General features: G+C 37.3%; 1 protein-coding gene and 1 long non-coding RNA gene across 2 annotated transcripts; one reads left to right on the top strand and one right to left on the bottom strand.

The window, feature by feature from the left end:
- The first annotated feature begins 20,713 nt into the window (after nucleotides 1-20,713).
- LOC122006204 (serine/threonine-protein kinase PBL27-like) lies at nucleotides 20,714-45,784 on the top strand. The gene is made up of 5 exons (XM_042561618.1): nucleotides 20,714-21,079; nucleotides 21,694-21,890; nucleotides 22,015-22,204; nucleotides 44,185-44,576; nucleotides 44,782-45,784. The coding sequence occupies exons 1-5, from the start codon at nucleotides 20,959-20,961 to the stop codon at nucleotides 45,343-45,345; spliced, it is 1,464 nt and encodes a 487-aa protein (XP_042417552.1). The 5' UTR covers nucleotides 20,714-20,958; the 3' UTR covers nucleotides 45,346-45,784.
- Nucleotides 45,785-49,011: 3,227 nt separating this feature from the next.
- Nucleotides 49,012-49,866, bottom strand: LOC122003912. Its single transcript, XR_006118155.1, has 2 exons — nucleotides 49,428-49,866; nucleotides 49,012-49,344 (listed from the first exon to the last, which is right to left on the bottom strand). It is a non-coding gene; the product is annotated as an uncharacterized LOC122003912 (long non-coding RNA).
- Nucleotides 49,867-72,089: the final 22,223 nt, after the last annotated feature.

The following is a 72,089-nucleotide window of genomic DNA, read 5'->3' on the forward strand; positions in this document are numbered from 1 at the left end:
ATTTGGAGTTCCGGATCGTCGGGATGTTGCTACAGCACTTCGGTGTAGTTGAGTTTGCAGCTTGTCATAAGAGAATCGCTTAGGAGCCATTGTTATGAGCTGCTGGTTGAGTGTTGCTTATAAAGGGTGTTCAAGGCGCCTTGAAATCCATCCAAGGCGCCTCTAGGATGGTCGAGTCGCCCGCGTGGATCAAGCCTGAACTGGTCGTGACTTATCCCCTCAAGGCGCCTTCTGTGCTCTCCAAGGCGCCTTCACTGAGCTGCACTGGCAGAAGCTGGCGCACACCCGAGGCCCCTCCAAGCCCCATGGAGGCGCCTCGGACACTGTACATCCGAGCTTAGCTTGTGTTTTTTAGTACCTGCAAAATGCGTTAGTCCAGAGTACCTGCAACACAGAGTTAGTGCATAATAATAATAATGAATTAAAGTTTGGCAGTCTCCCGACTGTCCGAGTCTGACTTCAGATTTCTGACCGGAAACCTTAGGTCGACCCGACGCCTACTGTTCCCTCTACGGGGAACGCGTCCTCACCTACTCCACTCAGGAGATTTACCTGTTGCCAGTGCGATCCTCCAAATCGACTGGACTTTTGCTCGATGCTCGATGCTTCCGGACTTTCTGCTGGACTTCCGCTTCCCGGCTAGTCCAGTCTTTCACCTGGTCCGCGACACCAGGACTTTCCACCTAGGGTTACCCCCGCTAGGACTTTTGCCTGAAGCACTCGACCCACCAAGACTTTTCGCATAGGGTTACCACCCTCTATGACCTAGGGTTACCACCCCCTAGGGTTTTCACTTGCCTAACCACAGCTAGGACTTTTTCTGAAACACTTAAACAGACTTGTTAGATCACAACATAACCTTAACTTTGAATCCTTTGCCATTATCAAAACTTAGGTTCGATCGTCGGATGCTTCCCTCACCAACACAGGGTTACTTTGATATCTGCTAACCATACCCACGGCAAAACAGATATCAGGTCTCGTATACAGCATTGCATACATTAGGCTTCCCACAGCCGAAGCATAAGGAACTGCCTTCATGTCCTCTATCTCCTTTGATGTCTTCGGAGACATCTCTTTAGATAAGGCTACTCCATGCCTAAAAGGTAAAAAACCTTTCTTGGAGTTCTCTATGACCTAGGGTTACCACCCCCTAGGGTTTTCACTTGCCTAACCACAGCTAGGACTTTTCCTGAAACACTTAAACAGACTTGTTAGATCATAACATAACCTTAACTTTGAATCCTTTGCCATTATCAAAACTTAGGTTCGATCGTCGGATGCTTCCCTCACCAACACAGGGTTACTCTGATATATGCTAACCATACCCACGGCAAAACAGATATCAGGTCTCGTATACAGCATTGCATACATTAAGCTTCCCACAGCCGAAGCATAAGGAACTGCCTTCATGTCCTCTATCTCCTTTGATGTCTTCGGAGACATCTCTTTAGATAAGGCTACTCCATGCCTAAAAGATAAGAAACCTTTTTTGGACTTCTGCATGCTAAAACGAGCAAGGATTGTATCTATATATGAAGCTTGAGATAGACACAACATTCTTTTCTTGCGATCCCTTATAACTTTGATCCCAAGAATATGTGCACATTCTCCTAAGTCCTTCATATCAAATTGTTTGAGCAACCATACCCTTACGTCCGATAATACCTTGACATTGTTATCAATTAACAAAATATCATCTACGTATAGTACAAGAAATATCACCACGTTTTCGTTACACTTTTTGTATACACAAGACACATCCAGACATTGAATAAATCCATATGACTGGATCACTTTATTAAACCGGATGTTCCAAGATCTTGAAGCTTACTTCAGCTCATAAATGGACCGATTGAGCTTGCACACTAGATGCTCTTTGCTTTTTTCAATGAACCCTTCTGGTTGCTTCATATGTATATTTTCTTCAAGACTTCCGTTAAGGAATGCTGTCTTGACATTCATTTGTCAAATCTCATAATCCATATGAGCAGTAATGGATAAGAGTATCTGGATAGACTTTAGCATAGCTACCGGCGAAAAAGTCTCCTCATAATCAATTCTCTCTTTCTGAGTATACCCTTTCGCAACAAGCCTTGCTTTGAAAGTTTCTACCTTCCCATCTGCCCCTCTTTTCCTTTTGTAGATTCATTTGCATCCAACGGCTTTTACACCATCTGATGGTTCTACAAGCTCCCAGACTTTATTAGAATATATAGACTTTATTTCAGAATTCATTGTTAGGACCGATGATCGCGGCTAGAGAGGGGGGGTGTGAATAGCCGTCCCAAATTCTTCGTTTCTTTCTACAATTAGGGTTAGCGCAGCGGAAATAAAATGAATAGAAACGAAAAAAAAAGGAGAAGCAAACCTCAACACGAAGATGTAACGAGGTTCGGAGATGATACTCCTACTCCTCGGCGTGTCCGTAAGGTGGACGAGCCCTATCAATCCGTCGGTGGATGAGTCCCCGGAGAACCGGCTAATATAAACTCCTTATGGGTGGAGAAACCTCGCCACAAAGACTTTGCAACAGCAATAAGGAGTACAACAGTAGAGAAAGCAAACAAGAACAATCGAAATGTAAAACCCTTTGCTTGCCTTCTTGTTGTCGACTGGAATCCTGATGAAGCAGCAACTTCTCGGATCCAAGCTCAGCTAGAAAACCAGCAGGAAGCTCACCCGAAGCTTCGGCAGTGAGAGCTCAGCAAAGCTCGCAGAAGGAACCAGGAAGAACTTGCAAGAAGCAAGAAGAAGCAGAGAGGAAGAAGAAGAGAGAGTTCCAGTCAGCAGCCCTCGATCTCTTCTTATAACCTCTGATATCCTGCGAACCTGCAAGCAAAAAGACCAGAACACAGAAGCCCGAAATAACCTAGCCGTTGAGTCACAACGGCTAGTCCTGGACCGATCAGGCTCCAACCTGATCGGTCCACACTGTCCCTGATCGGTCTTGGGGACCGATCAGGACCTACCGATCGAGCTATGTCCCGATCGGTTCAGAGGAGTCTGATCGGTCCCTGGACCGATCGCCTTTCTCCTTCTTCTCTTCGTTTGCTTCGATCGGTCTTCGCACCGATCGATAATCCATGTACATTCTGTTTGATTACTGATCGGTCACCAGACCGATCAGCCATATCACTGGATCGGTCCCCAGATCGATCCAGAGCTTGGTTTTTGCCCAAACCAAGTCCCAAACCTTCCAAACCAACATCCGGTCAACCTTGACCTGTTGGTACATCATGCTTAGCATCTGGTCACTCCCTTGACCTGCTAAGACTCCCCACCAAGTGTCCGGTCAATCCCTTTGACCCACTTGGACTTTTCTCTTCGTGTCAAGTATCCGGTCACTCCCTTGACCTACTTGACCTTCTCAACACCAGATGTCCGATCACCCTTGATCCATCTGGATTTTCCCTTGCCCGGCTTCACTCACCAGGACTTTCACCTAGCTTCACTCACTAGGGTTTTCACCTGGCTTCACTCACCAGGATTTCCAATCTTCCCGGCTTCACTCACTAGGACTTTCCAACTGCCTGGCTTCACTCACCAGGACTTTTCCACTGCCTGGCTTCACTCACCAGGACTTTTCACATCCGGTCCAGAGAACGAGCTACCGAGCCCTCTCCGACTTCCATCCGGTCCAGAGAACGAGCTCCCGAGCCCTCTCTGACCACAGTCCGGAGAACGAGCTACCGAGGCCTCTCCGACTTTCCATGTGCCAAGCTTCCATACTTGGACTTTTCCGTTCCAAGTCTCCATACTTGGACTTTTCTCGTGCCAAGCTCCCTGCTTGGACTTTTCACCATGCCAAACTCCCTGCTTGGACTTTTCCCATGCCAAGCTCCCTGCTTGGACTTTTCCGAGTCAGGTCAACTCACCTCGGGTCAACCAGGTCAACCTTGACCACGGGTTGCACCCATAATCTCCCAAGCTTGTTCTCGTCAAACATCAAAATACAACTCGAGTCAAGTCAACTCGAGTCTGGTCAACCAGGTCAACCTTGACCTAAGGTTGCACCAACAATCTCCCATCATGTTCTCGTCAAACATCAAAATACAACTCGAGTCAGGTCAACTCGAGTCGGGTCAACCAGGTCAACCCTGACCTAAGGTTGCACCAACATTCATTGCCTTTTGCCAAGATACTGCATCTATATCTTGGAGTGCTTTGTCATATGTACGGGGATCAGGTTCATGTTTACTCGGGATCAAGTCCGAAGACTCTCCCAAAAACATGAATCTCTCAGGTTGCCTTACAACCCTCCCACTACGACGTGACACTGTCTCTAGTTGTGTATCATGTGTGACACGTGTTGCAGTTTCTTGTGGTACTTCATCTTGTACTGTTGGTATTAAAGTAGACGTGTCCTCTCTTATTTCTTCTAGAACTATTTTACTCATGGGTTTATGATTCATTACATAATTTTCTTCTAAAAATCAAGCATTGGTGCTAACAATGATCTTCTGATTTTTAGAATTATAAAACAAACCACTTTTCGTTCCCTTAGGATATCCTACAAACAGACACACTTCTGTACGTGATTCCAACTTGTCAGTATCTCCCTTCAGCACATGTGCTGGACTACCCCATATCCGGATATGATTCAGACTAGACTTACGCCCATTCCATAATTCCATGGGAGTAGAAGGAACTGTTTTAGAAGATACCATATTCAGAATGTATACTGCTGTTTTTAAAGCATATCCCCAAAACAAATTTAGTAATTCTGAATAACTCATCATCGATTTTACCATTTCCATAAGAGTCTTATTCCTTTGTTCTGCCACACCATTCTGTTGGGGTGTACCAGATGCAGACAATTGGGATTGAATCCCGACTTCTGATAAGTAATTCCTAAACTCTCCAAAGAGGTATTCGCCACCACGGTCAAATCGTAGTGTCTTGATACTTTTACCAAGACGTTTCTCCACATCAGCCCTATATTCTTTGAACTTATCAAAGCATTCATACTTGCGGCGCATCAAGTAAATGTATCCATATCTTGAATAATCATCTATAAAGGAGACGAAATATTCATAACCACCTCTTGCCTGGATAGACATAGGACTACACAAATCAGAATGAACCAATTCTAACGCATCTTTGGCTCTATACCCCTTGTCCTTAAAAGGTCTCTTGGTCATTTTACCTTCTAAGCAGGATTCACATGTTGGAAAGTTTTCCAACTCTATTGAACCCAAGAGTCCATCAGCTACAAGCCTTTGAATCCTACTTAAGTTAATATGACCAAGCTTTAGATGCCAAAGATATGTTTGGTTCATTTCCGAAGATTATTTTCTCTTATTAGAGTTAGAAGATGTGTTATTAATTTTCATATATTGCATTGTGGGAGAAATTGGATTTAAAGTATATAAATTGTCAACCAATGCACCAAAACAGATAATCACCTTATTTCTCTTTATAACCATATTATTACTAAAGGAAATAAAATATCCATCCAAATACAGTTTAGAAACTGAAATTAAATTCTTTCTAAAATTGGGTACATAAAGACAATGTCTTAAAATCAAACTTCTATTCCTATCAAAAGATAAGTAGACGTCTCCCACTGCAACAACCGCCACCTTAGTAGCATTGCCCATGTAGACGGTTATCTCTCCTTCAAATAGTCGTTGGGTTTCCTGGAACCCCTGCAAAGAATTATAGACATGATCAGTGGCTCCCGTATCTACACACCAGGTGCTGGTAGATAACACCGCTACACATGTTTCAACTACTAGAGCATGAAATATACCTTTATTGTTCTGATTCCTACAAGGACAGTCTGTCTTCCAATGTCCTGACTGCTTGCAGATGAAGCACTTGCCCTTCGGCTTCTCCATTCCAGCTTTTTGTCCTGTACCCTGAGTTTTATTCACTTTCTTTGCTGAAAAGACCTGTTTCTTCTTCTTCTTACCTTTCGACTCTTCTTGTCTTTCGACTTAGAAGTAGAATCATTTTCAGCATAGTGAATCTGAGAACTGTGACGAAATATACCTTCTGCTGCCTGTAGTTCTGTCATAAGTTCCACCAACGTATACTCTCTTTTGTTCATGTTATAGTTTAGGCGAAACTGCTCAAAACTTCTGGGTAGCATTTGGAGAATTATATCGACCTGGGTTTCCCCATCGATTTCTCCTCCAAGGACTTGTATTTCGTTCAGATAAGCTATCATTTTGAGGATATGATCCCTTACGAGTGTCCCCTCTGACATGGTGGCTGTCATTAACTTTCTCATTGCCTCTCGCCTAGCAGTCTGACTTTGGTGCCCAAAGAGTTCTTTGAAATTGTTCATTATATCATAAGTTGTTGGTAAATCTTGATGCTGATGTTGCAATACATTTGACATTGAAGCCAAAATGTAACACCACGCCATCTTATCTGCTTTTACCCATTTCTTATGATACTCAATCTCCTCTGGGGTAGAGTCACTATTAGGTGTATCTGGGCATACCTCTGACAGTAGAAACTTATAACTTTCAGCAGTTAAGATAATATCCAGGTTTCTTTTCCAATCTATATAGTTGGGACCAGTAAGTTTATTCTCTTTCAGAATAATGGCCAGTGGGTTGAAAGTCATCCTAAGAATCACAAAATAAATTTTGGTCAAGACTCTAAATTTAGAATAATATTGATTCCTCAAACAATGCTATTTAAATTTACCAACATCTCAAAACACCGTGAATATTGCATACCACATTAGTGTGGACGTATACAAATTCAACATTTGTAAGAGAAGGGTGTAACCCATTAATTTTATTATCTTGTCATCCTAACTTTATGACAAATAAAATTAATAGTTGATTTTCCTTTGGTTGCACAAAACAATAGCAGTGACTCCGTTGGGGAGGATACTATTGAATGCGTCTAAGTATATACCATTACTTGATACTTAGTCCATTAAATAGGAATGTGCCCCTTCAGTTGGAGAAGATCACACGCTCCTAAATAATTTCCTATAACCATCCATAAAGGAAGTTTGATCTAGTGATCTGCAACAAACCCATCCGTTGTGGAGGGAGGCACTCAGAGCCAACACGCAAGCTTGTTGCATCACTTACAAACTAGTAATGGAGACTGTGGAATTTATTAAAATCCCTCTCCCACTTAGTTATTTAAAAATGAGGATTTTAACCTATGCTAGCATACATCACATGCACATAAACATCACAATAAATAAAAGCAATAAATTTAGAAATTAATTTTCCAACAATTATGACCTTTTCCATCACTGTCTTCAGTATGCTCCAACCCAAGCTGCTGACATCTTTAGCCACCGCCATCGGGTTGAGTTGTCGCATCTATCTTGCTTCTTATTCCACTGCGTCTCTGGTCCTCCAAAAGCACCACGTCTCGCAAAGATACGATCCGCGACAAATATAGAATTTTACATATATCGATCTTATATTCCACAAAGGAATGTACATGCATTCTAGATCAAACAAAAATAAAATTCTAAAAATAATACAGCTCCTGCTGTATTTGATACATACAATCATGCACACAAAATAATGCCCTTGACATGTCCAAGGGTCCAATCACACACAATATCTAAATGTCATAATAATTGGAGCCTGCAACCACAAAGTTAACACATCCTACTATTATCCTGCCTAAATTATGTATGACATGTGCATAATTAATTTGAAAACCAAAACACAAAGGCAAACCCTAACTCTGATACCAATTGTTGGTTAGTCCTAGGAAGATCGTACCGGTTCCACTCCTTTCCTAAATAACCTATTGTGTTCTTTAGAAGTTAAATTAGGAATCGCAAACGGAACTTAACATTATTGATTCCAAATTTAACTTATCTGTTCTTAATTGTTTAGACTTGGATCGCAAGCGGAACTTAACACTATTGATTCAAACCCACCCACATTATAAATTCAATTAAATATTAATTTCCAAAATTTGCTTCCAGGACTGCATGGCGAGGCACATGGCCTTCTTGGGTATGGGAGCATCCACCACCGCCTAGACAAAACCTTTTAAGGAAAGCTAATATTTAATTTCCTTATATAACTCTAGGTTTAACCAAAAAGAACAATCGAATCACAAATTTGAAAAATAAAGAAAAACACAAACACGAATTACTAATTCAAAAAACTAGATCTAATGCTTCTTGTGTTTGGAATTCATACAAAGAAAAATAACTAGCATGATGCGAAAAATAATTGCTAATTATACTTTTTCTTTGCAAGCCAATGACCTCGAGATCTTCTGCCGTATTCCTCGCCTCGCCTTGGATGTCGTGTGGGCGACGATCCTCCAAGATGAACACCACCCAAAGCCTTCTTCTCCTTCTTCTAAATTTCGGCCGCCACCACCACAAAAGAAAAGAGAGCAAAGGGAAAGGGAGAAGAGAGAGGGCCGACCACCAAGAGAGTCTCCACCAAGAGAATAAGAGTTGTGTCTCATGAGGCCTCCTCACCCCTTCTTTTATATTACTTGCCCAAGGCAAATAAGGGAAGAATTTTTACAAAAATTAAAATCTTCCTCTTATTTTCCCTTTCCCCTTTTTATTTTCCTTTTCTTTCCTCTTGATTGAATCAATCACCAAATCATTGGATGATGATTTTAATTTTATTTTTATTTGGCCGGCCACCTTGAAGAGGAAGAAAATATTTTTTTATAAAATTTTATAAAAGAAGAAAACCTCTTATAAAATTTTACAAGCTCTCTTTCTAAAAGTGGATGTTAAAAAAAAGAAAAGTTTTAAAATTTAAAACTTCTCTTCAAAAATTTCATTTTTTAACATGAATAGAAAATTTTAATTTTAAAACTTCTCTTCCTTTTTTCTAAAACCATAAGGATGGTTAAAAAAGGAAAGTTTTAAAACTTTTAAATCTCTCTATTAAACCATGTGACATAATTCAAATAAGGAAAGTTTTTAAAATTAAAATCTCTCTTTTAAAACTTATAGTTTTCTTCAAAGAGAAGATTTAATTTTAAAAATTCAAAACACCCCTCCTATTTGAATTAATCATGATCGGCCCCTACTTGCTTGGTCACCAAGCAATAGGGCCAACCCCCATAGAGGAGGATGTGGTCGGCCCTTGCTTGGTCACCAAGCATTGGGCCGACCCCCTTCTTGGACACCAAGATGGGCTTATATTGTGTGGTTTAAAATGCACTAATGAGGCTACGACATGGACCTAGAGGAGAAATTGGTTTTGGCCTTCCGATGAGCTTGAGTATCCCGTGTTTGCCCCGAACACACAACTCAAGTTCATCAACAATGACTCATTCCACTAAAGAGTTATTGTTGCACTACCGCACCAATCCCAAATTACATTATGGGCTCCTTCTTACCATGAGTGTGTTAATCTCCCTGTGTTTAAGATAACGAATGTCCACTAATTAAGTAAGTTACTTACAACTCACTTAATTAATATCTAGCTCCAAGAGTAGTACCACTCAACTTCATTGCCATCTCGAACTAAGTCCACCTGCAAGGTTTAACATGACAATCCTTATGAGCTCCTCTTGGGGGCATTCTCAACCTAGATAACTAGACACAGTTTCCTTCTATAATCAACAACACGCACTATAAGTAATATCATTTCTCAACTTATCGGGCCTATTGATTTATCGAGCTAAATCTCACCCTTTGATAAGTTAAAGAAATAAATACTAAATATATGTTCTTGTTATTATATTAGGATTAAGAGCACACACTTCCATAATAACTAAGGTCTAGTTCTTTTATTAAGTCAGTATAAAAAGAACTTACCTAAAATGGTTCTACTCAATACACTTAGAGTGTACTAGTGTAATTTATTAGTCAAGATAAACTAATACCTAATTACACTATGACTATACCAATGGTTTGTTCCTTTCCATCTTAGCCGTGAGCAACTGTTTATAATTTATAAAGAGCTGATAACATGATCTTATGTGTATGACACCACACCATGTTATCTACTTTATAAATTAATTGAACGGCTATATTTAACAAATAAATATAGATATTTGACTAATGTGAATCTTTTATTTCAAAAATAAATGTTTACAAAAGCTAGGCTTTTAGTATACACTCCAACAAAAGTCACAAAAAATGACTATGTTATCTTGTGCTTAAATGTAGATGACATATTTATCATTGGGAGTAATAATAAGATAATCAAATCCACTAAAGATTTATTGAACTAAGGTTTGATATGAAAAACATAGACTTAGCTGATATAACTCTAGGAATCAAAATTCTTAGAATAATAGAATGACTTATTCTTAGTCAGTCGTATTACGAGGATAAGATTTATGAGAAATTCACTAATGGTGATACTGCATTGGCATGAACATTGATAGATATGAGTCAACATCTATCAAAAAATTGAGAAGAAAGTATCTCATAGATAGAGTACTGTTGTGATTGGAAGTATGATGTACCTAATGAGTTGTACATGATCATACTTAACCTACACAGTAAGTAAACTAAGTAGATACACGGATAATCCCGGTGTTGAATACTAAAAATAATAATAAGATCACTGAGGTACTTAAGGTATATTTATAAATATGGATAACATTATACGAGATATCCTGCTGTGATCAAAGGATACAGTAATACAAGTTGAATATCTGACATAAAAGACTTTAAGTCTATGAGTAAATATATATTCACTTTAGGAGGTGCAGTTATTTCATGGAAATCTTATAAACAAAATGTAATAACTAGAACTGTGATGTAATCTGAGTTTGTAACTCTTAACAAATAGGTGAAGAGGTTGAATGACTACGACAATTCTTATAAGATGTTTTGAGATAGCCGAAATCAGTGTCGCTAATTTACATACATTGTGATAGTCAATCAGTAATTGGTCGGATACAGAGCTATTTGTATAATGGTAAGTCTAGATATATATATTGTAAATATGATACTATTAGACAACTACTCTCAACGTTAGAGATCCTAAGAACTAGATTCAAAGGGGCAACCTAACTGCATTGACAAAGTTGCTTACTATAGGGAAACAACATAATAGATCAGTGAAGGATGGAGGTTAAACACATGACTTTTAATGAGCTAGTAGAGTAATATGGAATGCTCTTAAAGAAATCACCTTTGTAAGAAAGAAGTGGGACCCCTTCGAAGAGAATTGAAAGTATAATTCTTAGAACTTCTCACATAGCCATGCACGTTCATGACGAGGAATGAATACACTCATGAGAACTGAGTTGTATCATGGAGAGTTCTGAGTGAGATATATCAATGTTTACATAAATGGTAGAATAGTTTAAGAACATCATATCTAGTAAACAAACATATTTTCACAAGAGAATATTCAAAGGGTAAAACTACTTGTCCTATATTGGACTCAACTATTGAATGCTATCACATACTCTATTTTCATTCATGTGGGGGATTATTAGAAATGTGAATGGAAAAGAGGTGGAAAGGAAGCAGAAGATTTTATTGTGAATGCGACTTTAGTTCTACATTGAAAATCTCTTGACAAGTTTATTGGTTTAAATTGTTGCACATGTAACGCCCGCCCTTCCAGGTAGCACTAAGGCCACCCCGGAGGGACGGACGTCACTGAAACATAGACATCAATTACAAATGCATATGGATTCATGGCAGCGGAAGACTTATTTAAATTTTTTTTTCTTTTATCATATGCATTTAGTTTACTTATCATGGCATGTGAATCAAAGCATACTGAACATTTCATCATATCATCATCATTCTAACATGAGTAAAATATCATAAGTGTATGAAATACTAGCTGAAATCATCATCATAAGCATAGGGTCCAACTTAGTTCACATGCACAGCTTAACTAATTATAAGTTCCAAAACTTAAGTAGATCTATCCACCGAGCACTTCCACACACATCCATCACCTTTCCTGCTACTCCCCTTAATTGATCCATTCCTTGCCTTTATCTGCAGTACAAGGAAAACATGTAGCTATAAGCCAAAGGCTTAGTGAGGTCCTTGCCTACCCATAAATCCGAAAAACACATAACATAACATAACATGTAGAAACCATAGCATAACATAACATAGCATGAAGATTCATAACATAGAACATATCTTATCATGTAAAACCATAACATCTCATAACATAACATGAGAGAAAGCAGAACATAATATATCATATCACATAAGGAGCATAACATATCAAAGTATATCATGTGAGTGCATATCATGATTCATATCACATTCTGTAAGCACATATCATGAAGCCTATCATATCATGTAAACATGTATCATAACTCATACCTGTTCATAAGGGTGCATAAACATAATTTCATAAATATGTGCATGTAGATGCAATATGTATATTTTAAAACATGTATCATGGAATGCACATATGCATCATGCTTCTTTCAAAACATATAGTATACATACTTGAACATCATATCATCATCATGAGAAGGGCCCTGGCTTGTACCACATGTAAACATAAATGCGCGCAATCCCTAGGACAGGGTAGCTAGCCCCGAACCTACTAGGGATCTAGGTCCGTTCATAGTCCGTCGACCTAGGGGCGTACTGAGGAGCTCATCCCTTAACGAGGTCCGTTCATAGTCCGTCGACCCCGGGGCGCTTATGGAGCCCACCCTTGGTACAAGCCATACAAAGTAAAATATCATGCATATCATATCTCATCATATCATACATGTCATAATTCTTGTCATATCATTAAGAGAGCTCTTGATCCCAACTTAAGGGAAGCATCTCTTTACCATAGCATGAAGAGTGCTCTTGATCCCAACTTAAGGGAAGCAACTCTTTTCCATAACATGAAGAGTGCTCTTGGTCCCAGCTTAAGGGAAGCAACTCTTTAGGCTTTTCTTCTTACATAAGCCATTCATACATGCATTATGAAACATAACATGTTCTTATCGTAACATAAAGTATAACATGTCATTTTCATATCATCAAACATGGCATATCATCTCATGAACTTAGCATACATATCATGAACATGGCATATCATCTCATGAACTTAGCATACATATCATGAACATGACATATCATATCATGAGTCTAGCATATCATATCATTAACATGGCATATCATGTCATAAGTCTATCATATCATATCATGAACATGGCATATCATATCATAAGGCATAGCAATGCAACATATCATAAGACATATTTTCATCATATCATGAAGCATGAAAGCTTAATCTACTCATATATCAAAGGCTACATATCATGAGAATACATAAACATGTTTTAGTTAGGTTTAAACTCTTTCCCAACCCAATTAATCCATCTTGGCCGAACCATATCAGTAGGTTTCATCCTCATTTCATTCCATATTAAGCATAGAACTTACCCACATAACATGTAAACTTGATCTAAACACATACAAGGCATTATACTTCATGAATAAGCATGTTTGAGTTCAAAACTCTAACCTTAATCCATTTATCTCAATTTGGCCGAAACACATCAGTAGGGTTCTTATATCATTTGGTTCCATATGAAGCATAAAACTTATCCACATAACATGTAAACTTGACCTAAGCACATACAAGGCATTATACTTCATGAATAAGCATGTTTGAGTTCAAAACTCTAACCCTAACCCATTTATTTCAATTTGGCCGAAACATATCAGTAGGGTTTCATATCATTTTATTCCATATGAAGAATAAAACTTAAACATATGACATGCAAATTGGATCTAAGTATATACAAGACACTATACAAGCATATACAAGGCACTATACTTCATGAATAAGCATATTAGAGTTCAAAACTTTAACCTTAACATATTTATATCAATTTGGCCGAAACATATCAGTAGGGTTTCATATCATTTTATTCCATATGAAGCATACAACTTAAACATATAACATGTAAATTTGATCTAAGCATATAAAAGGCACTATACAAGCATATACAAGGCACTATACTTCATGAATAAGCCTATTTGAGTTCAAAACTTTAACCTTAACCTATTTATCTCAATTTGGCCGAAACATATCAGTAGGGTTTCATATCATTTTATTCCATATGAAGCATACAACTTAAACATATAACATGCAAATTTGATCTAAGCATATACAAGGCACTATACAAGCATATACAAGGCATTATACTTCATGAATAAGCCTATTTGAGTTCAAAACTTTAACCCTAACCTATTTATCTCAACTTGGCCGAAACATATCAGTAGGGTTTCATATCATTTTATTCCATATGAAGCATAGAACTTAACCATATAACATGCAAACTTAATCTAAGTATATACAAGGCATTGTACAAGCACATACAAGTCACCATACTTCATGAATGAGACTATTTGAGTTCAAAATTCTAACCCTAACTTATTTATCTAAATTTGGCTGAAACATATCAGTAGGGTTTCATGATTTTTCATTCCATATCAAGCATAAAAAATTAAGTTATCCACATGTAAAAATTCATACATCATAAAAGAGTACAACTACTATGGTTTCTATGCAAAATTCTTGACCTAAGGCCTATAAGTCATGTTGGCCGAAACATATGTATAGAAATCTCCTTGTTTTTGTCACAACATGAAGAATGAGAACTTAACTATCAACACATAAAATTCACATATCATATAAGTATGAAATCAAGCATGTTCTCACAAGAAAAAGAACCTAGCCTTAACCCTCTTTTGTCTTTTGGCCGAAATATTCATAGTGAGGGTTTAGATTTCTTTTTTTTTTTTATAAAACATAACTTGAAACTTGTTGACCCTAAAAGATCATCTATAAAAACCCACAAGAAAATTTTACGATTTTGAAAACTCTTGAAAAAAAACTTAACGATCGATTCGACAACAACTTGTACTGCAGTGAGGGGAATACTCACATCCTTCGCTAAATTCTCTAAGGAGGGAACCTTGCTTGTGAATCCTTCCTAGAGGAGAGCTTCCTTGCTCTTTGGTCTCGGCAAGAGGATGAGAGGGAGAGAGAGGTCACGGTGAGGGAGAGTAGGAGGAGAATGAGAGCAAATGACAACTCATCTTTAATTTCCTCCTTTTATTCATTATGAGAGGAGGAAGGAAAATATATTTTTCTTCCTCCTTTCTTTTACTCTCTTCATAATTAAGAGAAAAGTCTAGATACATCCCTTCTTGGTGAGTAAGAAAGGAATATTCTAGAGCATCTCTTCATTAGAGAAGGAGAAGACAACTCTCACTTCTCCTTCTAAGAGAAGAGTCTTTTCTTCTTATATTTAATTATGGTTTCCCTCTCTTTCCTAACAATAATTTCTCTTGGTCTAGTGGTTATCTTATTCAGGCATCTAATGAGAGATCTAGAGTTCAAGTCCTAGACCTTATGTATTTTTATTTCTATTTTATTTGTTTAAGTGTTCGGCTAGGAGCAAAATTCAACTAAAGCATATATATTTTTCTTTATTCATGATAGAATATTCTAGAATTTTGCTAAGGACCCTATGGGTGTTACAGCACATACATTGATGATGTGAACAAATGCATGGGAAGAGGCTCTCTCTCACGTGTGAGTGTGCAGGAGGAGTGCAAATCTAAGGCTCGAATTGCATTGAATAAAGTTGATTAGTATGCGAGCCTTAGATTTGCTAAGGAGCAAAATTCAACTAAAGCATATATATTTTTCTTTATTCATGATAGAATATTCTAGAATTTTGCTAAGGACCCTATGGGTGTTACAGCACATACATTGATGATGTGAACAAATGCATGGGAAGAGGCTCTCTCTCACGTGTGAGTGTGCAGGAGGAGTGCAAATCTAAGGCTCGAATTGCATTGAATAAAGTTGATTAGTATGCGAGCACGACTTGCGCACGTGGAATGCCGGACTGGTTGGGGCAAAATTTGCCCAAGCGAATGAACTAATATTTTGCCATATTTTTTTACTGTTGTATTTTTATTTCTATTTTATTTGTTTAAGTGTTCGGCTAGGAGCAAAATTCAACTAAAGCATATATATTTTTCTTTATTCATGATAGAATATTCTAGAATTTTGCTAAGGACCCTATGGGTGTTACAGCACATACATTGATGATGTGAACAAATGCATGGGAAGAGGCTCTCTCTCACGTGTGAGTGTGCAGGAGGAGTGCAAATCTAAGGCTCGAATTGCATTGAATAAAGTTGATTAGTATGTAATTCGAGCCTTAGATTTGCTAAGGAGCAAAATTCAACTAAAGCATATATATTTTTCTTTATTCATGATAGAATATTCTAGAATTTTGCTAAGGACCCTATGGGTGTTACAGCACATACATTGATGATGTGAACAAATGCATGGGAAGAGGCTCTCTCTCACGTGTGAGTGTGCAGGAGGAGTGCAAATCTAAGGCTCGAATTGCATTGAATAAAGTTGATTAGTATGCGAGCACGACTTGCGCACGTGGAATGCCGGACTGGTTGGGGCAAAATTTGCCCAAGCGAATGAACTAATATTTTGCCATATTTTTTTACTGTTGCTCAAATATAAAATGTATAAATTAATTGAGATTAATTCCATCGGATTGAAACTGATGAGTAGTAATGGTAGCGAATAATGACATTTAATAACTTTTATTCAGTCATTTACTACCGCTAAATGATAAACTCCTTTATAAGGAGATTATTAGCAGAGTAAAGAAAAAAGAGACAACTCAGAGCAGACACTCAAGCAAAGTCTTCCACCTTCGTTTCCTAATTTTTCTCTCTGTTGTGCACCTGTCGACAAGTTCACTCGTGATAATAGTCAGGTATGTCTCAAGTTCACTGTGATCCACCAATGCTTAGTGGAGATCACAGTCTACCTATCCTAGGAAACAAATGGCCCAAAGAGAACTTTAAAGCACAATCAGAGATGAGGTGAATTTGTTTCAAGAAAACTCTTTGAAAGCAAGCCTCGACATCTTCATTTCCCAACTTGGTGATCCGGATGCTTCTTTCCACTCTAGAGCACTTGGCTTTGGTTTGGTGTCTACTTGGGAGCACTCAACATCCACTGGGGAACACTCGGCTTCAACTCGGAAGCACTCGGCGTCCACTCGGGAGTACTTGGCTTCCACTCGGCGTCCACTTGAGAGCACTCAGCTCAGCTTGACATCCACTCGGGAGCACCTGCAGGCTTCAGCGCATCCACTCAAATGGCTTGTGTCCCGATTCGTCACTTGGAGCATTCGACCGACTTGACTTATCACTCAGACTCGGCTGGGACTCAGACTCAGCTATACGAACCAACCATCTTCCAAAAAACTTAGCAACTCGGCCTAACTTTCAAAGTCGACAACTTAAGATTCTCTGTTTAGGTCATTTCAACATATAAGTTGAAATTAATTTTGTATAATTTTAATTCAATTAAAATTTCTTAATATATTCGATAGATTATCCAACAAAAGTTCATAATCATTAGAAAAAATAATTAATTAAATTAGATAATATTAAATTTAGAAGGAGCAACTGAATCCACGAAAATTTCTACCAGCCAAGTTCATAGCAATTAAAAGAATAGACATGTACTCGTTGATTAGATGTATTACACATATTCCAAAGACATGTACGTGTTCTAAACACTCTTGCATGGTAATAAAAACTAAAGAAACCTTTCAAAATGATTTGATGGTTGATTGTAAAGTCTATATGTGTAAACGTTGTGACACATTAATGACTCTCGATACCTAAGAAAGTTGTATGCTAAGTCATGATCACCTTTGACATTTTTTATAATTATCTTCTCACCCATGTAAACATTTTTAGTAGAGATGACAACAGCTCATATTCGAATCGGATTTCATATTATTTATTCTTATATTTATCGAGTATTAGATATATATATCCTTATACATATACGGACAAGATATCTTCTATATAATATAATATAAAAAATATATATAATTAAAAAATAGATTAAACATCTACCTATCTATTTCTATCATCAACAAAAATAGTTAATTAATTTTTAAATATATATATATATAATTTAATTGAGTATTTAGGTCGGATATCATATATTGGATATTGATAGTTTCTCCATACCCTCCTCCATTAAGTCGGATATTAAATTCTTCATCGGATTCGAACAAAATTATGATCCCTACTTCTTATAAAGAAATATCAACTTCTAATCTTGCTTTTACATCCTCCTCCATTTTTAGCTTATATGTGTAATTTGCAACAAACTATTCCTCCATTGTAGTCGGTAGATGCATCCCAGGGTATAGCCAAGTTAGCTATCATATGATAGGTTTGTAGAATTAAGTAAGGGTTGAATATAATCCTGATAAAGATCGAGGAATTACCTTCGCATGTGATGACTAATTTCGATTTCTTGATGTACTCCCTCTTAATGCATAAGGTTAGTCGTGAAGGATACTAGGGTGACGATTTTTTTTTTTTCCTTTTGCAGATCTGTAGTCTGTAGATACAATAAAAGTAGATGTGCACGAGGGATGAACACATGAAACTGTATTTAATGTACGTTGATGTTGGTCTTAAACTTTGTAATTATCAAAGAAGGCATGCCCCTTGCAACTATCCATAGCTGCACCCTCATTGCATATTGTCTTCACAAAATGTGCTAGAGGGACTTTAGGTATGTACTCAAAATGTTTTTTAATTGCATATATTTGTAAGGTCATATTGAAGTTGTCCTTTAAGGGAAATATTTGTCAATCGATCGACTTAAATTCTTGATGCAGTAAAACGTAAACACGAACCTATAAAATGAGTATGTCTTACAGACAAAAGGCTCCACACCAGGGTTTAGGCAAAACCTGGGGCACCTACTGAATTTAAGATCCATCTTTATTACCTTCATTAAAAAATTTAAAAGTGAACTAATGGTTCTCGAACATGAATTCATCATTCAACCTTTTCAGGACAAGCACACCATAGCTGTACAGATGCAACATTTAAGGGATTTTAAGGCGCAATATATTGAGATATGTACCTTCCCTTCAAAAAATTTGAAGTTCTCCTCAGTCCATGGTATTCCTAATCAAAATAAACACCAACAGAAATTATCATTAGACAATCTTTACTGGAGATATGGAAGATATTTTGAACTGAAAATTATAAGATTTTAATTTCAGACTTATCTGTTAAGATGATTTGAATTGATAACAACTGTGGCTGATGAAGTTAAGCTGCTAGGATGTTTGAGATGATCTCGTAATCATTTACAAGACTACCAAGTGGACTTACTGAGTCCAAGTGGGATCTCACTAGATGCAGCCGAGTGCTCTTGAGCATCGCGAGGTCTAAGTGGCCCAAATGCTTCCCAAGTTCGAGTGCGAAGTAGAGTGCCACCTGAGTGGGTTATCGAATCAGGATGCTGAGTACCAGAGCTACTGAATGCTCGTGTTGTCGAGTCGTAGGAAGGTAGCGAGTGACCCACTCAGGTCAATTTGTCAAGTGCTCTCAAGAGGTGTGTAGAATGCTCCTGAGTTAGATCTCATAGTATCGAGTCAGGTGTCAAGTTGCCGGACTACCTAGTCCGAGTGTGTTGATACGAGTCGAGTCCAATTGGATTGTCAAACATCGATGAATGTCTTGGATGTAGAGAAGTGCTCTTGAGTGCTGCGAGGTCTGAGCAACTTTAGTGCTTCCTGAATTCGAGTGGAAAGCCAAGTGCCGTCTAAGTGAGTTGCCAAATTGGAATGTTGAGTGCTCGAGCTGCCAAGTACTGAGTCGGGACATTGAGTGCCTGAGCTACCGAGTGCTCATGCTGTCAAGCCATAGGAAGGTAGCAAGTGTCTTACCTGAGTCATTTACCGAGTGCTCCTAAGAGGTGTGCCAAATGCTCCTAGGTCGGATCTCTTAGTGCCAAGTCCGAGTGGCTAGGAGTCGAGTCTGAATGAATTATTAGCTGTCAAGGCGGGAAATCGGGAAATTGAGAAATTGAGATATGCTCTTAGGAAAGAGATGATATAGTTTTTCACTACTCTTCTATTTTTATTTAAGGTAATGATACTCGTGTGTGACAAGAAAAAAGTACGTTTGCATTATGATGCTAATGCTAATTATGATAACATGATCCTTTGTTATCTCCTATATTTGACCACTCTTTCTTCTCAAGCCTGACTTAAGTATTGAAGGGGTTTTCACTGAGTAACTTCTCACAAATCCTTTAACACATGTTATTCCTTGCATAGTTGATCATATCAAAAGAAGAAATTCTCTTCATCGAACTATAGTCTTTTTTGCTTTCGTTGTGATGATGTGATTGTTATAGGAAATGAGAGTTCCGAATCATACTAAGGACGTCTTATCCTTGAATACTTCGAATTATTTATGACGTAAGATCGTCCACCAAATCGAGTTGTGCTTTATCGAATCGGTCAGGTCACATTCCGAATGAGTCGGATAAATAAAAAAAATGTAAGTTTTTTTTTTTTCAAAAATTTTAAGGCTACTTAGATATATTTTATGGCTTAAATTTCCTTCAAACATATACTCCATTCCCCATCTTAACCCACGTACCCATTAGCTATCTCTATCATCCGCGGCCTCGAATATTACCGCTTCAATATTCACGCGTCGTACGATTAGCTAAATCTACGGCCACAACTTCTGCTGTGGCTGTTGACTACAAAAGAGCTAGTAATAGTTTCTCTTCCCATTAACACCTCTTAACGGGTACCCAAAGCGATACCGCTATGCCACGGAAGGTGTTATTTGAATTGTTTCTTTTCTTTTTACGGGTATAGATTGGGTAGAAGCAATTCAACAAAGTAGTTTCCTTTTCTCCCCCAGTATATTATGTGGCGACCTGACAAGTTTACTGCCTCACAGGCTGCTGAGCTCTTCTCGCTGATTTAATTTCAGCTCGGGATTCTCTCCGTTTGGCTCTGCCCCCTTTTCCGCCTCCCTTCCCCTGATCTTTATCTCCACCTGTCGCAGGCCGCTGATCTGATCCACCGCCGATATTTCGAGCCGCTCGGTCGCAGTCGGGTGGAATCGGGGCGGAGCTGTCGGCGCATCCGCAAATTTTGGGGTTTCGGAGGGGTGACTTTATCCTGGTCCGCTGGTTTCTGATGGATTGTTTCCTGTGTTTTGGATCACGGAAGGAGGGCCTGAAGAAGAAGAGCCTCGGGAAAGGTGGAGGAGATAGTAAGGAGTCTTCTGCCGCCCCTCCGTCCCATCACGGCATTTTGAGTGAGAAAACTGGGATTTTCTTTTTTGGAGAAAAAGATGGTTGCTTGTCGGACTTATGGATCTGATGCGTTTTCTTGGTTTTTTTAAAATTTTTATTTTTGGGATTGATCGTCCGTTTAGTTTGGATCGTTCTTTGGTTGGATCTGTGGACTCTCTTGATGATTTGTGTTGGGCTGTCGTTTGAACATTCATCTGGAAAAATGTTGAATGCGTTGGACATTCGTTGGTTTATGCTAGGCATTACACATGATTTGGAGAAAAAGCTAATATCTCTCATGGCCATTTTTTTTCCTTGACATGCTCATGGATCACTCCTTCTGAAGTAAAAGGATATCTAGTCTACAAAGAAATGACTAGATTTCACTACGAATTGGTTAATCTTTAGAAACAACACTCTGGAGTTTAACTTTAAAATTTATGGTGCTTGTATATTTGTAGAATGCACCCAATAATTAATTTCGAATCAATGATACTTTATTCTATCGAGCTTAATGAGATATTTTCTCCTTGCCTTTTGGAAAATAAGTTATGTTATTCGAGATTAAATTGTTGATTTTGCTTGGGTTTGACGATTAAATTATTTACTATTTATTTCATTTTGCTTATTGTAATAGATAAATCAAAGTCGAGGACAGATTCAAACTCTAGAAAGGAAACAACAATACCAAAGGAAGGCAATGCTGGGAATATTGCAGCACAGACATTCACTTTTCGTGAACTTGCTGCCGCAACTAAGAACTTTAGACAAGATTGCCTTTTGGGTGAGGGGGGTTTTGGTCGTGTATATAAAGGAAGGTTAGAAAATGGACAGGTTAGTATTATTTTGATGTAAAGTTTGATATATTTTGCATGCGTAAGTTATTCTTGAAGCATTAAAGGAACAAGCCATGCATGAATCTGTATATTGAACATAAAGCTGACTTAGAACTTTTCAGGTTGTTGCTGTAAAGCAACTTGACAGAAATGGTCTACAAGGGAACAGAGAGTTCCTGGTTGAAGTCCTTATGCTTAGTCTTTTGCATCATCCCAATCTTGTCAATCTAATTGGTTATTGTGCTGATGGAGATCAACGGTTACTTGTCTATGAGTTCATGCCACTTGGATCACTAGAAGATCATTTGCATGGTATTGTGATTTACCTATTTGATTCTTCACTTTCCTGCTTTACTGTGCTTGTAGTTCTAGATCTAGTTTGAGGTGATACTCAGATTTTAAATGATTAGTACAATTAATACTAATACCACCATCATCTTACTAATAAGGATCTTAGTAATGTTTTTTTTAAATGAATGCTTAAAATTGTGAAATGGGTTTGTTGATGATAAGTTTTTTGAGTTCAAATTGCGACATTGAATTCCAAATGTTGCTTGAAGTTAGATTAGGACTTGGCAAAAGGATTTTCTGACTTATTTGGTTACAATCTATAATGGCACGTTCATCACTTAAAGTAAACAGGTTGATTATTCTTCAAATTCCACTTATTGCTTCTTTACCATCTCCTTGATCTGCCTACTCTCTCCATACCACATATTTCTAATGACTATGCAGGCCCATGGTAACATATATTTATATCAACTATTTTGGTCCATGTTACTGATCTTTGTAGTTGGAGAGCTTGCATTTGTTCAGAAGATTCAAAAACTCAATCTTGGATCTCGAGCAAAATGCCGAACTACAGAGTGCATAGTTATTTTTTATTGCAGTTAAGATTGTGAGGACTAGGACGGTGCTTGGGAACAATGATGAGTTCATAGGTTTGGGTTGTACGTAAAATGTAGGATTGTTATATTTTTAATTTAACAAAAGATAAATATTTGTGGCTTTTATAATTATCATATATGTTGACTTTTATCATTCTAATATCAAGTAGCTCAATGTAATTATTCATATAGTAAATATATGAACAATGCAATAACATTGGTAAGCTGTATTTCTTGTTTATAGAGCTGTTAGACGGATTGACTTGTGGTGTGGTGGGGCGGACTGACACATGGTGGGTTGACCATTTGGCTGAGCGGGCCGACCTATTATCTTGGAGGGTTGGGAAATCCCCAACTCAACTCAAGGCGGATTGTGAGTTAGGCGGGGCCAACCCACGGACCCACTAAAAAATAAAATAAAATAAAAAAGTTTGCGGCGGGCTTGGATTGGCCACGGGTTGCTTATCCAAGAGATTTTTCATGAAGCAAAATGAATTTAACATCTATTACTCAGAAAAATCTGTCAAAGCAAGTTAAGAAAGCTTACCATTTATAAACCAATCTAGTAGCCCCAATTGCATCATTGCACTGCAAAAGAGCATTAAGTGTGCTCTTAGCTTTGATGAACATGAGAGAAGTGCCAAGGGACCTCAAGGATAGTTCAAGGTGCATGAGCTATCAGCATTTTCTCAACTCATGGGCCAACCCAAGCCCAACGCAGGCCGATCCACACAGATTGCGGGCCTAGGCGGGTCGGCCCACCTGAACCTGCCTTTAAATGGGTTAATAACCCAATCCGCTCAAATTGTTTGGTGGGATGGGCCTATCTGGCGGGCACAACTCAAATTGACGACCCGACTTGTTTATAGTAAATAATAAATTATGAAGGAGGGCCAATGGTAAAGTGTTGCTGTGTGACCTAGAGGTCACGAGTTATAGTCTCAAACAGTCTCATTTGCAGGGTAAGGATATGTACAATAGACCTCTCCCTGAGACTATATTCGTGGGAGCTTCGTGCACCAGATTGCCGTTTAGTAAATAATAAGTTATAAGATGGATGACAATGCTAGAAGTTAAAAAGAGTTCTCATTTGATGAAAAGTCTTCTTAAATCATCATCACCACCACCACCATCAATAATCATTACTTAATACAGTTTTGTTCTTGGTGTCGACATGTGTTGCTCGTGTATCTCACTAGAATTGGCAATGTGGTGGGAAGAAGTAGATAAGGTAGTTGTTTTCTAGGCTAACAAGTTTTTGAGGCTCAAGTAATTACTAAGCGACATGTACCAATGAAAGTTTTAATAGATTTATCATTTGTTAAATGGATGTCTTGCATTCCTATTTCATTATGATTGTATTGACTTTGTTTGGTATTTCGTGGTAGCATGAACAAATTTTAAGATGTGAGTCTAAGTTCTAATTAATATCATGTAGAACATTCTTTAGAGGGGGTCAAATAATTTGATGGCTGTTTGGAAGTCCAATCTTGTGATTCAATTAAATGTTTTTTTATTATCCAGAGAAAAGGCACCGGGGATAGTAACATTGGGTGCCTTTTTTGGCACAATTCAAGAGGCATTATATTGGCAAAAATGTATATGGATATGATATACCATTTCTCTCATTTCACAAGGAGCAAACTATGAAAACTCAACTTTTGGGAATATAAATGCAAAATTGAGAAGTTGTCAAAGATGAACTTAACAACATTATGAGAAAAACCATTGGCACAAGCAAGGATCAAATATTGGCATAATCTCCTAGGAGCATCTCTCATTTGTAGCAAAAGAAATCCAAGTTTTCCTAAATAAAGATAATTCCCAAATAAAAGCTACCCTTCTCCATTTTTACGAAGTCTAAAACTATTAAGAATTAAATTCCTAAGCTTCTTCCTACTTTACATCATTCTCCTTTTCCACGGAAAACCACTCCAAAGGGCACTTTTATTAGGTCATCATTTCTAAGCGAAGGGAACAATTGCGCCATCCACTTTGTTCAATGTAGTTTTTTCATTATTGGTTGCCCCTTACTATAAGTGAGGTATTGGTGTATTTTGTTTCTCCTTTTGATACTTAAGAAATTAAACCTCGACTTATTCTCTTCTTTTTTGGTCACCTTAATGCTTTCCAACGAATAAGAAAACATTACATGTATGCATCTCCACAATATGTTGAATGAAAATATTGTGGAAGAGGAATTGCACTTAGATGGAAGAGGGAACAAGAGAACTTGAACTTGTATTGAAATCTTGGCTTGGCTATAAAATGAGAGTTCACCCCTATTTATACTAGTTACACCTCCTAACCAATGGTTAAGATTATGTCAACACATCTTCAATCTAATGGCTATTAAAGCCTATTTAGAACTCTCTAAACTATTCCATTATAATCTACTACTATAGATAATTCTCTAGAACATTCTAAAATATGCTACTCTATTCTAGATCATAGTTATTCTAGATCAAGAGCTTACTTGTTTAATCCAATTCATTTTAGCCTAATAGTCCAAAATCAAGTTTAATTTTCAATATCTCCTCTTAAACTTGATTTTGTTACTCCAAGCAACTTCGCATTTTTATAAAGTCTTCAAATTTGAGCGACTTGGTAAAGATATCGGCAATTTGATCTTGAGACTTTATGTATTCCACGTGCACCTCCTTTTTTATGATGCACTCTTTGGTATAGTGATTGCGTGCATCAATGTACTTGTTTCTATTATGGAAGATTGAATTCTTTGCTAGTTATATTACATACTTGTTATCAACTCAAATCTTAGTTGCCTCTTCTTGTGATAAACTTAGCTCCTTCAATACATTTATGAGCCAAATAGCATGGCAAACACAAGAAGTTGCAGCCATGTACATACAAGTAGAAAGTGAGACAATAGGTTGTTTCTTTGACATCCAAGTAAAAGTTGTGTCTCGCATAAAAACACAAATCATTTAGTACTCATTTTATCATCTAAAGTGTCAAGAGTTTATCATGTGTCATAAAGTGTCAAGAGTTTCACAAAGATACCTTGTAGTTTCAGGGTTATTTCAACTGAAGAAGGTTTTTTTTAAAGTATCCGGGTAGTTTTGATGTGGTTAACCAAGTTCAGTTAGCTCCTGTTGTGTTTGATCCTTGTGTCTAAGTGTGCAGGAGCTTAGGAACACAAGAAGTCGAGCAGAAGACGCAGTTAGCTACAAGGATGAGACAGTAAGGGAGCCGACGGGCTCGGTGCATCCGAAGGACAAAGTGCTGCGGAAGAGTACAGTAGTAGACGAGAAGGACACACATGACGGTCTGAGGGACGAGAAGCCGGGGAGGAAGGCTGCTCGAGGAGAAGACCGGAGTTGGGTTCGGGTGAGCTTAATTCCGGATGGCCGGAGCATCATCCAAGCGAACGAAGCGAAAAATGGTTAACAAGGGAAGTTAACCATTTTCGGATGAACAGTGCTGAAGGTGCCCCCAAAGGATTTAAAGGCGCCTTCTGTGAACAGTACTGCAGGTGTCTTCAAAGGCTTGGAAGGCGCCTTCGATGAACAGTACGAAGGCGCCTTCCAGCCCTTGAAGGCGCCTTTCGATAGCCGTTAGCGAAGATAAAGTTTTATCTTCGCACGGATAAAACTTAACCGATTGAAGGCACCTTGAACCCTCTTGAAGGCGCCTTCGACCCTCAGATTAGATTTTCCAGGAGCTATAAAATGATCCCTGGAGTTAGGAAATAAATAACAACTGAACTATAAGTCGTGTATTCACTTCCTAGTCATTTTGTGAGCTGTAAACGTCTATAAGAGGCTACTCCGCCTTCAACAAAGGAGTTTTTCTAGTGGAGCTTTCTTGAACGCCTTGGATTAACAACCACCTAGGTTGTAACCAAGTAAATAGATTGTCCTCTTACTTTTTGTTTAGTTTTATTATTCTATTTATTATTATTGTGCTGCTAATCAAATCAAAAGAACGAGAAGAGGTTTATTTTAGTTTGCCAGCAATTCACCCCCTCTTGGCGGCTTTGCTGCACCAACATTTTTCTCATCGACTTGTGGATGAATCAGCTAGATAAGCTTGTAGGAGAACTCAAGTGGGCATACACATGGATTTGGTTGTAATTTGCCACAAATTTGGAGGCCATTGTTGCCGATATTGACTCCGACATTTGTATTGTGAATTTGCAAGTTATGGATTGCAAATGGGCTTCAGTGTCAGGACTCACAAGATTGTTTGCATAAATCATAACACTAATTTACATTTTATAAATCATATATCAATTTAATTTATTACTGTTATAAATAAATAATATATTTATATATTAGTAAATATCAAATTATTTAATTAATGCTATATTTTATAGGTAAATAATTATTATTTTTATATCAGTAAATAATAATTTAATTTATTATTGTTATGATTTATAACTTAATAGTTCTACTTATGAATAAATTAAACAAATAATTATATTAACAAGTAAATATCTATAAATTATTTACATGCAATTATTCACTTATATCTCATAATAAATATTTCCTTGTAATTGTCATTAAAATTAAACTTCGCCCCAGGCGAATACTCTGTCATTATTGGTCCCAAGCTCGGATAAAGGAGGGTTGCTTTAGATTGCAAGCTAACGTTAAAACTTAAGCAAATATTATGTATGAATTCATCAAATTATTGTGATAATGAAAGAATGCGTTGCGGGGTGTGATTGCAACGTTTTGGTAAGGCCTGCTCCGCTATATTTGCATGAGAACTTAGATATATTGTTAAATATGCAATAATTCTCACACCATATGTTAGTTAAGAAGAAATATTATAAGAATACCAATTGAATTAGACGTGGAATATGGAATAGAGGAACACTTATTAGCAAAGCAATGAAAGTAATAAATAATAGAAAAAGAATTAATATTTTATATTTTCAAGGGACAAAATGAGTAGGAGAGAAGACAAAGATAATAGAGAACTCAAATTTTAAGTTATAATATGGAGGAAAGAATAAAATGAGAAATGAAGTAGGAATTGTTGTAGATGTATAGTTTGTTAAAGAACGAAGTAGTAGTAGTAGTAGTTAGGAAGGGAGATAGGATTATAACTCATAAAACTCATAAAATAGTAATAACAAAAGTATCTATTAATATAATTAGTATATATGCACTTCATGTAGGATTAGATTAAGACATTAAATATATATTTTGAGAAGATCTAGATGTGGTAGTATAAACAATATAATTTTAATAAGAGATCTAATTGAGCATGTAAAAGTAAGAAAAGAAGAATATGATAGCGTGCAATAGAGGCTATGATTTTAGAATAAGAAATGAAAAAGAAAAAATCATATTTGATTTCACGATAGCATATACATTTAATAAATAATATGATTTAAAAAAGAGAGAATAACACCTGATTACTTTCAAAAGTGGAAACCATAAGTCGTAAATTAATTTTTATTTTTATGGCTAGGAAGAAGGATAGAAAAATTTGTAAAGATCGTAAAGTATCTCTGGAGAAAACTTAATTATCTAACATAGATTAGTGGTGTTAGTTGCGCACAATATAATATTAGTAGAAGTGTGCACGACTCTTAGGATCAAGTGACCAAAAGTGTACTCGGTGAGTATATTTAAGGAGAGGATACAAGCACAAGTATAAGAAGTATACGGTGACTCGAATACAACATAGGATAAGATGACGTCAAATTTAAAAACAATGGTCAGCGTACTTGGTGAGTCAAGAGGACATACACTACCAAATAAAGAATCTTAGTTGTGGAATGAGACAATAATTAAAGAAATTGAAGGTAAAAAGAATAGCCTATAAGTCATCGTACACTTGGAAGAACAAACAAAATTTAAAAAAAGTATGTAGTAGACAAGAAGGCGGCTAAGAAAACAGTGAGTTAAACTAAGAATAAAGCTTTCGAACACTTGAATCGATAGCTTGATACAAAAAAAAAAGGGGAAATGAACATCTATAAAATAGCTAAAGCGAGAGGAAATGAGGAATCTTATCCAAATTAGATGCATTAAAGATCAATCTAATAGGGTACTAGTGAAAGATGATGAAATAAAGAAGTGATGAAAGAGATATTTTCATTAACTTTTAATGAAGGGTTAGGTGTCCAATTTAACTTAGGAAATTTAAGTAGGTCAGAGAGAGCATAGACATTTAAATTTTTATCGGAGAACTCAAATTTCAAAAGTAAAACAGGCATTAAATGAGATGAAAAATGTAAAAGCAAGTGTATCAGATGATATTCTTATAGAAATATGGAAGTGCCTAGGGAAGCAGGGTATTGAATGACTTATAAAGTTATTCAATTTGATATTAAAAATGAAGAAAATGACTCATCAGTAGAGTAAATACTTTAGTCTTGTATAATAATAAAGGAGACATACAAAATTGTGTGAATTATAGGGGTTTAAGTTAATGAGTCATACCATGAAATAATAGAAAAATATTAAGAAAACTAAGGTGATTGAAAATTAATTTGGATTTATATATGAAAGGTCGACGATAGAAGTTATACATCTTAAATAATTAATTGAAAAGTGTCGAGAAAAGAAGGAAGATTTACACATGACATTCATTGACATAGAAAAATAGTCCTAAGAGAAATTATGTGGAGAATTATAGAAAATAAAGGTGTTAGTGTAACGTACATTGAGACAATTAAGGATATGCATGATAATATAATGACAAGAGTGAAGACTCTAGGTGAATTAACTAAAGCGTTTCCTATAAAAATAGGGTTACATCAAGGATAAACTCTAAGCCATATTGTTTTACACTAGTTATGAATGAACTCACTAGACGCATCCAAGATAAATTACCATGATACATGTTGTTTGTAGAAATAATATTTTGGCCGATGAGACTCGTTAAGGAGTCAAATGTTAAGTTTAAATCTTGGTGGGAGATGCTGAAGTTAAAGGTTTTATACTTAGTAAAAATAATATTTAAAATTTAAGTTTAGTAGTAATAGATGTTATAAGACAATTGTTAAGATAGGAGATGATAAGTTGCTTGTAATTAAAACTTTCAAGTATCTATGATCATTTTTGTAAAAAGACGGAGGGGTTGATAGAGATGCTTTCATAAGATACAAGCAAAATGTTGAAATGATGTTCTTTGTGATCATATACCGGTAAACCTTAAAGGGAAATTCTATAAAATGAAGCTTATATTTACTACATTATATGAAGTTGAATGTTGGGTATAAAGCGAACACACTAGCAGAACATGAGAGTCATAGAGATAGAGATGAGAATGTTAAGGTGGATGTGCGGACATATGAGGATGGATACGATAAGAAATAAGAACATTAGAGAAAATGTTGAGGTTGTATTCATTGAGAGAAACTACGAGAGATACATTTAAGATAATATTTGCATGTATTAGTTAGGCAATGTGGGACTGTGACAAATACACATTAATTGAGAAAGACGGAGATTAAAGAAGACGTAGTTAGCAATAATAAAATATGATAAAATTTATTTAAATATAGTTGAAGAAAAGGTGAAACTGTCACTTAGCAACCCCTTTAAGGCGGCCCCATACTTTCTAGAAGGGGTAAATCATGGGAGGCATTTGCCCTAGTGCACTGACCCTTTGCATGGGGAGGTTAGACATCCAATTAGATATTTTTTTCCACCTGTTGAGAATTGACGCCAAGACCTATTGGAGCAACCACTCATGTAGGTATCAATTATGCTAACCAATGTCATATAGCCGACCTAAATATAATTGATGATATAGTAGGGGGTCGAGCTTAATGATGCAAGTGATCCATATAGCTGATCCTACTTAGTGGGATAAATGTTTCGTTGTTGTTGTAATTGTCATTAAATTATAATTATAAATCTACTATTAGTAAATTAAAGAAATAATCAATTATAATTGTAAGTAAATAATTATAAAAAAAAGTAAATTATAACTACGAAGGATACTTAATTGCAATGAAATAAAAGATACAACTTATGCTAAGTAAAATTAATCATATTATTATTTTTAATTTAATTAAATAAGTATTAAATTTTTACTGGCACGATATGATAGAATTCCGAAATTGTATTGTTCAGGTAGAGAACTAAACTCTAATATTTTTTGAATTTTAAACCTTGTCTGGACCAATATATCTCATAGCATGCAAATGGACGAAGTTCCTCTTGAGCATGAAAGCCCAAGTCACATCATTGGACTTATGTTTTGTTTACTTTGGGGTGTGAATTGAGGAAGGAAAGGAATCCAAGGTGGGAAAAAATTCTTATGGAAAAGGAAGAGAATAGAAAACTAAAAGAAGGGAAAAGAAAAGAATCCCATAGGGAAAAGGAAGAGAAAAAAAAGAAAAGGAAAGAGGGCACTCGCGTAGGGTCCCCGTAGAATCGTTTACGGCCACACAGGTCACTTCGTTTGATTTGGGCAAATAAAAAAAATTGCGATGGAGGAAGGAAAGGTTCGTTCCGTCTGATTTGGGCAAATAAAAAAATTTAGAAAATGATTTGGAAATGAATTCTTAAATCTATTTGCCATTATTTTATAATAGGTAAGCAACAGAAAGGGTGAGTGATCCATTCTTTCTCACGAAATAAATGCTGAAAAATTTTCCTCGTGGAAAACATTCTCTAGTTCTTATTTTCGTCCTTCCAAGTAAATAGAGGTTAAAGCTTTCACCGTTTTCATTTTATTGTTTCCGTATAAGTTGTTACTAGTTAGTTTTACTCTAGATGTTCTCAATCACGTTTTTATTCACTTAAGAGACTACTTGAAGTTCTTATTTCTTTTATTGGTTACTTTGTTATCAAATAGTTAGCTCAAGTATACGCTTGAGTGTAAAATCCCTAAGAGGATGATAAGACTATGAAGCTCGCCAATTTTATTCTCTTATGTAGCCCAAAATAGCATTATTTATATTCTTACCCCCATCATATATATATATATAGATATTTTCCCCTTTTAAACTCCAACATATTTAGTTCAGCTTAGGTTTACAACAATTATTATGTTTTAAAAAATTAATTCGACTATTCCCTACAGATAATGTTATTGTAACTTCATGTATATGTTATTCCTGAATTTGAAGAGTGTATGAAGAATAATAACCATTAGAATCATTAGAATGCATGCTACTCCTAAAATCTACATCTCAAGTATCTTTTGTGGTAGTTATTACATTTCCTCTAAGTATTGACATTTAAAGGCAAGTAAAGCTAAATAAAATATAAAAAATAAGTACAAGTAAATAAAGCAATTATACTGAGATGATGGTGAGATGTTCCTATGTTGAAGTAGCCATGACAGGAACATCAACGGGTGAAGGGGTTAATCTCTGTGGAGCATATCCAAATCTTCGATTTTATCCCAATTTATAACTTCTCTCTCTTTATTTTTTCCTCACTGTCTTTTTTTTTTCTTTTCACAGTAAGGGACTAACTTGTGAAATTACAAAGTAGGTAGGCTAAATTGCAAAATTTTGGTTCTAATTAAATTGGTTCCTAAGTTGAGATTTGGTTCATCTTCTCACTGATAGGAGATGTGAACCGGGCTCAGTTCATTGAGAAGCCGCAAGTTTGCTGCTGAAGTCGTCAGATGTTGATAGGGTGTGAATGCTAGATGAGTCTCCAAACACAGCTTGGTGCATGCATAAGAAGTTCGGAGGAGGACAAAGTGGTGTCAATTCGTGGGTGAACTATGATTGTCGTGGGTGGTTGGAGATATTGATGATGTGGCTTGATCGAAGGGTGAGTAATGGTGTAGAGATGCTTCCTGAGGAGGTTGTTTGGTATCACCTTAAGGGGCGAGCTTTGAAGTGGCATTGAGTTTTGAGGCAGAGGTGCATTTTATGTGCTCACTGTATCTGGATGCGATTGTGGCAGCATGACAAGGGAACCAAGTGGTAGGCGATGTTGATAGATGACTTTGGTGCTTTGGAGAGTATGGTGATAACATTGGTTTGGAGTGAGGAGTGGAGGGACAATGTTGCCCGTAACACCAGTGGCACGGGAAAAAAGAGGCCCTTGGATAATGACATCACGGATCTGAAAGAGGACGATGAGATGGTGACCAATGGAAGATAAAGGAAAAGGAAATCATAGGATAACGATTAGATCGGGGTAGAGGAGTTTTATAATATTAAAAACCAAGTGATGACATTGGCATGAAGGTATAGGACTAGTTGACTTGTGAGGTGGAATTAGGGAATGAGGATAACTAGTTCCTAAATTGAACAACTAGCTTTCAACTCTGATATTCATTATTGCAACACCAATATTGAACTGATGAACCACAAAAATTAGGACAAAAATTGATGAAGCTAAGTGGTAACTATCTGACAAGAGAAAATAAAACCTCACAAAGACATTATTAAAGCGGAAATTTCATTAATCAAAGCTTGAATATTATATAAAAATGACACCACTTTTACAAATTCAATATCAACTAAACTAGTAAAGACTTACCATTAATTGAAAAACACAATAATCTTATCAAATAAAAATAAAAAGAACTCCTGCCATTGTAAAAGATACCCATTAAACTCATCGCAAAAGTCCCCAAGACAAGGTCGACCGGTCCTTAAGATCGGCCGAGCCAAAGGAACTTGGTGTGTCGTGCTGATAACAGAATACTTGGCATATAGATGGTTGACCCTTGGGATGTTCGAGTTTGGTAAGTCTGTTTGGTAATATACCGGTTTGCCATAAGACCGTGGAATATATTTGCCCAAGTTTCAGTAGTCTAACTTTCCACTTAGAACATAACTTAACACACTTCTCGGAAAAAAATATATGGCAGGACAAGTATATGGGCTTTCGCTGTTCGTTCCCTCGTCCTTCTACATATGGGCGATCGGGCATAAAATCGACTAAGGTTAGCTCCATATTTTGGTCTTCACAAAGTATACAAGGCAAATCTCAGAAGATATCTGACTGGCTGATAGTTCTGGTCGGGCCTTTCAAGGGTCAACATCCTGCTCTTCAGGAACGAGTAGCTCTGTATCCCTATAAATGGCCGGTCGGTCATGGAATCGCCTGGACCTGGGAGACTTGGTCCTCCCTTACTATATTATCAGATCTCTGACCTCATATAATATAAAGATCAGGGTAGTCCTAAAAGGCTGATCAACCTACAGAACTCAGGGTTCCATTTTTCACCCTCTGCTAATATATGCCCGGTTTAGCTAAACATCCGGCGGAAATATATTCAGGAGGCAACATTGTAAGAGAATCACAACAGTTTGTCATAGAATAACAATCATGTGTTAGAAAATATTCCTCCATTATAACATGAGCATTCAATAGAACCTTCCTCAAATGTTACTCTACACTTTCCGTTATCTGACACTTTATTACAACATATTCCTCCAACCGCCTCATTAATGACGTTAGTTATAGAAAGGGTGCACATGGGTAATGGAATATTCCTCGGATGGTGATTATATGCCTTCCATGCTGCACATATTCTTTTACTCGATAATTTCTGACACCTAACATTTCCTGTCATTTCATGATTACAGAGGTTACAAAAGTGATATATAAAGGGGGTCCTCTACGATGACAAGGTATGCAAAAAAAAATACTCTTTATTACGTTCACATACGCTCTACTATTCATCTACTGTTCTACTTCCCACTCGGGCAATACATTGACTTAAATGTCGGAGAGCCTTCGCTAGGGACCCCTTCCCTGGTTATTGGCGCTGACGTTCCGTTGGCTCGTTTAAGTTTGTGCAGGGAGCTTAGCGCATCGACCTATAGTTTTTGATTCAATCCGGAGGTCTTTGCCCCAGTCAACGTTGCAACCATTTGCTCAGTGCACCATCTCCCGCTTTCAGATAGGAACACATTAATTGACATCCAAATGAAGAGACATTGTATCTCTTAGGAAGGGATGCAATCTAAAACATCCAATTCAAGTTGGATGATTGAGAGATCTAATTAAACCAAAAGGTTCTTAATGCCTTTCACTTAGTATAAATAAGACTCCTCTCTTATCATTTCACTCACTCAATTCATTCCAATTCAAAGCAAGCATTGCATTCTATACTTGCATTTGGAGAGTTTGAGAAGCTTCTTCGGTTCGGAGGTCTTGTGATTTGTAGTGTTGCTATCGCAAGATAAAGTCGTTATATCTTGGCAGACGATTGTCGTATTCTGTGAGCACCGTGTGCGGGATAAATTCGTCTTAAAGAAATAGAGTTTAACTCTAGCCTCGACTTCGCCAAAGCAGTGCCATATCATCATTCTACCCGCACTTAGATTGCACCACCACCAGACACCAACAATTTTAAGATGAATCTCTTTGTGCAATCTTGATGGATTCATCATTGACGGCTCCTGTTCCAACGGTGCATGGCGAAAAATCGGAGAAGTTTATAGGCACAGATTTCAAGAGGTGGCAACGAAAAATGTTTTACCTAACCACGTCGAACCTTGTGAGGTTCTTACGTGAAGATGCCCCCTCTATATCTCAAGGCGAGACTAATAAAGGAAAGAGGGCGACATATGATGCCTGGGACATAGTGACTTCTTATGTCAAAACTATATCCTCAATGACTTGGATAACACATTATACAACGTGTATATTCCAATGACCACTGCAAAGAAGTTATGAGAATCTCTTGAAAGGAACTACAAAACAGAAGATGTCGGATTGAAGAAATTCATCGTCGGTAAATTCTTAGACTTCAAGATGATTGATTTCAAGACTGTGACAACTCATGTTCAAGAGTGGCAGTTGATCCTACATAATTTGCATGCCGAGGGCATGACAATGAATGAGTCCTTACAAGTTGTCACTGTCACGCCCCGTGAACAAGGCGCGTGACACCGGCGTTGCTCGCGAATATAAATACTCGAAAACAACAAGGCTCATAAAGTACATACCAAACCAGTAATAATATAACGAAAATATTGTCTTTACAATCCAAAAGCGAAAGCGTACAAATAAGGATAACATGAACTAAAAGGATGAATCACTTGGACACGACTTCATTACCAGCCCCAAAACATCTCCTGCTTCTCCTTCTCAACTTGTTCCTCGTCTTTATCTGGGATGGGAGTAAGGGGGGTGAGTGCTTGGGAAAACACTTAGTAAGTGGGATCGATCGAACATAGCATGACAGAATACAAAATATAGCAAAACATTCGGAATGCATGACGAAAACATATTTCATGAAACATGATAAAAACACAACTTAAACGAAAACATATACTTCTAGCAAAACATGGTATTAATCATCTTGTTTTTCATGGTATTACTGATCAGTTCCCTATATGTAATTCCTCTAAGGGGTGAGGCCATATATCAGTTATTATTACCCACTGCATCAGGGCCATAATTTGTCATATCTTATCATGTTTTCGGAAATTTCCTTTTACTGATCAGTCCCCTATATGTAATTCCTCTAAGGGGTGAGGCCATATATCGGTTATTATTACCCACTGCATCAGGGCCATATATCGGTTATTATTATCCACCGCATCAGGCCATAACTTGTCATATCTTATCATATTTTTGGAAATTTCCGTTACCATATCTAACTTGAGTCATAACAGTGCATCTTGGAACAAAAAGAAATGAACTTGTAATATAAAATAATGAAATATAAACATATTTCGTAGCTATACTCGAAACGAAAAGCCCACTTACAAAATTAGCAACTTCTTTGGCTTTGGACAGAAACTTTACGAGACTTGAACTTGATACGATCCGTTAGGTGCTAGCCTCTTGGATCGACAAAGTCTTGGAAGCACTACCGATCTCTTCCGGTAGAAGAAAATGAAGAAGAATCTGACGAGGGAGACTCGGAGAGAAGGAATTCGCCTTTGTGTCTTTCCGAGTATGGCTACTTATAGCCTCCAAGGAATACGAAGGGTTAAGGTCTCAATTAATTCATCATTTATGATCTTCATTAATTAAGAAGATGAAGAGTTATAGGTTCCAAAAATTCTTCATTTATGACCTTCATTATGATGACTCTTCAACTTCTCCATTAATTAATATTATGATGACTTTTCGAATTCTCCATTAATCATCATGATTATGGCTATTCGAATTCTCTCTTCTTTGTATCAAATAAATCCATATTTGATCTTGATCTCGACTAGCTTCCAATGCCATTGTTTATTTCTACGTGCTATGCGTGCGACCCTCTAGGTTTTATACACGAAGGCAGTGTAAATCCATACACAGACTAAAGTAACCGTCTAGCAACAGTTTTTTTTTTAGTCACCCAACGTGATAAAACTATAAACCATCATGAAATCATAGATAGATAAGAGCTCCACATGTGACTCATTAAATTATCATAATGAAGGGCATAGAAGAAACATATGAGTAACTAGACCCAACATTCGAAATCCCTAAGATCCAAACTGACACATGACACAAAGTAATCATAAACTTGGGTTCAATTTTTATGGTATTAAGATTTCTAGGAGTCTGACCTGACTTAACCTTCAAAGGTATGCCCACTAGTGTCCATTACCATGTCTAAAATCGGGTCTTCACAGTCACGATAATCGAGAAACTTCTACCTTCGTGGAGGGAATTCCAAAATTATCTAAAGTACAAGCGAAAGGAGATGAGACTTGAGGATCTGATTGTAAGACTGCGGATTAAAGAAGACATTCGCAAGCAATCAGAATCAATAAAACTTCATATATTTGCAAAGACAAATCCGATGGAACCAAACACTGGCAAGAAAAGAAAATATTCCGACAAAGGGCAGAGCCATGGGAGGATCAAGAAGTTCCAAGGAACATGCCATAACTGCGGCAAACCGAATCACAAGGCCAAAGACGGTCGACGTCCAAAGAAAGCCACTCAAGTGCATATGACTGAAGATAAGTCAGTGCCAATAGATATGTCAGAATTAGACCTGCCATTGTATTTGAAGCCAACTTGGTGGATAATCCAAGGCAGTGGTGGGTCGGTACTGGTGCTACACGACACATTTGCTCTGGCAAGACCTAGTTTTCAATTTATACCCCTATTAATGGGAGAAAACTAATCATGGACAATTTTGCAACTTTCAACATTGTTAGTCTTGGCAAGGTGGTACTAAAAATGACATCATGCAAAGAAGTGATACTAATTGATGTGCTTCATATTTCCGACATTTGGAAGAATTTATTGTTAGCGTCGGTCTTGTCAAAGGTGGATTCAGGCTAGTGTTTGAGTAAAATAAATATGCATTGACAAAAAACGGTCAATTCCTATATAGAGGGTTCATGGAGAACGATTTATTCAAAATGAATGTAATGGCTATACACTGTGAATTCTGTCACGCCCCAGAGGAGTCTCTGTCCGAAGAAATTTCGGCAGCATCTCCCCTGTACGACGGACAATCTGAAACTTTTCTACAAGCACCATATACCTCAGCCACATGCGGCTGGAATAATAACAATAAAAGAAAACAAACACCACGCAGTTAATATCAAATTCAGCCTCTGGCTGTACCAAAACCAAAAAACACAAAAACTGCTAGCCGGCTAGGCTTACACAACCAATAACAAATACAAAACACCACATAACAACATCAACACTCCAAAACAAAACCGGAGTATAGAGCTAAACAAACCGATACATAAACAAACAAAACATACGTGAAACCGATATGTCTTTGTGACGTGGGAACCAGCAGACGGGATGCTCCAAGCGACACCATAAATAACCTGGTACCAGAAAATAATGGAGGCGGGGTGAGTTCAACAACTCAGTGAATACCATGGACATGAGTAGTAAGATATATCTAATAGAACAAACATGGAATATGACTTCCTAATCATATATAGGAATATCTGAACTGAATGGTAACCGAGGAAGTCAGTACTCACCAGGAACTCTATCCGGATAAAAGGGTCGTCAAACCGAAGGTGTCATAATCCCGTATGCAGGTCAAAGGTATGCATCCAACCAAAACGCAGCAACCAAACGCAGCAAACACAATCATAATAATATAAATACATCAATGCGTATGATGCTAATGATGCGTCCTGTCACCCCAGCCGTCTCACACGCAAATAGCGAGACCGAGTAGGTAGGGCTATGATAACCACGCACTGTCGTCACTACTCCCGATGAGTGGGGAGTGGACGGATCTTGTGAGTACTCTCCTGCGACCCCAAATCATAAATGGGGGCTCAATGCTCTCAACTCCCCACGATGACGGGAGGTATCTCTACGGCCACCACCGAGTCACCGACCAACGGAGCAACAGAGTCCACCGTCTCACGGCTACTACTGCTACACTAAATGCCGAGCCAAACAGAGCGAAGCACGGCTACCACCGAGTCCTCGACCAACGGAGCAACAAGGAACCGCCACACACTGTCGATATACCACTAAACCATGAGTGGGGTGTGTGCAGTAACTAGCAATGGGCTCAACCATAGTGGAGCCGATAATCGACATGCAATCATGATGCATGTCACTATGCATAACAAAAACTGATCAACATAACCATATCCATGTATACAAAATGGGCACTGTAAAAGCGATGGTCACATACCAAAATCTAGAGTACACAGGTCAGATAGAATATCAAAAACCTATGTCCTGAACATAATAAGTATGGAATATCCTGATCAGCATAGAAAAATCCATATATACATAATATGGGTACCACAGTATCAGTAGGTCAATCCACGGATCTAGGGCATACAGATCCTCTATGGTATAGCAACCTAGATCCTAAACATATCTCCTTCCATAACATATGTACCAACAATATGCACATATCAAGAATCAAGGTCTAGGTACACGAATCATATATGATATACAAATAGAGGTACACAAGCCAGTCACGACATAAAACCTAAGTATCAGATAATCTCGATACACATGACAGAAACCAAAAGTCCAGAACCTAGTCCTAACCTCAGTAAAACATGGTATGTCACTCTAGAAACTAAGATACTCATGGCAATAAGATACTCATGGCAACAAATCACGAGATATAAGCACGGATACATCATAGGCGACAAATCTAACATGTTATGGATATCAAATAGTGACATACCAAAGGTAAGCATGTTCATTGCTTGTAGTTATAAAGTACTATGCATATCCAAATGACGATATCATAAAAGATAAGTCAAGAGGTACCCGCCTCCAATGTAGATCGTGTGCCCTCTAACCAGAGCTCTTGACTCAAATCGGAACCCTGAAATAAATATACAATCAATCACTTAGGTTTATCATAGACCAGATAATGCAAGCCAAAATCTCAATAAACCCAACCTAACAATCTCATCCTTTTCTTCCAAAAATCCACCCAACACTTGATAATCATTTTCTGTTAATATAATTCACCTTAACAATTCCTCAAGTAAATGATTACCAATGAATCTAAATCTGTAACTAAACTCCAATCATACAGCAAAAGATTTGCTGAAACCCTAATCCTCAGTACAAAAACTCACCTCAACAGATGAATTGTGGTTGATCCACAATTGAAGAGCTGCAACTATATGCTGGACAAGAACACCTCAGCTCGAAAACCACCTTGCTGGATTCTCCCCTTCTCTTCAATCGTCAGTGCTGATCACAGATCCAGCGAAGAAGAACCAACCTCACCTACTGCCTCCTAGATCACAGCTAGGGCATGGTATGTCCTCGTCGGCGACGAATAGAGAGGCAGATCGGACAATTGTCGGTGAAGACAATAGTTGTCCCTTCACCCAACGGCTGGTACCGAGAAGAGCACTGTTCCGTGCGGCCTCGGGTGGTGGCAGCGCTCGGTGCTAAGGCAAAAGAGAAGGTGGCTGCCGGCACTAAGACAGAGGGTGGAGGTCGGCGAAGCAGACTCGGCGGTGGCACGAACAAGACCACCCTGTGCAGAGGTGCGACATCGAGGGGGAGTGTCGGCGCATTCCTGATCTTCCCAAATCTAGGGCTCGACCTCGGCGGCGACTCGGGCACAGGCCGGCGATGTGCGAATGCAGGGAAAAAAGAGAGTTGATCGGCTCTTGCTTGGCTCTCGTCGGCCGGCGAGAATGGCGTCGACAGACGGAGACAAGGGATCGACGTCGGGGTCTTAGGGCTCGGGCAGAAGGTGGCAGATGCTCCGCGTGTGGTTTGCGCCGCGCAGAGAAGAGGAGACGGCGTCAAGACTTAGGGCACGCGTGAGGTGAAAAACGAAGGAAAAGAGAAAACAGGAAAAGGAATTAATAAGAAAACAAAACTTTTCCTCACTTAAATGGGGTAGCCTAAACAGGCTTTCCCGGGGCCCAAATTTATCCCCATAAACTCGTCTATACGGTCTCCGAAAAATTCTAGAAAAATTTCTAAAAATTTCGGAAAATCCCCTTATTATTATTTGCCCTTTTATGGTATTTTACAAATTCATTGACAATAAAATTATAAATTTTACTTATTTGGTCGAGTGTTCCAATTTATGATATGTTAGACTTGGACATGTAAATTAATACACTTTGTGACGACTTGTGAAGTTACATTTATTGCCAACATTTAATGTTGATCCAACACATAAATGTGAAATATGTGTTGAAGCTAAAATGACAAAGTTGTCTTTCCATTCAGTAGAAAGAAGCATGATCCCTCTAGAATTAATTCATAGTGACATATGTGACTTAAAATTTGTGCAAATTTGAGGAGGCAAAAAGTACTGTTACTCTCATTGATGATTGCACTAGATAATGTTAAGTGTATCTATTGAAAGACAAAGATGAAGCCTTAGAAACATTTAAAAATTATAAGAATGAAGTTGAGAATCAAATTGGTCAACGAATTAAAAGAATTCAAAGTGATTAGGGAGGAGAATATGATGGTTCATTTGATGAATCTTGTGCACTCTGTCATTATTCAACAAACGACAGCTCCTTACTCTCCTCAATCAAATGGAATTGTTGAGCATAAGAATCGAACTTTTAAAGAAATGATGAATGCTATGTTGATAAGTTCTGGCTTACCTCATAATTTGTGGGGGGAAGCTATTTTATTGGCAAACCATATTTCTCAATAAAATCCCTCACAAAAGAAAAGATAAAATTCCTTATGAGTTATGGAAGGGTCATAAACCTTCTTATAAATATATGAAAGTATGAGAGTGTTTGGTTAAGTGGAAGTGCCTAAGCCAAAGCAAACCAAAATAGGACAAAAAATAATCGATTGTATTTTTATTGGATATACGTGCATATCGATTTTTGGTGAACAAATCAACAATTCCTGATGTTCATGTTGGAACAACAATTGAAACAAGGAATGTTGTATTTTTTTAAGATATCTTTTCTTGCAAAGATAGGAAAGAAGAAAGTTTAAATAAAAGAACTTATGAAATTGTGAGAAAGGATAATCTTGGAAAAAATGAAGAACCAAGGTGCAGTAAGAGGGCCAAAATGGTAAATTCATTTGGTTTTGATTTCATGATTTATATGTTGGAAAATAAACCAAGGACAATAAGTGAAGCCTTATCAAGTTTCGAGGTTTTCTTTTGGAAAGAAGTCATTAATAGTGAAATAAATTTCATCATACAAAACCATATTTAGAAATTGGTGGATATTCCATCCGGAATCAAGCCTTTAGGATGTAAATGGATTCTAAAGAAGAAATATAAGACTGATGGAACTATTGAAAAGTACAAGGCAAGACTAGTGGCAAAGGGATTTAAACAAAAGGAAAACCTTGACTTCTTTGATACCTATTCACTAGTAATACTCATTGCTATTGTTGCAATACATAACCTTGAGATACATCAAATGGATGTGAAAACATTCTTTCTAAAAGGTGAATTAGAAGAAATATATATGGAGCAACCTGAAGGATTTGTGGCTCCAAGATAAGAAAATAAGGTATGTAGACTTGTGAAGTCACTATATGGGCTAAAACAAGTACTAAAATAGTGGCACGAGAACAAAACTATGTTGTCAAATGAATTTAAAATCAACGAGTGTGATAAATGCATATATATCACAGGCGCACTCGACTCGTTTGTCATTATCTGTCTATATGTAGATGATATGTTCACCATGGATAGTAATCATGATATAATTATGATTATTAAGAAGATGTTGACCAAAACCTTTGATATGAAAGAAATGGGTATAGCAGACGTTATACTCGGGATTAAGATCAATAAGACATTAGATGAAATTATCCTTTCACAATCTCATTATATTGAGACAGTACTAAGAAAATTTAATGTATATGATCTTTTTCTTGTAAAAACACCGATGGACTTAAGTTTGCACTTAGCTAAGAACTATGGTGAACTTGTATCCTAATTGGAATATTCGAGAATAATTGACAGTTTGATGTATATCACTAACTGCACATGTCCGGATATTGTCTATGCGGTCAACAAATTAAGTGATTTACAAATAAAATGATGACCAAAACATTAATAAGGGTTCTATTCACTGCTGTGCACTGTTCAATTTTTATGAAGTGTATGTTCATGTAATTGGATTTTTCCTGCATGCTTCTTTGACTTTACCACAGTTTGTGTAATTTACAATTTTGATCGGTTTTGCTGTCAAATTTTTGTACAATAACTATCGATTTAGGCTAATGTATATTTCTTCTATGTATTTAGACTTTAGGCTGCTAGGAATTAGCTGATGTTATCTTCATATGTTTTCTTTCTAGGTTATTAGGTCCATATTGCAGTTTACATTATTGCCTTTTTTCTTCAATTTCTTTTTATTTTTTTTAAAATTAACCATGCCACTCTTGTTACCGGTATTTTGTTCTCTGTTTCATGTAATTCAATGACCTCACTGATAAATCTTCAGATGTGCATGCATTCTCAATGTCTATGGGTTGCTGTTAGTTTGACTTCACTGACTGAAGATTTGAGTTGCTCCCTAGAATAGCTTTGTTTCCTTGACTCTTGTTTGCTGTCTCTTTATCTTTCTGGAAACTTACTACAATGGGTTAAGCATTGTATTATGCTGTATTATTTCAGGTTAAACCTTCTTTGTGTATCTTTCTATTCTTGTTTTTGTAAACCTTTCATTAGCGAGGAGAATTTCAGTAAGAAAAACGAAAAAAGAAAATGAAAAACTGCTTTGATTTAAGCAAATCATAGTAATGAATTAAAATATCCTTCAATTAGTTCATAGTAAGGTTTACTAAATCGCTCTGTTGGATTCAATCTTCCTAGAAAATTCATTTAAACATGGCATGCTCTAATTAAATTAAGATTTATGATCAATTGTGAAGTGTCTGAATATACACTATCAATTTATTTGTTTATATTTTTCTTTATACTTGTAGGCCCGAACTGCTGATAGTTCCTCAGAAAGGGTTTTCCAATTATATATGTGTTTTAAATTCTCTCTGTTTCTGGAGAACATGATAATGAAATTATTACGTTACTTTTAACTGATGTCATGATAGCTAATGATTGAGATCTTGATAAATCAGCTTTATGATATTAAATTTTCCCTTCCATTCTGCTGTGCAGATCTCCCAACTGATAAGAAACCACTTGATTGGAATATCCGAATGAAGATAGCAGCTGGTGCAGCTAAAGGTTTGGAATACCTACATGACAAGGCAAACCCTCCTGTCATTTATCGAGATTTCAAGTCATCAAACATACTTTTGGGTGAAGGATATCATCCAAAGTTGTCTGATTTTGGGCTTGCTAAACTTGGTCCTGTTGGTGATAAGACTCATGTATCGACAAGAGTGATGGGAACATATGGATATTGTGCCCCTGAGTATGCTATGACGGGACAGTTAACAGTGAAATCTGATGTTTATAGTTTTGGTGTCGTCTTTCTTGAACTAATTACTGGTCGGAAAGCGATTGATAACAGTCGGCCTTCTGGAGAACAAAATCTTGTTGCATGGGTATGTCCTTTCACTTTCTCAAACTACACAACAAAACCATGCTTTGCTATCATGATTTGTTTATTAGTATGATATTGGTGTCGAGTCATGTTAAGGGCATGATGCTTGGAACCTGATTCTTAACTTTAGATATTATAGTTTTATAATATATTGAAAATATTTGATTCTTTATTAATATACATGTACTCTTTAACATCGCTTACAGGCTCGTCCATTATTTAAAGATCGTCGAAAGTTTCCCAAAATGGCTGACCCATTGCTACAAGGCCGGTATCCAATGAGAAGCCTATATCAGGCGCTGGCTGTTGCAGCCATGTGCTTGCAGGAGCAAGCAGCTACTCGCCCACTCATTGGGGATGTTGTGACTGCGCTTTCATATTTAGCTTCACAAATTTATGATCCTAATGCCTCTAATACTCAGCCTCAAACCCCAAGGTCTAGGGCTGGTTCTGACAACCTCAGTTCGCATGGAAATTCTCCAGATCTTCGGCAAAGAGAAGTCAAAGGAGCAAATAGGGGCAGAAAAGTTGGCAGAGATGGTTCTGGTGGTGGCTCGGGGCGGAAGTGGGGTTTGGAAGAGTTGGGGATCGGACAGGGGTCTCAGATGGATAGTCCTGTCCATGTAGGGAGAGCAAGAGACTCCCCCAAGAATTATGACCATGATCTTCTCAGAGAGCAAGCCGTTGCAGAGGCCAAAGTATGGGGTGAAAATTGGAGGGAGAGACAACGCAAGAATCCACCAGGTAGCTTCGATGGTACGCATGACTAGAGGCCATCTCAGATCGATTCATTTGAATGCCACTCTGTGCACCATACATCCGTGGAAAGATACGGTCAGAGTTAGCCAGTCAGGAGTTGAGGCATCACTGGTTTCACTATGGTGCTGAATTTTCTTGTGCATACAGTTGGATGCTCTCAGTGTTGCTGCATTCACGTTATATATTTCTTCTGGTAGCTTTCTAAAGATGGCACACTAAAAAGTACGAAAAGAAAGCATTATAAACTGTAGAGGTCTCCAGTTAGGATATATATAGGCATTTCCACGTGCAAGTTGCTGCACATTTCTGTGTAGGGATTTTGTAGCTTAAGGTACAACAAAATGCCATTTGATTTTGTCCATAAAATATGCATTTGGAGTTTGATTTGTACTAAAGTCCTTTATCAACTTATATTTGTCATGCATTTGAACCCAGTGCTGCATTTGTTCCTGTGACTTCTTTTAGCTATCTGGCTGATGTTATATAGGGTTGTATGTTTTTGTACATTTACCACAGGAGTATAGATTTGCTTTCAGAGTTGTGTTTGTAGAAACACAAGTTGTGAAAAAAAAAATGACAACAATGTTAATGAAGTAAATACCTTTGCTTCGAATCAATGACCTTGTTTTGCTAGTGAAGATATGCTTAACATGAACTGATGAAATCATTCAATCAGGAAAGTATCTTTCTTTCACTAGTAAGTCCTAAACGACTGAACTATTTTATTCAGATATAAGCTTTAGTAAGATTTCTTTTTACAAAGGGTTTGGAAAGGTCCCCAAAAGATGTATGTTTAAAAGAATATGATACAAGAACATCTACAAAATTTTACCAACTAATTAGCAGTAAAATAATTGTAGACTCTGATTTGGGTCAAGAAAATCCCGTGGATGATCCTCACGATCAGGTGAGACATTCTATATAGTGTGGAATGTTGGTGGTTGAAGATTTGGTGGGAGTTGGACCTCCTCAATCCATTCCAAAAAGGTAGTGCTCATTTCCCATCGATTCGATCTTTCTTAATGAGGCTCTTGATCTTCGTGTTTGTTGTTGTAGTCCCTTTGCCCTTTAGCTTTTTTACCTTCTTAGCAAAGCATATTGAGTAGCCTATCTTCCGCTCTAATTTGGCAAAAGGTATATACTAACTCTGGGCATCCCCACACGATCAGGGATGGAATCAAAAATTTCATATCGAGGGGACGAAATATATGTGTTTATGTTGAGGGGAGGTAACCATGTCGTTGCTTCCCATTCGCCTCTCTTTCACCCTATATTCGTATACTTCATACACTTCTTATACTTAAAAATTGAAAGTGGGGTCCTTGCACATGATTGCCCAACGTTTCCTATTGATTGGATCTTCCTCTCTTGTGAGGCTCTTGATCCTCATGTTTGTTGTTGCAGTGCCTTCGGCCTATAGGTCTAGGCTCTTCTATGAAACAATCTCTATTGTATTTTCTCTTACCAAATGCCTTGATGGGCTTGATTTTCTTACGAGTCATGTGGAAGAACAAGAGTAAAGTACAACGTGAATGGATCTTCCTCATTGTGAGGCTCTTGATCTTCATTGTTTATTGCCATCATAGTTCCTTCATCCTCATTATTCAATTTCGGATTGGAAAATATTATCGTAGAAAATACTATTAACAATAATTGACATATAATGTCCAGGCAATCGGTTGATAAATAATTCATATTGTTGAAAATATTATTTATATCAAATTTTCTTATGCTAAGAGACCCAGATCAATCATGACTTACTAGTGTCTCGTCCTTGTTTTACTGGGGTCTCATCGTTACTTAATATCTGATTGACTTCAACCAATTAAGATTTCACCCGCTTAATATCCGATCAACATTGATCTATCGAGACTTTATATGCCTAACATTCAACCAACCTCGACCTGTCAAGACTTCTCATCTCATGGCTAATATTATGTCAACCTTAATTTACCAAGACTTCTTCATTGTCAAACATTTGATCCTCCTTGATCTATTTGCACTCCTCGTCTCATGTCTAAACATATGATCCTTACTTATATGGACTTCATTATTACCAAACATCTAGTCTTTTTTTGACCTATTTGGACTTTCCTTCTCACATCTAACATCCGATCTTTCATGACTTGTTAGAACTTCTACTATTGTCGAGTGTTTGATCAATATTAACCCACTTAGACTTCATCCTTGTCAACTCTTGATTTTCAACCGTCAAATTTCTGATAAACTATGATGCACTTGGACTTTATCTTTGTTAACTCTTAGTTGGATTTTCAACTGTCAAGTATCCAATCAATTGCGACTCACTTAGACTTCTTCATTGTCATATATCCGGTCAATCTTGACTTTCTCGGTCAACCATAGAAACCTAAATCAATCTCGGTAAACTGGACCAAGATCGATTGCATTAACAATCTCCTTCTCCGATGATTTCCCTTTTTGTTTGATATCTCTCGATCATCAAATATATTTTATCAATTATCAAAATCCAATTCGAACTTGACCAACCTTGATCAAAAATCGATTGCACCAACTAGTGTCATTCAACATGGATCAATTGTCACTAGTTAACGTAGATATCAACAGTCCTTGATCAATGTCTTTAAATTCGATCAATGATTGTTGGTCATTGGATAAATGTTGGTCAACAGTAGTCACCTCTGATCAATGTCAATCAACAGGTGATGCTGTTCACTGGTGGTAGGCCATCGACAATGATCACTGGTGGTTGGTCATGGGCGGTGGTGAGTGATTAGAGGTCAGTGGTCAGTGGTCAGTGATGATTGATGGTCAACAAGGTCATGGGCAAATCCGAGACTAGAATTTCGGGTCAAACCCAATCTAGATTGTTATCTAACCACTTTGTTAAATATTTACTTGAAAGTTCATGTCAGGTAACTTAATACACAATTCTTATCCTTTTTCATCTAGACATTGATGGGGTTTTATCCTACCACTTTGTAAGATTCAAAAATTTGAAAGAAACGAACTCCTTTAGATTAGAAAATCTTCCCGATACTTTCAACTTCAAAAGAATGTGTTACCATCCACAATTAAAATTAATTACATCCTAGAAAAATATGAGAAATTATCTTTCCATGTGATGACTAGTTTAGATTTCCTAATTACTCCCTCCTAATGATGTTGATGCGGGGTAATCATAGGGGGTCGCTAGGATGACAAATTTAAAAAGTAAAAATTTAATTTTGAAAACACTCTTTTCCAATTATCAGGAAAACTATCATAATATTCAAAAACTTCAACTTCATCAAAATCATAACGTGGAAAATATCAGCGTACACATATTGAAGATCTCATGGTTAATCATTAAGAAAAATTAATTTCATAAAGACATTGACAGTCTTTCAAATTAAAGGGCATCAACCTATTTATCTTTAGTATTTTATTTTATTTTATTTTTGGTTCATCATAAAAATAAAATAAAATAATTTAGCCTATACACATTAGAGCTTATAAAAGTTAAGTATGTCTTATTTGATCATTCTTAATGGGCAACAAAACAGATAACAATAATGTACAATATACTTGTATAGTCCTACTAATTCATCCATTTCATTCAGTTGTTCCAAATCCTTTCGATCAATAAGATACATAGCACTCATCAATCATTTCGTGTCACTTCCATTCTATTACTACAATTACTTAATCCATATCCATGAAAACAGAAACTAGCACTTAATTAGAGCTTAAAAAACAACGCAACTTAACTTTAAAAGAAAGGTAGAATATGCAAACATCGATAATTCTGGCTTCTTGTTCCATCCACCAGATCTACTTCGGCATGAATTGTATAAGTGCAGTGCTACTTAACATACACAAGAATTAAAAATACTTAAACAGCTGAGAGAATTACAATTATTTAACAAGGGATATAGCAACATATTCTAATTGTGCACATCCAAGAACAAAGAGCTAGCTAGCCATTAACTTCTTCGAAGATCTTGAAGCTAGCAGATGCGGCTCCTCGATCCAGATCTGATTCTCAGCACCTGCAGGGATACACAGTGATCACCTTTCGCCTACGGGGAGGCAAGCAAGCGAGCAAAGCAAGCAATGCAAGAACAACAAGCACCAGAATTCCCATCAGGTCTATGCCACTCCCTCCATTTTGATCCTCTGACATGCTGCTGCAGCAAAACTTTCCCATGCTTGAGGAAGAGAGATCTTGAAGAGTTTGTTTGTAAAAACTAGTTGACGGTGGAATTATATTGCACAAGAGAATTTAGCTGAAGATCTCTTAGCTTGTTCTCTCCCCCTTTCCAAGTGAAGCTTCCGTCTCCATGAGCATGTGTTAGTGTTCTGAAGCTGGTGGCCGACAGGTAGTTAGGACATCAGCATCATGATCATGTGCTGCACTTGTTTGCTTGAATGAAAGACAAGAGAAGACCACACAAGTCCATAATGCCACCACTACTTTTCATATGGTGATAAATGATGACACAAAGCTAGTAGTTTTAGCATTAGATTGCGGTCCACCATTTTGTCTAGCATGCTAAGCGAGCTTAAGTTAAGTTGAGTCGACTATGTTCAAGTCTATTTATTAAAAAAATGAATGAACAATGAAAATTAACTTTTTAATGAGCTCAACTAAAATAATGTAGTTATCCTTGTAAATAAGCTAAAATTGTTAATCCTAGTAAAACCTAAGCCGCATTAATTTTAATACACAAAGAACTTATATATAGGAAATACACGCAAAGAAGATCTAATTTCATCAATTAAATATGACATAAAAAAGTAATACATAAATATAAATATAAGGAACCTGATTGAAAAGTCATTCTTGTTTTCAACATCGTTCAAAAATAATCTTTGAGGAAGAAGAAAAAGTGGAGAAGCAAAACGAAAAGATCGTCCAAGGAGCTTAGGGGATAACGGCGCCAAAAAGCTCTAGGTTAATGGGGAACCAAAAGTTCTGCCAAGATTATTTCTAAACCCATGAGAACCTCCTCTTATATAGGCAATCAATCAGTTATCAGATCACCCTAAAGGGTTATAAACATTCAACACACATTCGATAACTTGAAGTCCAATTAATAAATTTAATTAGTTAGATCACTCTAATAGATTCGATTTGTATTCATATGCACAATTTATAATTAAGCCCACCAATTAGAAATAATAATCAGCAAGATTTTCATCTATTACATATGTACAAATATATTTGTAATATAGTTTATGTATTCCGAGTATAAAATTAGTAAATGAAATTATAAAAGATTGTTAGATCGATTGGTTCCTTAACTTCTCATTAGGTTTGTTCATGAATGCCATATTTAAGTTTGTTTGTTTATCTTGTTAAGTATAAAAATATGTTCAAAACTTATTTATTTTATATTTGTTTATAGTATATATTATAAAAAACTTTCTTATTTTTTATTTGTTCATCCTATATAACATAAATGTTATCTTGTCGGATTACTTAATATGCTATTCAGTTGCCATCCTATATATCTATTTAAAACAATCATTAACATTATTATGCAGTCGTAAATTAGATAAAAGACACAATTTATTAGAAAGATACCATGCGCGAATTAATCTCTATAATTTTTCTTTTTATAAAATATATTGCTCAAATTGTTTTAGGGATTTAATTTTGACTCATCCATTATTTTTTTTCATAGAAATGATTTATTTTGTCTGGCCCTAATTCACTTGTAAGCGTGGAAGGAGAAATTGGGGAATATTTTCTTTTGTGAAAAGTCTTTGATGTAAAATTAAAGAAATAATGGATTTAGATCCATCCAGAATCGGTGGCCTTACAACGACGAGGCCTTGCTTCCCAGCACTGCAAAACAGTGGCTACGCTAGGCCTGGCGGCATTACGAAGTGGTGACCTCACGCGCGGTTGCGGCGGCCAGAGGAGGCTTGGCTGTGACCTCTGGTAAGGAGGCTTCACAGCAGTGGAGCTTGGCCACGGTCATCATCCACATCAGTTGAATACGTCATTTGTCGATTGTGTCATAAGTTGATTTGTAATTCACCCTCAATCGGCTTAATTTTGTTAGGACACGTAAAGAGCAGTGAATAACTTTATTTATTTTTTTAAACTTAATTTGTAATGAAAATTTTTAAATAATACTAACATTATCATTTTACTTGAAATCCACATCCTTGAGATAACTATTCTAAGGATTCGTTTCTCATTCTCATAGATACATTATGAAAATCTCTTTTTCAGAAGTAAAGAAGTCTCGTACAAATTCAAGTATGAGAATACAATAAGAAGAAGGAAATAAATACAAATATAATGAACACCTTACTTTGAACTCTTGTTGTTAGGAAATGATTCTTGTTGACTTGGAAATGCAGCATCACTTCGCTCCTGAATTACCAAGAACTGATGTGAACAACTAAGCTTTAAATCTTCACGAAACCCTTTTTTAGGGTTCCTTCGACACCTCCTAATCAATTAGACTTACCCCTAATTGATTGTCACATTAGACGACCGTTCAAAAACCTGTAGAACGATTTTTTTTTGGTACTCCTAATCGATTGGTGAGTCATACCAATCGATTAGGAAGTCTCTGATAGATTGCCGTAATCGATTCCAAGGCTTTCTGTGTTGTCGCAAAAATGCCCTTAATCGATTGGTTTGATCTTAATTGATTGCCCAATCGATTCCAACATCTTCTGTGTTGTCGCAACAAATCTCCCATCGATTAGGGTAATCGATTGGGTTATGCTGAATGGATTCAATACCTTTCTATGCTCAACGAAAACACCTCCCAATCAATTAGCCTAATCAATTAGAACAGTTCCCAATCGATTAGGCAATCTTCCTAATCAATTCAGCACCTTCTGTTCGGGAGACACTCTCTCAATCGATTACTTTGGGTCAATCGATTACCCAACCCTAACTCCCTTAATCTGAGTTTAGGGTTCCTTTGCCCAATCCTCGAGTCATCCGTGACTCGTTGGGACTTCCCGTTGCTTAGCATCCGGTCAACCTTGACTCGTCAAGACTTTGACACCAAGCATCCGGTCAACCCTTCACCCACTTGGACTTTCCATCTCGTGCCAATTCTTCTCGTTAGACTTTCGATCACCAAGTGTCTGGTAAATCTTTGACTCGCTTGGACTTTTCCATTGTCTAGTCTCTCTAGGAATTCTATTGCCTAGTTCTCAACTAGGTCTTCACTGTCTAACTTTACTATGACTTCCACTACCTAGTTCCTAACTAAGTCTTCACTGTCTAGCCCTGCTAAGACTTCCACTGTCTAACTTTAGTCACTAAGATTTTTCCATTGTCTAACATCAAGTTAGGACTTTCATGCCTAGCTTTACTCACTAGAGCTTCTCCATTGCCTAATCTCCAGTTAGGACCACCCATTGCCAAACCTTGAGTTAAGATTTCTCTTTCACATATTCTCAAATATCAAAACTCAAGTTCAAGCCAACTTGAGTTTAGTCAAATTGATCAATTTTGATCAAGGACGATTCCACCAACAAATTTGAGTTTAAAACAATTGCTTATCTACCAACCAAATCTTTTTCTAATTGTGTTGTTACTCAATTGCACCACCAATCAACTATTGTACCTCTAATTAATTCGATCATACTAAAACTTTAAAATTTTGGGATCATCATTTGGTGTACCAAAACTCTAACTACAACCACACCAAGTTGAATCAATGTCATATCAAGAGATCCTATGCCTTTGAAATTTCCTTATCTACCTAGTATATCGACTTATCAAAACTTTCAATGCTTAGAGACGAATTCTCTAGGACTTCCTCCATTGTTTAATGTTACTTACCCTTAACTCATTAAGAGTTTTATTTGCTTAATCTCATATTACCCTTAATCTGACCGGATTTCCTCGCTTGTTTAGAGTTTACTCCTTCAGAACTTCAACCTTACTTAAAGCTCACTTCTCTGAGACTCCAACACTTATCTAGAATTTACTCCTCTAGGACTTGAACATATGTCTAGAGTTCACTCTTTAGAACTTTATAATATTAGTTAAGCTCTACTTACTCTTGACTTGCCTAGATAGATGAGTTTATTTATGTGAATGTGAATTCAGAAAAAGAACAATTTAGTTTTTATTTTGCTAAGCATTGCAATAGTGTTGAGTTTCTCAATATGTGATCATACTATTTAAACACTTTTGTAATTGAAGATACAAAGTTTAGCTAATTTTGAACAAAACTGCCAAGTTAAAAGCAACTTTGATCAATTACTCTACGTTATAAAATTTTTGATTAAAATTATTACAGATTGTAACAGTTTGGATTAAATTGGAGCAATTTTAAATAAATTAACGCAATTTTGATCAACTTGGTATAAGTATATTTTGATATAATAATATTTTATATGTATCAATTTTAACCATGTTAAAGTAATTTTGCTTCATGCAATAGCAATTTTAATTGTGGTAGTATTGACCTAGAACAGTAAGAGAACAAACACATTTTTGAGATAAAAAATGGAATGGCATATCATTTGAAAAAATGGTGTCCTTTTGACGATACCATATGAGAGATGCCTTTTTTTATTTTTACTTTTTTGCCCTAGTCTTATTTGCTTGATATATTGTAACTTATGTTATGTGTTGATCCTTATTTTGTTTTGCACACAAGTAGGCAATTAACCATTATTCAATTGATGCATGTAAGGTTGGTGTTGACCCTTGATATTGTAGAGACAACACTACCACGTAGCATGGGCCATCACCTGGTCAACGCAGCCCTTTTTATGACTTAGTCAACGTAGCCTTCAATCGGTTGGATTCGAGATAGAACTTAGGTTGAGTAGCTTATTCAGGCCTGAATTCGGACCGGGTCAGTTGACTCCTGGTCCTGGACAAGCTAAACCTGAGTCAATCTAAGTCATATCTAAGTCGAGCCTTATCTTCCAGAATCTAAGGGACGCGGCCATTACTCAAGCTGCTAGTGGCCCTGAGAGATGCGGTTGTTACTCATGCCAACGACCCCAAAAGATGCGACCATTATGTGAGCCGCCAACCACCCCAAAGGATGCAATCACTATAAGAAAAAAACAAAAAATTGAAATATAAAGTTTTGTATGTGTTGTCTATGTGATTGAAAATTCATTGTTAAAAGCACTATTTTTAAAAGTCCATTCAAATACAACACATACCAAAGCGTTGTCAGTTTTTTATAAAGACAACAGATTATACTTTTGCAATGTATAAAAAACATTGTTTATTTTAATAAAGACAACATTTGTTTAATGGATAAAAAACATTATATTTTTAAAATATAATTTTTTAGTAAATAATAAAAGTTTATTATTTTTCCATTTATAAAACCGTTGTCTATTATATTAATCACATGAATTACTTAATTAAACACTTATAAATAACATCAATTAAAATATAATAAAAGTACAACTGATCAATTTTTTTACTATTGAACAAAAAAATATGTCATATAATTTAAACAGAAAATATGTAAACATAATTGATAAACTTTGGATTCACGTTAAGTCCATATAAAAGTAAAAATCCTACATACTAGACATGTATATAAGTTCCAACATATATTTCTTCCTGGATTGAATCTTTTTGGTAATATTGCATCTTCTTGAAAATATGAATGCCATTCTTAGCAAAATAAAAACCTCACTTTCAGTTTCACTGGATCTTTTCTCTAGTTGCTTATATCCACTTACCAACTGTAGTCACTTGACTTGCCTTTTGTTATGTTATCGCAAGTGTACAGTTGTCGTCAAGTAATAAAATATCAATCCCACGAGAACTGGTTATAAGCACTAGAGATCTCTCATGGAGAATTAGCTAAATAATTGTTTGTTGCAAGTTACGTCTTAAGTAAAGAGAAGTAAGACTGAGAGGAGGAAAGAGAGATATAAACTTGCTTTAAGAAATGTTCTAAGGGTTCAGTTTTATTGTGATATTTATCAATGTATTATGGTCTACCAATTGTCTATTCTCAATTTACATGCATTCATAGGAAGTTAGATTCATTATCAGTTCTCCCCTGCAGTGGTTAAGTCGACATGATATTTGGATCAATATTCCTTGCTATTGAATAGGAATAATTCCTATGCAATCCAATAATGAGCCACTCCTGTCACTAGGCCCCTCAGTCATAAATTATAAGAACGCACTCATACTTAATAATCATAGAGATAAAGATAGTAATTTCATATAATTCCCTACTTCCTTGTGGGTAATTGCTTCTCTCTTCAAGATGAAACCCTAGACGTTCAGAAATGAGTTACCCCTATCACAAGGGTCCCTCGGTCATACAATCTAGGGCATCCTCCCTACGGGATCAACAATTATACACGACCATTTAATCAAACATTAGAATTAAGCACAAACACAATACATACATATAAGATCAAATAGATACAAAGCATGATAATATCATTTAGATAGGAAATTGATATATTCATGAGTTTTTACATCAATCCACACCATAATTACTCCCTTAATCCTAGAACAATAGATCTACTCCATGGCTAGAAGAAAAAGATCCAAAGATATAAGAATTACAAGCATCAAAATCTAACTAGAAGAAGAAGGGAAAAGAAGCTTATCCAATCGCGTAGAGTGATCTTCGGATCCAATCATTTGCTTTCGGAGTCGATGAGGTGATGGAAACGACTTTGGATTGACGAACGGAGCCCGAGAAGGATGTAGATTGGCATCAAGATAGATCTCCCAAAGGGAGAACCTTCCTCCCTTGGAAAAGGGGAAGAGATCCCCTTATATAGTGTGGGGCACGGGCCTAATGACACGGCCATGTGATATCACATGGTCGTGTCTTGCTTATTCTCTAGACGAGTGGCACGACCGTATGGGATCACACGACCGTCTCTCGCTCTTCCTCTAGTCAGGTCACACGGTCGTGTAGCTTCACACGACCGTATGGATTTACACGGTTGTGGCCATCTTCTCCTCTATTTCATTAGCACGGTCATGTGAGATCACACGACCAGTGTATTTTGCCTTTGGTTACTTTCCGGATTGTCTACGAGCACTGTTTTCACCCCAAAAGTGGCTCTTGACAACAGAAAAACACACAAAAAGTAGATCTTTGACAAAGAAGAGTAATTATAGTAAAAATATACAAGAGGTGTAAAAATGCATAGATCAAACGTACGTAAAGTACGTGAATGTGCGTTAAAATATGCATAAAAGTGTATATAATCTATACACATCACACCCCTAGACTTGAACCTTTGCTTGTCTTTAAGCAAAATGCCGTAATCTAAATTCATGTGCTCCTATAATGCATCATAATCCCTAGTGCACTTTCTAACTCTATCAATTAGTTTTATTGGTGAGCATGATTGTGGAGTAACTTGAGCATGACCTAAGTATAGGTTCTTGTGCACAGTAAAATAAATGACTCAAGCTCTTTAAGCTTTAATTTTTTTCCTTGTCAAGTCGTCATCCAATTAAGTTCCTAACGTTCCCGGTGATAGACACTTACCTGCCATACACTTGATTTATACTCCTTAAACCACACAAGGTCTCAAAGGACTACTCAAAATCAAGAGAAACATAACATTTATTTTCCCAGTAACCTAACTCAGTCTCAAAGGGATAAATTATTAGTTTCCACTCACAACAACTATTTTTTATTCCTTATTCATTTTTTTTGTGCTTTAAAGGTGTAGCACTAACACAAATGCAAGTATAATGCAAATATTGGGATTTTAATTTTTCCAAATGAGTTGACATGATCCGAGGTCATCCAATAACTAAAATGCAATCCAAAAAATCACCATGGGAACTAAAGTACTAAACAATTCAAATGAATCATGACTATTCTAAAGTTATCCAATATCCAAGCTTAAGTGAAGTGAAGGTAAGATTTTTAAGGTTAGGCCAAAATTTAAACTTACCTCCATACAATACTTAGCTCATTGCATGCTACTAGAGATAGAAAAAAGATGTACATTAAATATACTAGCACTATATCCACAGCAATATGAATCAAGGAATAAATGCGCTAACCATTTTGCTATTAGACAAGTCAACAGTAAGTGAGGAATGATTTTCTCGACATGCCAAAAAGTAATTAAAAAGACAGTCGAAGCGACAATCAAAATAAACTGAATAAAGACTAGCAAATAATAACAAGCAAATAAGTAAAAAAGTAGCATAGAACTGAAAACAAGCAAAATAAATGAAAAGTGCTGAAAATGTAAAGAAAAAAAAATGCAAAGGGCTTAGGCTGTGTAAACACCCCCTTGGACTTTAACTTCTCATTGTCCTAATGAAATCAATATAGTGAAGGAGGTGGGGGAAAACGAGGATCTCGTCCACGTCGTCTAGAAGGGAAACTAGGCATACTAGGGGTCTGACCAAGGTACTCATGATAGTGGTAAAGAGTGTCTACCTGATGTCTAGTGATGTTCATGGCCTCCATAAACTCTCTCATTCTTGCCTGGTTGGTATCGTAATCATGAACAAACTTGGCTACCTGGCCTTGAAAATTCCTCCTGAATTGAAAATGATCACGTACCTCCTCGAACTGGTCATTCGATAATTTGAAGCACCTCTCCAACATTTGTTGTGGGGAACTGTGCTTCTCATGAAGTGAATCCAAAGAGGCATGGAGATCAGAAAAAATCAAATTTGGAAAGACCCGTACTATAGGAAAAGAATGCCTAGCAGGTTCCAGATGTCCGGACGGCTTATGGTTGTCCAAATGATGAGGGCTCGATGTGGGGCTCGGTGTCCTCTACTTGGATTTTCACCTAGAGTTCTCGACTCTAGGATTTCGCCCAAAGTGCTCGATCCGTCACGACTTTCCACCTAGAGTTACCACCTCTTAGGATTTTTCACCTGCCTAACTACACTAGGACTTTTGCCTAAGAATACTTAGGATTTTCTTGTAAACTCATTCAAAATAGTTAAGCAACAAGTAACCTTAACTTTGAACCCTTTGCCATTATCAAAACATACATTCGATCGTCTGATGCTTCCCGCACCAACAGTTGGTGTTATACTTACAACAAACTAACAATATAAAATATAGATGACCAATAAAGTATGCCAGAAGTTTTGGCTTCCTTTACAATGATTGCAAAATATGTATTTATGCAATCGCCATCTTTGCCCACAGTCCAATCAAAAATACATAGGAAAGATGACATATCCAATGAGATCATTCCGTTGAACCATATTGCCTTTATCATAGCCCTACATAAAAAAATTAAACATGTCCATAAATTATGTTTTTCAATAATAGTGTCTATTGCTGCTACAATTGGAGCAGTTACAGAAATTATATGTGTTATAGCAACTTCTAAATCAGCCATGGTTGATTTTATTCAACAATATGAAATGTTTGTTGACTATACAATAAGAAGATAATTCCAATGTAATTTATCCTTGTGTTCAGTAAGTGTATAACTCAACAAACATTCGACTCACTTGAGCTGACTAAGTTTCAACAATGCCTTTGCCACCATATCATTTTTATTTTTCTTAAAATATGACAACGCTTGCTGAACAAATACATAGAGACAAGTTTTCTGTGTGAGTAATTATATGTGATATAGGAAAAAAGATAAAACATTAAACCAACCTAAACCGTACCTTAATGATTTTGGATTTTTGTTTGATGAGTGTATACAAGAGTTTAGTTGATGAAGCTGTGGCAGCTACATTAGTAGATGAGATAGATGTTGGTGCAACCTTAGGTCAAGGTTGACCTGGTTGACCCGACTCGAGTTGTATTTTGATGTTTGACGAGAATAGAAAAGTTGTATCTTGATGTTTGACAAGAATACAAACTTGGGAGATTATGGGTGCAACCTTTGGTCAAGGTTGACCTGGTTGACCCGACTTGAGTTGACTTGATTCGGTAAAGTCCAAGTATGGAGACTTGGCACGGAAAAGTCCAAGTATGGAGACTTGGCACGGAAAAGTCCAAGTATGGAGACTTGGCACGGGAGAAGTCCAAGCAGGGAGCTTGGCACGAGAAAAGTCCAAGTATGGAAGCTTGGCAAGGGAAGTCAGAGAGGGCTCGGTAGCTCGTTCTCTGAACTGGATGAAGTCGGAGAGGGCTCGGTAGCTCGTTCTCTAGACTAGGTCAGAGAGGGCTCGGGAGCTCGTTCTCTGGACCGGACGAAGTCGGAGAGGGCTCGGTAACTCGTTCTCCGGACTAGGTCAGAGAGGGCTCGGGAGCTCGTTCTCTGGACCGGAGGAAGTCGGAGAGGGCTCGGTAGCTCGTTCTCCGGACTAGGTCAGAGAGGGCTCGGGAGCTCGTTCTCTGGACCGGATGAAGTCAGAGAGGGCTCGGTAGCTCGTTCTCTGGACCGAACGTGGAAGTCGGAGAGGGCTTGGTAGCTCGTTCTCTAGACCGGGAAGGCTTTAGGGTTTAGGGCTGGGAAGCTCTAAGGCATTGGATCGGTCTGGTGACCGATCCAATGATACTCTGATTTTCTGGATCGGTCTGGTGACCAATCAGTAACTGAACAGAATGTTTTTGTGGGTTAACTGATCGGTCTGTAGACCGATCAGGAAGCGATGGACTTCAGAGAGCGATAGGAGGGGATCGGTCTGTGGACCGATCCACCTATAGTCTGATCGGTCCACAGACCGATCAGACTTCGAAGCCAACTCTCTGTGAGAGTTGGTTGATCGGTCTGGGGACCGATCAAGAGACTCCCAGACCGATCAGGTTGGAGCCTGATCGGTCCAGGCCTAGCCGTTGCGACACAACGACTAGATTTCTGTGTTGCTCTTTGTCTTCTTCGCAGGTGCAGGATATAAGGCTGCTACAGGAGAAGAAAGATAACTCTCAAAAACTATTCTTCTTGTTCCTCACTCTTGCGATCTGAGCTTTGCTGAGCTCCCTATTCCTGAAGCTTCGTGTGAGCTTCCCTCGACTGGGTGATCAGCTGTTGTTGACATCGTGAAGTTGCTGCTTCATCGAACTCCAGTCGACGAGAAGGCAAGCAAAGTGTTTTTACATTTATATTGTTCTTGTTTTCTTTCTCTATTGGTTGTACTCCATTCTTGCTGTTGCAAGAGAGATTGTGGCGAGGTTTCTCCACCCAGAAGGAGTTCATATTAGCCGGTTATCCGGGGTCTCATCCACCGACGGATTGATAGGCTTCGTCCACCTTACGGACACGCCGAGGAGTAGGAGTATCATCTCCGAACCTCGTTACATCATCATGTTTGAGGTTTGATCTTCTCCACTTTCGTTTCTACATTGTATTTCCGCTGCGCTAACCTAAATTGTAGGAAGAAACGATAATTTGAGGTCGGCTATTCACACCCCCCTCTCTAGCCGCTATCCGAAGGTCCTAACAATAGAGGCTTCTTGTACTTTAACAGGAGGCTCAATATTTTCCTCTCATTTTCCCTTGGCCATCTCTGTCTCATGCTCATCTTGGAAAGTGACTTTTTTTTTAATCCTTTTGGCCAAGGGCACTCCCTTAATCTCTTTTGTAGGTGGGGATATTCTCTTTGTAGCACTTCTCTTTGACCTTGTTATTGGCCGATTGGCAAGTAATGCCACAATATGCTTAGCAAGTAACTGACTTTGAAGATCTTTGATTTTTCTATCTTGCTCTGCTATAATTTGATCTTTTCCATTTATAATTGTGTCATTCTCATCAATTGTTTTATCCTTGGAAGCTATTGAAATTTCTAAATCATTAGCATAGATTTTATTCTCAACAATTAACTGACTAATTCTGACCCCCATCCGAGCAATGAGTCGGTCCTTGCCCTTAACCACAGATTCTAAATGAACAATTTCAGCCTCTCTTGCTTCACAATTTGTGCAAGTCTCTTTCTTCTGAATACATTTTATAGTAGATTGCTCAGGAACTTGCTTAGGAATTTCTTGAGCTTCGGCTGCCTATTCAGAAAATTGCTCAGGAACTTGTTGGGGATTTTCCTGACCTTCGGCTGCCTGTTCAGGAAATTGCTTGGGGACTTGATCAATATTTTCCTCAGAAACTAATTGTATAACTCCTGAGCAATTTGTTGATCTATATGCTTTACAACATCTTCTAGGGAATCGTTTGAGAGCAGATGTGTCTCTAGGTCCGATGGACTTAAATCAACAATTATTTTGGCAGTAGGTAATTCTGCGATCCTAAACTTTATTATCTTTACATGGAAGCCTGCCCACTTCCATCTGCATATTCTTGGAAGAAAATGTTGTCTGTAAGGATCTATTATTCTGACATGTTCACACATCCCCACCTGCAATACAATACAAATGGTTAAATATGAAATTTTTTGCATAAATCTTATGAGTCTATCATTAAATTGAAGCACTTACAGCGAGGAGACGTGTGAACCCTTTGAGCATAGGAGTTTGATTTCCCTCAAGGCCCTCTGGTTTCAGCCTCTGTGAAAGCATCACACTAATGACCCCCAGCTATGGGCTCATATAATTATATACAACCTTACACCAATTATACATACCTAAATTAGTAAAATCATCTATACAATCTATTAGTGATTATACTAGTAATCTAGATATACTGCTAGTAGTAGTAAATAAAATAGAAACAAAGAAATACAATATTAAAAATTAGCAAAAGAGAGTATCAGATTCAGCAGATAAAGGTTGTTTGCTAAGGATGATCATCTTGTTCTCTAACTCCTTCTATGTACACTCCACATTACTGAAGTGTTGAAGAAATAGTGGGGTGGTGGCAACATGCTGCTGCAAATTTACTTCATCGTCTTAGTCTGGAAGTCCTGGAATCAGTGAAACATCTTTCCTTGTGAAGCTGATATCCTTATTATGAAAGATGAGATATCTGACTTCAATGTCCCAATTGTCAAACATATTTTGTATAAGGTTTCGGATATTTGTAATTTCAGGCATGACTATTGCCCAAGCAAATGGGCTTGCATGGATCAACTCCATTTGCCGGTCGTTTGTGTAGTGATGATAAAAAACCCTTGAAGTGAGGATAATTACTTTTTCAATGCACTTTCTTACGATATACATGAGAAGCAGAAGTTCTCTAGCTCACCATTTAATTCTGTCAAACAAATACAAAAGATCTTGATGATACTCAGTTGCCTTTCTTGCAATGCAATTAGTTTTCACCCATACTATGATACATTACATTGTTATTTTGTAACCGTAATATGATTCATTACAATGTCTATAATTTCTCCTAAGTAGTACAATGTGATTAGTAGCTGCTACAACATGAGTACTGATCACGTTGTAGCAGTTAAGGTTAAGTAGCTACTACAATAATGAGAAGTCAATAGGGACTGTAGGGTTTAATCATGTTGTATCAATCATTAGGATTTGACTATGTTATAGCAGCTACGCGACGGTAGTTGCTACAATAAAGATAATTTTTTTTAAACACTCTATTCCCTCAAACAAAATCTTTAATCCTCAATCCTAAAATCATTGAACTCCATTGTAGCAGCTAGGAGACGAATCAAAACCCTAAGAATTCAAACCCCTAAACAAAACGAGAAGAATCAAACTTTAAACCTAACACCATACTTACGATGGAGGCAAAGATTTGGATAAAAAATAAGTCGCCGCAGTGAGATTGATTGACAAAGACACCATGTGGGTACCGACTACTATGATTGAAATTCTTTCAAAATATTTGTCACACGGTGAGTTTCAGAGTAAAACTTTGGCCCATGAGGGTAAAAAGGTAATTGCATAGTGTATTTGTGCACAATAATTGCAAAATTATAATTGATAAGAAAATGTTATTTGGAGAACAGTAGTAGCTATTAGGCGTTGCAACAGCTATTCTAGATTAGCTGCTACAATGTGTAGCAGCTAATCTGTAGCAACTGCTACAATGTATAGCAGCTAATATGTAGCAACTGCTACATTGTGTAGCAGCTATTATTGAGAAGCTGCTAGAACGTGTAGCATTTTCTGACGACTAGCTGCTTCAACATGCTGCAGTAGTTGCTACAACGTGTAGTAGCTTCTAATTATTTATACATTAATTGATATAACGTGTAGAACCTCATTTAATTGATCTAAATAAAAAACTGAGATTACTATGATCTATTAATGGTTGAAAATGCAGAGTAATATCTTGTTGAGCGTAAACGAAGAAAGATCTAGTACAACGTTGTAGCAACTAACATTCTAGTTAGCTGCTACAAGTTGTAGCAGCTACATGGACAGTTAGCTGCTACAAGGTATAGCAGTTATTTGTTGAAATAGCTGCTATTGGTGCGGGAAGTATTCGACGATTAAACCTGAGTTTTGATAATGGAAAATGATTCAAAGTTAAGGTTATTTGTGATCTAATGTGTTTGAATGAGTTTGCAGGAAAAGTCCTAAGGTATCTTAGGCAAAAGTCCTAGCTGCGATTAGGCAGGTAGAAAACCTTAGGGGGTGGTAATCCTAGGCGAAAAGTCTTAGCGGATCGAGGTCTTCGGGCAAAAGTCCTAGAGTTAGAAACTCTAGGTGAAAATCTTGGTGTCGCGGATCGGGTGGAAAGTCTGGGCGGGTCGTGGAGCGGACGCCCAGAGGAAAGACTTGAAGACTCGGGCGCTGAGTAAAAGCCCAATCGATCTGGAGGATCAAACTGGCAACATGTATACTCTCCTGAGTGGAGTAGGTGAGGACGCGTTCCCTGTTGAGGGAACAGTAGACGTCGGTTCGACTTACGATTTCTGGACGAAAATCTGAAATCAGAACCAGACAACCCGGAGACTGTCAAATACTTCGTTATCATGTTTATAGTATGCTAACTTTGTTTTGCATAATATGTTGTTGTTTTATGGACTAACGTATCTTGCAGGACGTAAAAAGAACTCAAATCCTCGGATGAACAGTGTCTGGGGTGCCTCCATAGAGCTTGGAGGCGCCTCGGGTGCTTTGGCAGAAGCTGCGCAGAAACCCGGATTGAAGGTGCCCTCCTGGAGTGCTGAGGCGCCTCAGACAGCCTTGGAGGTGCCCTCAAAGGCATTGGGGGCACCCTCAAGAGGATAAGCAGCGGGAGTTGGGATCTTATCCACGTCGCGAATTCGCCGGTGATGGAGGCGCCCACAAGGGCCTTGGAGGCACCCTCAATAGCTTATATCAGCCAGTCTCGACCAACAGCTGAGAACAACACCTTCTAAGTAATCCTTCAGCTGTGCACTGCTAACAAGACGATCCGACTGAGCTATAACAAGACCCTGATGACCCGAAGCTGTGAAATTTTAATTTTTTATTGTCGGTATAGATTTTTAGTACAGTTTTATTGTAATAATCTCTTATAATATTTGCGAGTTTATAGTTGTTGCCCAAAGTAAAGCTCAACGAGCGTGGGCCTTGGAGTAGGAGTCACCACAGGCTCCGAACCAAGTAAATCCCTGTGTTTGCTTGTGTCTCTGTGTTTTGATTTTCGCTGCATTTATTCTAAGATTTCCGAAACGAAAAGTGAAAGCCACGAGCGCTATTCACACCCCCCCCCCTCCCCCCACCTCTAGAGCTTTTCGATCCAACAGCTGCTACAACGTGTAGCAGCAAAGCAAAGACACTGCAGTAGCAAAAATAAATTTAAATAATTTTTTACCAAGTTGATATACAGATACACAAATATTTTTAGGGGTAATATCTGCTAGAAAATGTAGCTACTAAAAAAATGACTTATCATGTGGCTGCTACATGTTGTAGCAGCTACATGGATAGTTAGCTGCTACAAGGTGTAGTAGTTAACTGTTAAAATAGTTGATACAACTTGAAGCAACATTCGATGTCCAAGTGACTGCAAGCGTTTGTAGCAGGCGTCGGCCTTGCACGTCGTAGCATGAATCCTTCCTTCTACCACCACCATTCCAAGTTAGCTGCTACAAGTTGTAGTAGCTATATGGATAGTTAGCTAGCAAAGGCGTTGCATCAGTAAAAATAATTTCAAATAATTTTTTACGAAGTTGATAGACATCAACTTAAATATTTTTAGGGGTAATATCTGCTAGAAAATGTAGCTGCTACAAAAATGACTTACCAAGTGACTGCTACAAGAAAAAAGTCATACAACAACGGTTTTTCACCGTTGTCGTAGCCAATTTTCAACTGTTGTTAAAGGTCGTGTTGTTAAAAGGGGTACCCAAAGACAACAGTTTTTAACCGTTGTCTTTGAAGGCAAAGACAACATTTTTACAACAGTGAAAAACTGTTGTCTTTTCCTTCAAAGACAATGGTTAAAAACTGTTGTCTTTGGGCACCCCTTTTAACAACACGGCCTTTAACAACAGTTGAAAATGGGCTACGACAACGGTGAAAAACCGTTGTCTTTTTAAAAAAAAAATAAAAAAAAAATTAATACACAATTTTCCAATATTATAAATCATTCAAAATACTAAATTTCAAAATACAATTTTCTAACATTCAAAAGTAATATCTATAACATTCTGAAGAAATTTCATAAGCAACCAACAAAATTTCATAAGCAACCAATAAAATAATAACACTATTAAAACAAAGGTAGAACAATATAACACGAGATTTTCTACTTAGATGTCGGTGAAGAGGAGGGATTGCAGCTCCTAGTGCTCCTTAATTTGTTAAAGTCTCTCCATTTTTTTAGCTTGTCGGCATTCTTCCCAATACTCTTGAGGACACCTAAAAAGAGTAGAATGAAATTAATAAAGCCTTATAGTTGAGTTTATGCATAAACATCCTTTCTTGAGATGAAAAATGATAGAGGTGCAAAAGAAAACTATATGAAGAAATTTATAAATTTCATCTGAGCTAAAAATGTGAACTATAGATCTAAATAATAAACTAAATCTAGCAAAAACCCAAACTTTTAAGATGATTTAATCAATATTCAGAAGCTGATATGCTGATATGAGTGCAAAAAAAATTAGTGCAGTAGTTATATTGAAATGTAATGTCACAAAATCATGATGTTCTAACCTCTTTTACCTTTCGAATGGTTAGCCTGATAAAAGCCATTGAATCCTTATGCCATAGACTCGGCAAGGTCGGACAGCTGAAGCTTTTCAGAAGAAAACATGTACTAGCAGCTCTATTACTCTTAACATTTACTGTATGAGATGTTTTGTGATCAAAGGCTGCTGCAATCGAGTAACTTTCACTTCTCTCTTCTTGGCTGGCTGAAACCAAAGATTTGACACCCAAGTTAGACACATTACCAGCATAAGAAGAACTATATCAATCTCTTAATCTAATGGAAAAATAATCAACCAGCTGATCTATGACTTCATACCTTATTTCCACTCTGCTCATAAGAAGTCTGAAATTAAACAGTTCCATCAGGTTTAAACACTCTTGAGATCTACTCAACCCATTCATCATCAACAAGTTCAAGTGACTTGGAGACTGACACAGTTACATCCAGTGATCCAGACTCAATGGGCAACTTTCCCCCTGTAACCAACCATTTACCCTAATTAATTATAATTGCACAAATAGTCGCAAGATCACTTTTTAGATGCCAAAAGATTACTTCGGCGATTAATGCGTCTGCAGTTGCTTCAATTGTAAACCATATGGATCACTAAATAGAAGTTCTGGACAACTGCCTTGCTGCAAGGAAAGAAGTCAATCCCAACAAAGAACGAAAGAAAGGGGCAACTATGACGAACACGTCGTCTCGAGCGGACAAATCCAATCCCAGACTCGAATCGATCACAGAAGCGAGCACCGCATTGACAGGAATGAAGACGTTATCCGTCAGCAGAAGCACTCGTCTCTTGGCCTCCGACATTTCCCTAAATCATAACTACATAAAAGAAACAGATTGTGGAAGATTCAATATAAACAGAAGACAAAAAAAAAAAAAAGTTATCGAAAACGCCGTCATTCTATGACAGATCAAACAGGGGACGATCCGGCCACCTACCAGCGAGATTGCAACTTGAGGAGAAATTTTCCCGAGCCAAATCGAGGAAAAGAACACTAATAAAATGTCAATTCATAAGAGTTAGGCAACTGATAAAATTTATAAACGTGTAATATAAAGTCAAGATTCAAGAATGTGAAAATGAGTAGAACAATAAAAAGAGATGCACGAGCAAATATTTGCTCATGATAAAAAGCATAGAGCATGAACCAACCAAGGTATATGTTCCATAACCTTTTAAAGTGAAAGCCCTACTCCAAACTCTCATATTTGATTATTACCTTTAAATGGGAAATTGTGTTATGTGCCTGAAAAATCAGAGTTCATGAATTCCTTATGCTTAACCAATGTCAATTGTAATATCAAATTCATATCAGTATTTCAAGTGATGCTTCATTGAGTTCAACTGTAGAAGGCTGCTAACTTGATTGTCTTATATTCTTGACTGATAAAAATCCTAAACACAGAAATAGGAGAGTTAATGCTACAATACAAACACTAATGTGAAGCAAAATTGAAATAATTTAATAAGATGTTTAAGTGATCTATAATAAATCTAGAAATGACCTATAATCACATCATTTATACAAGTGACAAGAAGTGCCCAGTTTGAATATGTTTAGAAGACTAAATATGTTATTTGTAAACTGTGTGCTATTTAGTAGGCTTAAGCTATTTTTTTGAGGGAAAACAAAGCACCAAAACAAGAACAACTCATGATCACTTATTTTGGTCACCACAACATATAATAATTCTATATATGTTGCCTCAACCTGACATTATTATGATCTCTCAGCAAATTCAAAGATCATAAAAATAATTGGTTTGACCGTAAAGTGCATATCCATAGTCACTGTCGTTTCATCTGAATAAGATTACCAAGTCAATAAGATTGACTTGAAGAGAACATGAACTCAAGAGATTGGAATGAGTAATAATGTTACATAACAATAGAAATTGTACCTTAGTTGCTACAACAACGAGACTTTCACTATGTTCTACTGTAAGCAAATAACTTGCAAAGGTTTTTTTTAAATGAACCTATACATCTTAATCTAGATCACAACCCCAAAAATCGTGAACAAAGGCACATTTCACAACACCATACCAAAATTCAACTCGTAGTTGTTTGATAAAAGTGCAAACAGCTCGGTGGTTAAAAAAAAAATATTTTTTTACAAAAGAAACAGTTAAGAAACCATGAATCGGCCAAACTTTCACTCGGAAGATGTATATTATCCTCCCAAAACATTGAAAATACCACAAAATCATGGAAACTAGAAAAAAAAACTTGAATCGAAGTGTTTGAGATCGAACCTCTTTCAAGATCCAATTCCCTCGACGCTGCGATAACAGAAGCTGACAATCAATGTTTTTGCTTATTTTAAACCAGTTGTCTCTGCTGATCCCTAACTCACTGAATCTGTCAAAGAGGGATTATTCAAGGTATGATCAGTGGAGTCTTATCAGAAAAGCCTAACCGTGAGTACCCGCGTCTCCACTTAAACCCCTTTGATGTGATCATTTGCTCCAAGGTAACGACAGCGAATAAAATGACCCCCCGCGAGTTTGGAAGAGGTTCACAGGAAGGGGGCAGCGGCTAGGGCTCGAAGAGGAAGACGCTTGGGGGGAGGGGGCGGCTAAGGCACGAAGATGAAGAGGCTTGCGAGGAGGGGGGCGGTGGCCTAGAGCTCAAAGAGGAAGACACTTGCGGGGAGGGGGCGGCGGCCTAGGGCTTGAAGAGGAAGACGTTCGCGGGGAAGGGGGCGGCTAGGGCACGAAGATGAAGACGCTCGAGGAGGGGGCGGCTAGGGCACGAAGTAAAATAGACAAATGACGAAGGAGAAAAAGTGGCGAAAGAAAAAACAATCGCATTCAACAACACTTAATAGACAACGGTTTTTAAAAACCGTTGTCGTAATCCCAAAAAAGAGCACATAGACAACAGTTTTAAAAAACTGTTGTCGTACCCTTTAAAAACCGTTGTCATATCCCCAAAAAAACATAAATAGACAACGATTTTTAAAAACCGTTGTCATAGGCCAAAAAAATTACTAAAAGACAACAGTTTTTGTTAAAACCGTTGTTAAAAGGTAAAAAGACAACGGTTTGGTATAAAACCGTTGTTGTTTGAGTGTTGTTGAATGACATTTTTCTTGTAGTGCTGCTACATATTGTAGCAGCTACATGGACAGTTAGCTGCTACAAGATGTAGTAATTAATTATCGAAGTAGCTCCTAAAATGTATAACAACTATCTTTCTAAGTAGCTGCAGCCTGTAGGCATTTGTAGCAGGCGTCGTCCTTGCATGTTATGACATTAATCCATCTAATATATGTTCGGATCATGGCGGGGAATAACGAATTAAAATGAAACGAATTTCCATTAGGTATAAAATGGAAGGAATTAAAGACGCCATCCTTACGATCGAGAATGGAGAGAGATGGTAAGCACAACAACAGTTGTCAGATGTGGCGTTGCCAGTGAAGGAAGAGACGAGAGCTAGAGAGAGCGCGAGATAGAGAGCAGCGAGCCAAGTAGCTTGCAGCGCCTTTGCTTTACTTTCTTGGCAGGAGCGCGAGGTCCGACAGATGATGGAGAAGGAAGGCGCAAGAGAGAGAGAGAGAGAGCAACGAGGGAAATTTAGAAATTGAAAAATTTCGCTCGATGATGTTTTGAAAAGAAGGCAAAAGGGGAGAGAGAATAAATAGAATATATTTTTACAAAGAAATCGAACTGGCAACGTCACGTCTGTGCATCACTCATGGTCGTACACAAAGCGTCGCTTAGCATATTAAATCTCTCTCTATTTATGTGACATTAAAAAAAGACAAGGAAAAAGATAGAAAAAAAGGACTAAACAAGGACAATAGTTCAAGCAGTTTTGTGAACTAAGTCGTTTTGCATATATTCATTAATTGCAGTATGCTTAACTCCTACGACTCCAGCTCACACAAGTGTCAAAGCAATCATTTGAAGCTCCTTCATACTCATGAGAGACCTAAAACAATGGTAAGCTTCATGTTTGATCCAATGATGATTAAGATGTAAAAACATAGTATAATGCATGTCTCTAAGAGATTATAGTTTTCCAGCATAAGAATTCTACAGTAGGATATACATCTTACAAGGATTGATTATAATAATAGTTGTAGCCAAAATAGATATTCTCACAAGATAATAAAAAAAAAAAATCATTAACTTTGATACCTGTGACAATCATTATAATGGCATTTGTCTAGTTTCGTTTTTAAGGAAAAATTCTATTAAAAGTTTAAATATCTGAAGATAATAATACCAAACCAACAAGTAAACCCATAGGATTTGTTTGATTCAAGATTATTATTGACAACCTTGGTAGGTTATCAATCAAAACCTTATTTGATTTAGGTAATGAGTAATTCTTGGTAATAAGTAATTCCCACCATGTCAGTAATTTGGGAATACAATATGAAATCAGAAAACCTTGGAAACATAGGATTTTTCACGATTCTGGGGCTAATAATTTTTTTTCATAATTAGCCTTTAATTTTTACCCCGTCTTCTCTTCATCCTCCCTCGTCGAGTTGCAACTTCCTCCATCTCCCTCCCTCCCTCAGTTGGCGATTGACAAAGACACCGTGAGAAACGACCACAACCCCCTCCATTGGATCGACAAAGACGCCGCCGCATCGCTGGAGATCATGCATGTTTCTGGCTGCCATCAAGCGCCTCGGAGTCGCTCGCCTCTACTCTGATATAGGTGTTAGGGTCTTGCCCTTCCTTCCTTTCCCCCAATCGAACCACACCTCAACACCCTTCGCTGCTTCTATGTCGAGGGTCGCATGGTCTCTGAGGCCATCCATGTCTACACGGCCATGGGCATTGCTGCAGATCCCTCCTCTTGCCCCATGAGTGCCACCTACAACCTCCTGTTCATCGCCAGCATTTGCCAGAGAAGAGGACCTATCGCCAGAGTTGATGTCGGCATTGGAGCAGAACTGCTTGATCAACAACTCACCCTTTCACTATGGACCCTCTCTTTCTCGACAACTAGAAACTCTCCATCCACCCTGATGACGACATTGGCACCGCTCGTGTCGCCAACGAGCTCACTGGGGGGATGCGGATGATGTTGGAGAAAAGAACACAGTAAAAAATAATTCAAAGTAATCAATTCCTAACTTAATAAAATAATTTAAATATATTTTTTTTAATCCTAATATTATTAAGGGTAATATAGTAAATATTAAATTAGATTATATCATTACTTAGGTTAAACCAAACAATACTAGAATTATATTTTATTCCCTATAATTTTAGTTATGTGATTATCTGGTAATCATATAACCAAGATTATACATGATAACTTAAATCAAATATGCTCATAGAATTAAATTACATAACAACCATAAATAGCATCCCCAAAAAAATAAATAGACTTTTCCAAATGTAACATCTATATAACTTTAATTAAATGGAAAAGATGACTATGAAACTATTTTCAATTTGCTCATACATAAACTTGAATCTAAATAGAATTATGGCGACTAACATTTCGTACATACTTATAAATATGATTTTGTTTACATTCTACCAATTCAAAATGCACCTCATCAATTTCTTTTCGAGAGTATTCTGGTTTTGGGAACACACATATATTAGGTTAATGAAAAAAATAATCAACACTAACTTTATAAATTTTAAATAGTTTATTTTAAATAATTTGAGATAAGGCTACCGATTAGATCACTCTCCTATTGGGAAGATGACGGGGGAGTGACCGGCTTGAATCGTGTTCATGTCAAATGGGTGACTCGGAGGAAAGCAAAAGGAGAGGCACAGTGACTCGGAGGAAAGCCAAAGGAGAGGCATGCTGACTCCGCTGTGTGCTCTCGGACATGGATAATGGATTCACGGTGTGGGCGTCAGTGTGCAGGTGCTAACATATTTTGGGGGCAAGGATGAGGGT

Source organism: Zingiber officinale, chromosome 7B (genome assembly GCF_018446385.1).
Source record: "Zingiber officinale cultivar Zhangliang chromosome 7B, Zo_v1.1, whole genome shotgun sequence".
Taxonomy (NCBI): domain Eukaryota; kingdom Viridiplantae; phylum Streptophyta; class Magnoliopsida; order Zingiberales; family Zingiberaceae; genus Zingiber; species Zingiber officinale.

Coding starts and splice junctions, on each gene's coding strand:
- LOC122006204 (XM_042561618.1), top strand. CDS start 20,959: ATGGATTGTTTCCTGTGTTTTGGATCACGGAAGGAGGGCCTGAAGAAG. Junction 21,080..21,693: donor GTCCCATCACGGCATTTTGA/GTGAGAAAACTG, acceptor TTATTGTAATAG/ATAAATCAAAGTCGAGGACA. Junction 22,205..44,184: donor ACTAGAAGATCATTTGCATG/GTATTGTGATTT, acceptor TCTGCTGTGCAG/ATCTCCCAACTGATAAGAAA.